The sequence below is a fragment of the Vicia villosa genome, linkage group LG3 (genome assembly GCF_029867415.1).
Source record: "Vicia villosa cultivar HV-30 ecotype Madison, WI linkage group LG3, Vvil1.0, whole genome shotgun sequence".
Taxonomy (NCBI): domain Eukaryota; kingdom Viridiplantae; phylum Streptophyta; class Magnoliopsida; order Fabales; family Fabaceae; genus Vicia; species Vicia villosa.
The window spans coordinates 9496856-9568944 of record NC_081182.1 but is presented as its reverse complement, the minus strand read 5'-3'; the positions used below and the strand labels follow the sequence as shown (position 1 = coordinate 9568944).

The 72089-nt window shown below is 31.7% G+C and overlaps 4 protein-coding genes, 1 long non-coding RNA gene and 1 pseudogene across 17 annotated transcripts; 1 reads left to right on the top strand and 5 right to left on the bottom strand.

Annotated features, from left to right (window-relative positions):
* Positions 1 to 610: 610 nt before the first annotated feature.
* LOC131660253 (filament-like plant protein 4) lies at positions 611 to 5649 on the bottom strand. Of its 3 annotated transcripts, none has more exons than XM_058929461.1 (6): positions 5376 to 5649; positions 4422 to 4536; positions 4019 to 4268; positions 1586 to 3938; positions 1432 to 1474; positions 611 to 1296 (listed from the first exon to the last, which is right to left on the bottom strand). In XM_058929461.1, exons 2-6 carry the CDS (start codon positions 4515 to 4517, stop codon positions 901 to 903), a joined length of 3138 nt encoding a protein of 1045 aa, XP_058785444.1. In that variant the 5' UTR covers positions 4518 to 4536; positions 5376 to 5649; the 3' UTR covers positions 611 to 900. The 3 variants fall into 3 exon arrangements, with proteins under 3 accessions (XP_058785444.1, XP_058785442.1, XP_058785443.1); XM_058929459.1 differs by having other exon boundaries at positions 4019 to 4280; positions 5376 to 5648; XM_058929460.1 differs by lacking the exon at positions 5376 to 5649 and adding an exon at positions 4672 to 4955 and having other exon boundaries at positions 4019 to 4280.
* Positions 5650 to 19717: 14068 nt separating this feature from the next.
* LOC131654874 (uncharacterized) lies at positions 19718 to 21390 on the top strand. 9 transcript variants are annotated; one of them, XR_009299594.1, is made up of 5 exons: positions 19718 to 19955; positions 20057 to 20242; positions 20344 to 20379; positions 20447 to 20528; positions 20630 to 21390. It is a non-coding gene; the product is annotated as an uncharacterized LOC131654874 (long non-coding RNA). The 9 variants fall into 9 exon arrangements; XR_009299598.1 differs by having other exon boundaries at positions 20057 to 20379; positions 20630 to 20665; positions 20733 to 21390; XR_009299592.1 differs by having other exon boundaries at positions 20344 to 20528.
* An 8373-nt stretch (positions 21391 to 29763) lies between these two features.
* LOC131654873 (probable methyltransferase At1g29790) lies at positions 29764 to 31345 on the bottom strand (annotated as a pseudogene).
* A 4720-nt stretch (positions 31346 to 36065) lies between these two features.
* Positions 36066 to 37045, bottom strand: LOC131654872 (uncharacterized). Its single transcript, XM_058924795.1, has 2 exons — positions 36561 to 37045; positions 36066 to 36343 (listed from the first exon to the last, which is right to left on the bottom strand). The coding sequence occupies exons 1-2, from the start codon at positions 36915 to 36917 to the stop codon at positions 36314 to 36316; spliced, it is 387 nt and encodes a 128-aa protein (XP_058780778.1). The 5' UTR covers positions 36918 to 37045; the 3' UTR covers positions 36066 to 36313.
* Positions 37046 to 38635: 1590 nt separating this feature from the next.
* Positions 38636 to 44564, bottom strand: LOC131660252 (uncharacterized). Its single transcript, XM_058929458.1, has 16 exons — positions 44077 to 44564; positions 43912 to 43973; positions 43763 to 43830; positions 43016 to 43137; positions 42646 to 42751; positions 42473 to 42524; positions 41984 to 42101; positions 41876 to 41906; positions 41764 to 41787; positions 41527 to 41651; positions 41142 to 41223; positions 40905 to 41027; positions 40763 to 40816; positions 39974 to 40043; positions 39463 to 39496; positions 38636 to 39343 (listed from the first exon to the last, which is right to left on the bottom strand). Exons 1-16 carry the CDS (start codon positions 44270 to 44272, stop codon positions 38982 to 38984), a joined length of 1629 nt encoding a protein of 542 aa, XP_058785441.1. The 5' UTR covers positions 44273 to 44564; the 3' UTR covers positions 38636 to 38981.
* A 12030-nt stretch (positions 44565 to 56594) lies between these two features.
* On the bottom strand, positions 56595 to 64238 carry LOC131660251 (protein DECREASED SIZE EXCLUSION LIMIT 1-like). Of its 3 annotated transcripts, none has more exons than XM_058929455.1 (14): positions 64123 to 64238; positions 63621 to 63860; positions 63483 to 63545; positions 63100 to 63171; positions 62957 to 63013; positions 62630 to 62787; positions 61867 to 61907; positions 61686 to 61773; positions 61235 to 61301; positions 57875 to 57957; positions 57708 to 57799; positions 57445 to 57551; positions 56910 to 56973; positions 56595 to 56800 (listed from the first exon to the last, which is right to left on the bottom strand). In XM_058929455.1, exons 2-14 carry the CDS (start codon positions 63722 to 63724, stop codon positions 56702 to 56704), a joined length of 1095 nt encoding a protein of 364 aa, XP_058785438.1. In that variant the 5' UTR covers positions 63725 to 63860; positions 64123 to 64238; the 3' UTR covers positions 56595 to 56701. The 3 variants fall into 3 exon arrangements, with proteins under 3 accessions (XP_058785438.1, XP_058785440.1, XP_058785439.1); XM_058929457.1 differs by having other exon boundaries at positions 64118 to 64217; XM_058929456.1 differs by lacking the exon at positions 64123 to 64238 and having other exon boundaries at positions 63621 to 64096.
* Between the last annotated feature and the right edge of the window lie 7851 nt (positions 64239 to 72089).

Sequence of the window (72089 nt, the reverse complement as noted above, 5' to 3'; positions counted from 1 at the left end):
ATAGATTTAAGATGAATTGGACCTTATTTATTTGAGATTTTGACTGGCCCATAACGTATTCCAACACAAATATCTGTAGTTTATTTTATTAAGAAAATGGAAAAGAGTTTTTTTTTTTTTAATTAGAGTAAATACTATTGACTATTTTATAATCATATCGGAAAATATTGTAGGTGTACGAAGAACCGACACATGACACAACCATGATGAAGACTAATCCTTAATAAACAAAAACAAACAGTTGAGGGAGAGCCTAGTTCACATACAAATTTGATTTGGCCCCAAGACTCAACACAACACTATTGTTTTCCTCTTGAGACCAATGCCTTTAAAGTGTTTGGATTTATTTCAACACAATGACTTTTCAATCGAATGATTGATTAGTCCGCTCAAAAATTAGGATTTATTTCAACACAGTGACTTTTAAATCGGATGATTGATTAGTCCACTCAAACAAATGTGTTAAATGACTTCTATAAACCAAATCAACATACGGGTCTGGCTTTAACCTCATAAAGTTCTTGGTTGATAGTTACCAGTGTCAAATGTTTTAGAGGATTATCATAATGATATAGATATAGTAATTTTGATGAAGCTCTAAAATATAATCTTTATCAAAATATTCACCTTAATCTCATAACTGAATTTGAATTTGAACATGTAACTGTAAAGGTTCTTAGACTATGTCAATGTTTATAGTTTACTGATTCAATACCAGAACATAGGGAGGAAAAACCAATGAAAAGGAAGAAAAAAAAACATAAGGTTACTTTACAACCATTACATACAAGCATCAATCACCATACACTCATAGCATCCTTTTCCTTACCTACACAAACCTCCCCAAAAACTCAATTATGTCAAACATTAATATTACTAATATATCTGCAAGCTGCAATCTCAATAACCAGGCTTCCCTTTTGATGAAAAGAATCTACTAAATCCCCGTCCATGTTTCTCCGGCGTAGTGACAGAACCAGTTGAAGAGGCTGATTTCGTAGGTCTGTGTTTCGGTTTTGATTTTGGAAGTGGTGCCGGAGATCTGGCCGGTGCCGGTGCCGGTGCCGGTATGTTTGAATCATTGTCTGATGGGACAAATAAACCATTGGAGAAATGCAAGGGGGAATCTGAACTCAGTCTTTGGACAAAAGAAGAAGTGGCACTGTTCATCTCCAAGTGAACTACTTCTTGAGAATTTGGACTTTGAGGGTGGATAGCATTTAACTGCTTTCCCAGAAGGAATATGGTTTCTTGACACTCGGCTAGCTTTTCGGCCGCGGCTGCCAAATCTCTCTCCTGAATTAACAAAATGAAATCAGTATAAGATTTTCGGTCCGTCTAAAAAACTCCTAGATTGATATATAGCAACATAATATGCAAAATTTGACATGGTAACTTTTATTATAAATCACAATGGAATTACAGCTTTACCTTCGTAGACTTGATGTCATTTTCAGCTGTTAAGCTCTCAATCCTAACAGACAGAAACACGGAGATTAGGATTAGAACCAGCAACAAAGATTTGCACAAAATTAAATATAAGAAACTCTGGTTTCTCATATGAAATTATTAGATGATGTCTAACCTTAGTAACTGCTCCTCGAACTCCTTGCTCTTTTCCAAAGCGGCTTTGTGAGCCTTCTTTTCTTCTTGAAGCTCATTCTCCAGAGTTTCTATCGTACTTTGCAAACGGTTCGCTTCAGCTTCGAACTCCTGGGCACGTGTTTCAAGTGACTTGTACGACTCTGTCATACACTTTAGCTGCGTCTCAGCCAAGCTATTTGAACTTTGAGCCGAAACTAGTTGTGATTTGACTTCTGCTAGAAGTTGCTCAGTTTCTAGCAATTGAGACTTGGTTGCCTCAAGATTCTCGGCACATATTGACAGATCTGTTGCTACTTTCTCTTTCTCTAGTTTCAATTCTTCAAATTCTTCTGATGAAAGTTTTTGTGATGCCATGTTCACATTATAGCCCGAAACCAAATTTCCATCATCAGGAAAATCAGGATTAAGAACACGGGAGCAACCATTTTGATACCTTTCTCCGGATGAATTTTCTTGAACTAACTTATTTTCAGGCAAAGCAATCTTATCTATGCAATCGAGACTGTTAGTTTCAGCTTCAGTGCCCTTGTAGCCAAGGACACTAAATCTGAGTTCACTTGCTTTAGCCAAAACGTAAGACAGTTCAAGAACAAACTGTGACATACTTGCATCGCTGCATAAAACTTTATTAAAGGTGACAGAAAACTCCTCAATCTTTTGGCTCATAACATTTCCATCAGAAGATACGTCGTGAAATGGAATTGCTTCTTTGCCAAGTAACAATACAAAGTCATGGATATGAGAAATCGCAGCTTCTAAATCTGAAGTTATCTGCACATATTCTTTGCGCTGCAGGGAAGAAATGGTTTCATTTTCAAGGTTTAAGCCGGCATCTTCAGGATTATTCTGCCTATCACATGTGGCTTCAGAAGGGGCAGTGTCATGAGAATCATCAAGCACGTGTTTAATATCCTCAACGATCTTTCCGATATCAGTATCCTTAGCAATGGACTCAAAAACTAATAATATTCTTGATCTAAGCTCTGTTAATAAGCTACCAACATTAGATTGGGGATCAGGTGCTGATGTCAAAGCACCCGAAGACACTTGATTTGGCAATGAATTTGAATCGCCAACATTGCCAGTGCTGACTTGTGATATATCATTGGCCACACCATCAGTTTCCTTATTGTTTGAAGGTAATGAAACTGTCGCATCTATGTTGGAATCAATTGACAGACGAGCTAACTTCTCAACTTCCAGAAAGTCGTCCATTAGTTCCAACTTTTGAATGGTTTCGGATTTGCTTGATTCCTCAGTACATTTTTTAGTAATTTGAGGGGATGGCCCAGATGCCATTGTTGTAGTCCAAGACTCGGCAACACTTCCTGCATCATCATTTCCATCTTCAGACATCGAAACCAAGCTTGGTGCAATGCTTGCGTTATGACTATAAATGCTTTCATGAGTTACATGCATGATGGATTTTGGAGATCCATTCTGATGTTGTGCTTCCAAACTTTGAAGTTTGCTCAGTGTTTTGGCACACGTACTTCTTGAGGCCTGCAATTCGCTGTTCCGTTTAGCCAACGCTTCTTTCAGCATCTTTGTTTCTTCTTCCATTGCAAATAAACGCTCCGTAAGAAATTCATTCTCCTTCTGGAAATTCTGTACATTCTCTAGGGAGAACTCAGGTAATGGGGACGGATTAGGGGAAGCAGGCTTCACAGGCGATTTCTTTAACCGACTTTCTCCGTAATCTCGGCCAAGATTTTCAACTTCTAGCTTCATTTGTGCAAGTGCAGCCGGACCAGGTAACTTTTTCCGAACTAGTCCGCGTAGTCTTTGGCACTCAGCTTCTAACTTAGCAATTTTCTTTACACCCTCCATATGCTGCTTGTTAGCCGCTTCTGCAGACCTCATACTCATGTTTTTTTCTTCATTGCGAATTTCAAGCTCTTTGGAAGAAACATGAAGTTCATATTTAAGTGAATTAATTTCTCTCTCACACAACTCTACATTGCTCTTAAGCTGCTCAACTTCAGCTTCAGCATGAGCTTTTTCTTCGCTTATTTGGATTAGCATGTTAGACCGCTCCTGCAAGGACCTCGACAGCGCTCCATTTTCCGCAACAGACCTCCGGAGTTTCTGTTCAAAACTAGCTATATTAGCCTCTAGCTCCCCCTTAATCTTGTCCAATTGCTTGGTTTTCGACAGAGCAACTTTCTGAATTTTCTGTTCATGTTCTTCCTTAAGGTTCCGTATCTGTCGCATACACTCTTTAAGAGCACCATCTAAATGCGATGCGCGGTCCTCGACAGTGAGTTTCGAAAGAGTGACTGATTCTAGATGATCTTTCAACGCCAAAGCCTCAGCTTCCGCCTTTTCCCATCCTGCATAATTTCAACAGAATTTCAATCCAAGAACATCGAATAAGCAATCTTGAACGTAGTAAAAATTTTAAGCATTATACCTGAGACAGCTTCTTCGGCTACTTTAGCATGTTGTTTTACCATGCTTTCCTTAGTATTGATCTCAGAGTTCGCCACCGAAAGCTTTTCATTCATTTCCTTGATCTCATCTTCAAGCGTCTGAACTTTTTCCTCATATGTCTGAACTTGTTCGTCATACGTCTTCACTTTTTCCTCATATGACTTCACTTGATCCTCCAATTCAGACAGATGCTTATACGACTCCACAGAAATTTGAACATAATTCGATTTCTTGGTATTATCCTATATGAATAAAAGGATCAATAAAAGCATGCTAAGAATAACATTGAATTAATTCGAGAACAAGAAATCGAAAAAATTTTAAACATTCAAATCACAACCACTTTTAAAGTACATTTTTTCTTGAACGAAAAAACGATATACCTGATTGGAAGCATCCGAGGAATCTACCAAACCTTCTGTTTTCTCATTCAAAACCTTATCAGACGACTTTTTCTTCCACGGCCACCGTCGGTCCATCGCAAACAACCTCTAAACACTACATAAGCAAGATTTTCATCAGTCAGCAATGCAAAATTCTCATAATTCAAACATTTTACAATTTTCTAGTATAGAGCAAGTTTGGTAAATGTAATTGTCGGTTACCAAAAAGAAAAAAAGAGTTGAGTGAAACCTAGTCTATTGTCATGAATGGTCTGAGATTACTAAATTGGTGAAATGCATTGAAGCAGGGTGGTACAGTGACAGGTATATACAACCCAATGATAGCAAAATTTTATTTATGTCATGACACACTCTTCTCTGAATTCAGATCTAACCACTGCACTTTCCTTATCATATCATCATCTATAATGTTTATGCAGCAACATGTTAATAAAAACCCTTTACCATATTCACAATTAAATAAATATATTCTTTTTCTTCACTCTACTCACTCTCTCTTCAAACAAACTTGAGAAAAAAGCAATGTCATATAAACTTTCTATTAAAAAAATTAAAAAATTAAAAAAATGTTTAAAAAAGATAAAGAATAGCTTTCTTAATTTATTTAATTATTAATTATTTTATTATTATTATAATTAGTTTGTTATTATTATACTATAATAATACTACTATAAACAGTATAGATTAGGAAAATTTGTACTAAATGTTTGAGAATGAATGCCTCATTTAGTTAAAAATGGAGTAAAAACAAAGATTAGGAACAGGATATTAACGTTAACACATGTAACCGACAAAGAAAGAACAAATTATACCTAATGAATAACCAAGATAAAATTTGGGGAAAAAATAGAGTCTAATGAAAAGTCGATTATGAATGAAAAATCGATTATGAACCTTGAAAAAAAAACGTTAGCTAAAAAATGATGAACTTACCGATTATGAAAAGAAAAAAAAAAGCAAAGTGAGAAAAATGCTGGAGATTGAGAGGAGGGAAGAATGAGGATGTTGATGAGGTTGTTCTAAGGTAGCATTAAGAATTCTGTGGTGTTTTTGTTTAGTGTGTTGTTTTCCAAGGAGTTAGAAAAGAGAATGATTCATGTGAAATTTTGTTTGTTTTGTTGTGAAAATGAAATGAAAGTATTGTGAAACACTCTTTCTCCATTCTCGTTGTTGTTCTTTACATACTCTTTCTTTTTTTTTTTTATTAGCGAATATTAATGAGGAATTAGCAAATGTTTTTATTTGTGGGGTGTGGTTTGACGAAAATGACCCTGGGTTGGGTTGCAAGTGCGGAGAATGGTTTGTGTCAGAAGCAAACGAGTATCTGAGCTGTATTCGATTTGGAGGAAGAAAAAAGTCGTTAGTTGTGCCACTGCTTTTTTTCTCTTACTTTTTTTACTTTTTGTTTTTGATTGATTTGATTTGATTCGAATAATATTTTTTCGCTTTTATAACAAATGTATTTAATAAATAAAATCCATTTTTATAGTAATATTTGTCTTTATCTCTATTGTACTCTTTTAATCATTACTTTAATTGCTATTTTTTTATTTTATATTTTATTTATTGTATTTTTATGTGTCAAAAAAAATAAATAAACTTATTTTAAAACATAGAGAGATGTACTATTTAATTAGTAAATGTTTTCTCTCTGGTTTATAGTCCTTTCACAATGTTTTCCATATTAACAATTACTACTAGATTTACAAAATATATTTTATATTTTTCTGAAAAAAATAAAATCAACTATTTATAAAAAAAATGTTTCTTGAACTTGTAAACCGTTGGAATTAATGGCAAGAGAATATTTGTTTTAAATATATTTAGGTGCATTGGAGGGCAAAGAAAGTGTAATAGGTACTGTAGTACTAGTATAGTTAGGACCACCGTCTGTGGCGCACTGCTCTGTTCTCTACAGCTCACAAAGCTAGCTGGTGTAACATGGTTGACTTGGCGTTTTTCTTTGACACGCCAGGGAACACAATTAATTCACTGTCTTCTTCTTCTTACTGCTCCATTCATGGTGTATATAGTTGTATTTTGGATGGATAAATTTAGACAGTCTGATTTAAACGGACCGATCTATTGTCTTTTTTATATAAACGGATGGGTTGGATCAGATGTCGGATTAATTTAGTTATTTAATTTGGAGAGTATAGGGTTGTTTCGGTCGGACTCGTATGATTATCAACATGAAATTTTAAATATTATATAACTTGTGGTTTAAAATATGACAATGGTCAAATTAGCGTTAAATAATATTTGAAATATTACCATATAATAATAACTTTTTTTCAATAATAAACAATATTTTTTTCATTACTTTATTCTCAAATTTTTATAATTTTTATAAAAAAATATTAAAAGTTAAATGTTTTTAAATTTTATAAATGATGAGTTATTTTTATATATTTAATAAATGTTAAACCGACTTGATCTATCCGCTAAATTGAGTTAACTGAATCCGTCAAAAACCAAAAATTTATTAATCAGAATTGGACCTTAAAAATTATATCGAATTTAAGCTTTAGGCCTGAAATCAATCTGAACCAACCAATTGTCCAGCGCCAATTGTATTTGTAGGATTTTTTACCCTAAAAAAGAAATATCAAATTGTCACCTATTGAAATGAAATTACTAATGTCACATTTTATGCACGCGCTCGACCATCCATTGACTAACTAAACAGACACTGAAATTACTCAAATGAAGCTTACGCTCGACTAATAATTAGAGGAGCATATGAAAGTAAAAAAATTTAAGACATGTTCGGCCAATGGATAGTCGAGTACGTGCATAGAATGTGACATCTGAGTAATTTCATTTTAAAAAGTAGCAATTTGCTTCTTTTTTTTTTCCAGTTTGGTGGCATTAGTGTAAAAATCTCAGTATTTGTAATTTGAAAAAAATATGTACCGACAATTACACTATCAATCAATTAAAGACGTGTATTCCGTCAAGTCACATTTTTTAATTTTAAAATGTGACACTTCACTACCTTCAACATCTTAGTTATTACTATATTATGAGTAAAAAAAAGAATTTTTTAGATGTTATTATTAAAATTAACTATTATATTCAACTATTAAATTTAAGATAATATATTTATTATTTTATTTTAAAATATTTAATATGAATAATTTCTTTCACTTGTTACTTTAAAAATCATTTTATTTTATTTAATAAATTTGATTATGTTTTATATGAAATGTTAAACATTATGTGTATTTAATTAAAAAACTATTACTCTTTTTCTTTTTTTACAAGAACAAACTTAACATCTTTCATCCATCAAATAAGGAACAATACAAGAAGGTATCATATTAAAGAAACTACGTTAAACCAATTTTAAATTGGAGTCTTAATCATTCCCAAAACATTCATCTTACTAAGAATGTCCTCCTTAAAAAACACTGAATCTCTACAAGACTAAACTAAACGAAATATCATGAGATAAAATCGAATCGAACCAAACTAAATAAAATATCATGAGATAAAATCGATTAGTTTGGTTCAAATTCATTTAAAAAATAGTGAAAAACGAATCAAACCAAACTAATTCAACATATAGATTTTATTAGTTGAAACATTTTTAAAAGAAAATCGATCAAAACTAGTCTGTTACATCTATAATTAACTTTGAATTTTGACCTAATTTTTTTGTATACTTTTCTATAATGTTATAAAATACTATTACCACCTTTTGATTAAAAAAAAAAAAAAACTAAGAATTGTAATCGTAAAAGATTTGAGAAAAAATTCATCTCTTTCTTATATATAATGAAACAACAATAGTTGGGACTTGGAGTACAATGATGAGAAAGAAAGAAAATGAATACTTTAATATGCGTTGAACTTTTTGCTATGGGAATTTTCAATCTTTGCTTTGTTGGTACGAAAGAATTTTTTAAAGGAATATGGTAATGGCAACACTATGAGGACCCATCTCCATATCCATAAACCTTTACTCCACCTCCCATACATACTTTATATCATGCCAAAGCAATTGATTTTTTTTCTTCTTCTTTCAACCTTTTTTTGAGTGTTTCTTTGGATTCTATTTATCATTGATACTGTTCAAGTAATTAGTACTAATTACTCCTTAATTACACACTTAGTGGATTGTTAACTTTTGGATTCATTTCAACAGGTATATTATTTACCATGTTCAATATATTATTTACCACATCATGATATTACTGTGCTTGTGATAATATTTTTATGCTATGAGAATATATAGTTGCTTTAATTGTTGCAAATTCAACTCCTTTTCACAATGACAAATCATGATCAAATTACGGTGGATTATTGCACTCTTTGATATGTTGATAATATTCACTTTATTTGACTATAGAACATTTGTTTACATATGTATCCCCACTAAGAAAAAAGAGACAAATCATATCTAAACTCTAAAAGTCAAAACAAATTAACAAGAGAATGTGCAAATCATAGCTTAACTTTAATGCTTTATTTTTATTACCTGGGAATTCTCTGTGCTGTCCTGAGTTTGCAAGGTCGGTTAATTTTTGATACTTTCGGCCCTAGATGCTTATAATGATAGACTAGCTAGTTATTTTCTATAGACTAGCTAGTTATTTTCTAAAGTAACATAAGTTTTACTTCTAACGACTTTAAAATGTGAGTTTTATAAAGACATGTGTCTTAAGAATATATTATTTTCAATCATTATTATAACTAACTGTTATAGTCGTTCGTAAGGCCATAGCTCGGAGGTTCAACAGGGGCTGGCCCTGACGGGCCCTAGGTTTTTTAGGGCTGTGCCAAAAAGATCTTATGTAATATGAGCTCGAGATTTATTATTCGAATCCGGTACTAGATGGACTTCTGGCTACCTGATTCTAATTGGGTTTTTTTATTTAAAAAAATAAAAATAAAAATTCCACAATATTTATTATAAATAAATTTAAAATTATGTTATTTAAAACATAATACATTTTTAAGTAACACATTTTCTCTTATAAATACTATAATGTGTTTCTAAATACAATATATGTCTAAATTGTATAAAATAATACTTGAATATTTATTATAAGAGAAAAACTAATATAATACGATGAAAAAATGTTGATTATATTAATGTATAATATTTAAAAGAGAAAGATTGAATAAAATAGAGATGAAATTTAGTGAAGTGAGAAAAATCAATATAAGAGAGAATGCACGTCACTTTTAGGTATTTAAATTCACTATTGGTCTTACATTATTTTCATTTTCTCACTAACTTAAACGTTGGAGTGCTAACTTTGATGGTCAGCCCTCTCTCTATCACACTAAAAACTTGCTCTGTCGCATAACGATCTCATTTCATCGTTTCATAGAATGTCTTGGTTCTCCAACAGAATAGTGGTGTCTGTAGCAACCTGCCCTAAAAATTAAAAGGGTTTTTAGAGTCGCCACCTATTCTACCAGGGCGAATAGGAAACCCTACGCAGTTAAGAGATCGGGGTAAGATACTATATTCAGGTTGAGGGAAGGTGTTAGGCACTCTTAACCCTTTCCTAAGGTTAGCATTATAAAGTTAAGGTTTATGGCTAAAATAAAGAAAGGTGACAGAAAGTTAATAGGGTTAAAGGCAAATATTTGAACATGATTAGAGTTTGGAGGAGGGGGACTCGCCTTGTTGCCAAGTGCCTACGTATCTCCTTAGGGAGAATCAGAGTCAACGTAGTTCAGGGAAGGGTTGTACGCCTTAGAATTTGATATGAAGTGGTTTGAAGGCTTTTTGAATTGCCTTATCGTAGTTATGATAATTCGTAGTTTTGAAAAGTGTTTTAAGATTGGGCGTACAACCCTGATTTTAATTATGCACAATTAATCGCAATGATCAATAGATTTGATCACCATAATTAATAGATTAGTAGGGTATTGTTACCAATTCTAATTGATAGCTTCAATTATCACTAATAACAAATAAATATGTTTTATAGAATTAATCATTTAATTTTTATCGTTATCCCTCGTAATCGATAGATTCGATTATAAATAATAACGAATTTTTAGAGAAAAATAGGCTAATCATCGCAACCAATAAGATGGTTGAAACCCTTTATCCAAATAAAACTTATTTTTCTTTCAATCAATCAAATATTCAAATAATCGATTATTACTCATCACGATTAATGGATTTAATCGGAACGAATAATAAATTAAAGTTTGACATTTATAATGTTTTAATTTAATAAAAATAATTTAAGTTTATTATTATATAAATAAATGTTTAAAAGTTAATTAAATTGGTATTTAAGTAATTAAAAGAAATAAGAAATTTTAGGGTTTGGATTCAATGTGGCAGACTTGAGGTACATGGTATGGGGATTAGGCCCTGGGCGTTGGATCTAAGTGGCTGGTGAATTAAAGGGCCAGATTTGAAGGTACATGGTGGAACCTGGGGTTGTATGCGCATGGGATCAGAGATTGGAATTTGCTGAAAAAATATATAAAGGGCCAGGGATCGAACCCTGGACCCTTGGGTAACCATACGCGCGCTTACCACCTCAACCAAACACACAATTCTGTTTATTAATTGCATCAATAAAATAATATATGAAACAAACACCCTGGGCTAACACGCGCGCGAAAATTCAAATAAACCAGTGGCGTAATGCCACGCAAGCGTCTTCCCCAACAAAACCTACAAAATCTCTGAATATTTAGCTACAATTTAGCTACGAGTCCGTTCGTAGCCTTTACACCTGCAAATGTCAAAATCCACATACGAGCACATAAATGTTTTGCACCTATCCTATTCTCTTCGTCCAGACTATGCGAACACAATGGTGACCCTAATTGCTCCTAATTTTACCCCTAACCAGAAGCCCCAAATTAAAGCTTGAAAACCCTAACTCGGCCAACAATGGTGGTTCGTGTTCAAACTGTAACACCCCATTTCTACCCGATAAATATATATAAATCAGAGTTTTTAAAATTTCTCAATAAACAAATGAGGCGTCACATGATCAAAACAAAACAAATCAACTCGTCGCATAAAGCGGATACATAGCACCTTTGAAACAGAGTAACTTATTATTTTGTCCAACCAAAATGAAACAATTAAATAGCAACATCATAAATAATATAAATCGTTCCCCCCAGAGTGCTACGTATCAGAGTGACAACCGACTCGAGTAACGGCAAATAAATCTTCATACTTGAATACCTGCACGTTGCCAATATAAAGGCAACGGCGAAACAAGAGAAAAGGGTGAGATATCAAATCATATAAGTGGGCATATGATAAATTGCATGCTAGGATTCAGACATATAAAATCATCACATCACAAGTATCAATAGCTACTATACACATTATACTTCTACAGTTCATTAATCTCACATACTTTTCATCACACAACAAGTCATAATCATGTAAATAGTATCATCTAATAAATTTCACATATTCAAGTAAGCACAAAATTCAATAGTATAATACTCAAAAGATTCAATACTATTATCCCAAATATATACACAATCCATCATTATCACATATTCACACGTTTAACCAATTATATATCAAAACATCACCAATTTCAATTATCACATCTCATGTACACATGACAATCACATAAATGCATATATTCAAACATCACTTAACCTCAATGTGACTCAATGCAAGACATGTGACTCTATGCATGTGGTACCCAATGTGGACCCAAAGTTCCACCGCTTCCGATTCATATAGAATCTAGCCACGCTTCAGATCCGGACAAGATCAAAGCCACCAAATGTAAACATATAGTTTACCGCTTCCGATTCACTTTAGAATCTAAGCCTCGCTTATGTTTCAAAGCAAACCACCTTTGTTTCAAGGCATCCATGATATGAATGTATGTACAATGTTAATCAAACATATGCAATTAAGATCATCTCTACCATCTTAATATTTAGCATATCACAATAATTCAACTCGATGAATTATCCACCAATTGTACACAACATTCACAACACATACATATCATTCACATATAAAAGGTCAATTAATCAATTACGATTCACAAAATCCAATTAACACTAGTAACCATACTATCTCATGTTAATTCTCATTTTGCCAATTATATATGAACATACACATTTAAAATCAAGCAATTAATCATTAAAATTAATGCTATCCAACTAACCACAGAGAATCAATATTAGCACAACATCATGGCATATACATATATTATTCTCATCCTACATATTCAAGCCAAAACACAATTACGGACGAATCCTCAAAATATCGTAATTTACCGACAAACCGAATAATTGATCCAACTTCAAGTATATTCCAATCAATTAAACTCATTGCAATTAATTTAACTATTAATTTAACCAATTAATAATCACACTATATTAATTTAATTAACTTCTATTTCTACTCCATTTCCAATTTCTAGCATTCTATTGTTCAAGACCATTTTTATTGAAAAGAATATCACGCTAGCTTTCTAACGCCTCGAACGGAGACTCAAACGGAGTTACGGTTCAAAAGATATGAACGGTTAAAGTTCCAATAAAAAAACAAACACCGACGTTATACACTGACAACTCTAAACATGTCAGAATTACTCAAAACAAATAAAAATATGACCTTTAATAATTCAAAACAACTCTGACAACTTATTATCGACTCTAACAACTCTATTGACAACTCTAACAACTCTATTGACAACTCTAACAACTCTATTGACAATTCTATTAAATTATTATAATTTATTTATAAAGAATATTTAAACCAAACACAATTTCAGTCGAATCGTAAAATATCACAATTTTAACAAAATAACACCACCATGTTAATCTACTAATTAAATTTAGCTACCACGTAAATTTTCATAAAATTCCGGACAACTAACTATATTACTTAGTTCGGCTATTCCGATCAAACGGGACTATTTTAGACTTCATTTAATTATATGCTACTGTTTCTTAACTCATTTTAGAATTGAAGTTCCTTTTTTAAATATATATATAACTTAAATAACAGCATGAAGTATTGAAACTGAAACAACCTATAGTAACACTAGTACAGAAACAAAAACAAACAGGTGACCATTCTCCAATATGAATCACCCATTATTCTAAAGTACTATAGCCTAATCTATATATTATCAAATGAAATTCTATCATGGGGATCTTATCTTTAGACAATATTGAGTAACATTTGCCTTTTACGTTCAAATGAGTAATGAAATTGAAAGGCACTCATGTATGTATGTACCACCAAGTGTGAATGTAACCTATCTCATTATTAATCATAGTCATCATACAGTGATGACCGTCACTCAAAGAGAACATCCGTCATGGGCTGAATGAAGTGTCGTCTGTCACCATGGACCAGGAAGACAAGGCTCAACCTTCAAGAGCTTTTTCTCTTATATATTCCAATATTCCAGAATCAACGAACAACAACATTAACACCATTTTAACACAGCAAATTTTCAGCAACATGAATATTAACAGTTTCATAATTTCCAGCAGCATTTTTAACATAGCAAATGCAATAACCTAAACCCCTAATCCCCAACATACAAAGTTTCATAAGCCCCATTATAGGAAGAGAACCTCACCCTTACCTTATTCAATGCGAAGTCTCCGATTGCACTTCCGATTGAGCACCATGGATGGAAATCTCCAAGTTCATTCCTCCTCTCCTAGGCTTGCCTCTTTCTCTTCAAATTTTGTTCTCTCCCAAAATGATACACTCCACTTCTCAATCTCTAAAACCCTACTTTTATTATTCTATTTGGGCTTAGATTTTAACACCTCTTCTTCACAACCAATTTAGGCCCAAGAAGACTAATAAATCAAAATAACCAATATATCACTTTAAATAATATTTTGTCGATATAATAAATTCCGACTTGTAAATAATATTATTCTTAATATTATTTTCTGACTATCCGACTTCGATTTATATAATTCCAAATACGCCCTTAAATAACACCGACAATCCAAATTCGACTAAATCAAATATTTAAATCCTTCAATAATTTAATTAACCAATTTAATTAAATTTTGGGGTGTTACACAAACCATACAAACTCTAATTGAACCATCCAGAAACGTTCAGAGCATCAACAATAACCAGAATACACACTTAAATTTCAATGAGAATGCATGAATTGTTCTAACTGATCCAAAATCGAGAACGACGTACCTTGGCTCGAGGGAGATTAATCTGGGGGTGTTGATGCTATGCAAGTATCCAGGTAGCTTCAGAGTGATCCCAGGAACGCGTAGCAATGTTCAAATCCTTCGGAAACACTCCCAATCCCTGAAACCAAGTTTGAGTTTCTTGAAGAATTTTTGTTCTTGAATATGTGCTTCTGACCAGAATGTTCAACCCTTATTCGTTTGCCCTATGTTATGTACTTATAGGGGTGTGCACTAGGTCAATTTTCTCAGGAGGGTACCAAACCCTAGTTTTAGGAGATCCTTGCTTAAGAGAATGCCTTGATAAAACTCTTGAGCTTTGAATTATTGTGAATGAAATGTGGAAGGCTAATTTTGGGGTATGATAGTGTCGTCTGTGAGAATCGACATCTGTGAATTTCCATGTTTAGTGGTGTTTTCACAAACGTTGGTTAGTAAATAAATTTTCAATAAGCTCTATTTTCCTTGTGATCATAAAAGGTTGCGACGAGTCAAAGGTGTTGTCATAAACACCACTAACGTACAACCAAAGCAAACAAAGCCCTATCACAAATGACTTAGTGGTGTTGTCACAAATGCCACCAGCGTGCGACTAAAATTATCAAAGCCCCACAATGATAACGCACATATAAAGACGAAGAACCACAAAGTGACAATTACGGACTCACCCCTTCTTGATAGCTAGCCACTTCAGAGGAAGTGGTAAGTCCATATTGTGTCATTGTCAAATCAGGTTATCACCTAAGGGCGGGGAAGGGGTATCGATCCTTGGATGTGTACGATCTCCAAAGACGTCTAATAAAATTTTGAGAACAACCTCGAAGGACAAGCCACCTCCTAGAGAAACGAACTTGGGACTTAAATCAAGGTCGTAAAATCGGTAAAAATAATGGTAGGTAGTAAACTAAAATATGCAATGCAAAGAAGGAACCATGAAGTTTACTTATTCATTCAAGATATAAGCACACCGAGTATAAACACACTATGACAAAAATAAAGGAGAGCAGAAGGGCCATACATCCGACTAATCCTTCTAGGAGACTGATTTTCTATCTTTCATCATTAAGTCAGGACAGACTTGATTCTTGAAATATGCTCCATGGGATAAAAATATTCCACCTGCTGTAGAGCATTTTCAAAAGAGTCGCATGCAATAGACTAACTATCCTTTACCGACTTCGCGTGCTTATTTCCCAAGGAAAGAATCTCAAGACGCATCTCGCGAAGGCCATCTTCAGCCTTCTCTCGACCTTCCCGAGACTCCTTCAAAGATGTCTCGTGCTCTTATACCCTTATACAGAAAGGATTCAGCGCTTTGTTTATTTCACTAAGAGAGACCTCTATTGTAGATAACATGTCTGGAAAAAAACTAAAGCTTCGTTCTTCTTTGGCACTTCCTGCATCAGCATCTTCACCTTTTCAACCAGCATGTCGGCGTATTCCAAAAGCTCCTCAGTGGTCCTTATTCTCTAAAGCAAGACAAATGTCTCTCATAGCTCTTCTAAAATCATTATCGCTCGATTGTAAGGGCGTTAACACACTCTTTAAGCACTTTCTTTTCCCTTCGAAGATGGTCATGTAAGAAGATTTATCCCATCCCAACAAGATCAAACACCAAGACAGGAAAATCCCGACAAGTATAATACACCAAATTTACTATTCCTTATGACAAACGACTACATCTTTACTTGAAAAGTACACATAATCCTCTTCAAAAATTAAAGCTCATATTTCTTCAACCGTCCTAGGACCAGGGCGGACAAGTAGTGACGGGGAAGAGCTAAATTTTAATTGGGATGATCTCAAATCGATAGAGATTTTAATTAGGTTGATCTCAAAAATTGTTGTAGATATTTTCACTGGTTGATCTTTACGAACCAAAAGGGAGCTTTTTCTTCAATGGCGAAACTCATGAACCAAACAGAGACTTTCTAAGACAATCCCTAAAAATACAAGAGCTTTTAACTGGTTTAACTCACAACTAAAAAATAACAACCTTCCATGGAAGAATTATTTGAGCAAGAGAAAAATCTACTCTTGGTAAATTAACAACTTTGCCCTCACCCAGAATAAAAATCCTCACTTAGACTTAAGAACACTCAATAAGCACTATATGTGAGAAAATATGAAAGATTTTGAGAGGTGATGAGAGAAATGAAAAGTGAGATTTTTCATATTTTTTAGATGTAAAAAGGTGATAGATAAGCTCTCTATTTATAGGCCAAGGCGTGGTATAAATTTGAAAACAATCTATGGGCCAAATGAATGCTTTAATCGATTAGACAGCCTAAATAATTGATTTCTAAGGCCACAAATAGAAGGTTTACCTATAGAGGTGTTATCAATCATCAAGAGACTTTTCCAACAATTATAAACTCAACCAAGAATCATCTAATAGATTAGGCAAAAGATATAATAATTTAGATAGTTAGAAAAAGTCTCTTAATCAATTAGACACTCTACTAATCAACTAGTTAGGCCTTAAAAACATTTTTTTTTGTGATTTTATTAAAACATAAAAGACTCCACAATAGTTTTTGTGTATGCGTGTGTGATTTAGCCGTAATGTTTCCAAAAATTCCCTTGTGTCTTTACAAAGACACTGGTCACTCAGACGAATACGACCAAGTGAGCTTTCACAGTTTCTCTATTTCATAACTCTGAAGCTTCATGTCTTGGTAACATTATCTTTAATTTTGAAGTTGCATGTCCCAAGGGGGAGACTGTTGCATGTACTTAACACATTCAGGGGGAGCAACCCTAATACCTTTATTTTATTGCTTGTCTTTTTCGCTTTTGTTTATTATCGTTTATTGAGTCTCTTTATTTGGTGTCTTTATTTGGAATCACATATTACACCTGATTCGAATCATGCAACTCTGTGATTCAAATCACACTTTGTGCATGACTCGAATTACAAACTTCCTGCCAGCCATTGACTTGTTTGGCTCGAATCACGTTTAACACATGATTAGACTCATGAACCTGCGTGACTCGAATCGAAGTTAAATCACAGGAAAATGGTTCACTTTCTTTAGGAGGTCTTGTTTCACTCTACTTGCTCATTTGAGTCGAATCATGAAATGCTCTTGACTCGAATCTAGCTGACTTTTTTCATCCCTTTTTGTGATTAATGTCAAGCACATATAAAATCATTTTTCAAAAACAACATTTGAAAAGAATTTCATAATCAACATTGTGATTTTCTGTGAAATCAACACCCTCTCACTTTTGAAAGTTCAAAAACTTTTGCAATCTAATTTCTTTCTTTTGCAACCTTTGTTTTGATTTCGGTTCTTGATAATGAGAGATTTGTGATTGATTGAGGGAGACACTGTCTTGAAACTAATCGTTCTTGAAGATTGGGTAAAGATTTTTAGGTTCTTGAAAGATTGAGGTTGTTGTCATTAATGCTAACAAGTTCCAGTGAAAAGAAAGAGGTTCTTCTCTCCAAATTACCTTCATAGTGACTATGTAGAAGGCTATGGTCAAGGTGGAGTACTTCTCAAATCTTAAACCAATTTATCACTCAAGGAATCAGTAGGATCAAAGGGTGATTGCTACACACGAAGGCTTGGAGCAGATTGGTGATACTATAAAATTCAAGAAGCGTGAATCGAGTAAAGATTACGCTGAAGAGTTCTGCAATACGAAGTATAAAAATCAAGATCCATATAAGAGATTTTATTTTTCTCAGCATTATTGTGGATAAGTGATTGCATGAACTCTTACAATATTTGTCCAAACAAAAAGGAACAAAGTAGATTCCAACGGAAAACCATTGAATAGTGCAGTAGGCAAAGAGAGGACGAAGGCTGAAGCACTAGAAATTCTAGTGTCTTCTTTCTCTCTCTTACTCTTACATTTAATTTTCGTAGGATGTGACATGCTTATGTTTTCAACTCTTAGAGTAGTTTATCGTTTATTCAATTGGTAGTAATTTATTATGTAAGGTTAGGTTTTGTTAGAATTGGTGCCTAATCGAGCTTTAATGGTTTTGGAAATTCTTAAAGTTTCGAGAAATTCTTCCGAAAATTTTGAAATTTCCGATTTTTCACTATTTTTACCAAAGAATTTTCGGTATGAAGGTGAAATTTCCGGTATTCTACTTACTATTTTCAAAGAACTACCAGTATGAAGTTGAAATTTCCGATATCGCCCAAGATTTTTCAAATTTTTGATTTTCAAATGTGAATTTGTGAAATGATTGAAATTTTGATTAGGGTTATAATGAACTTTTCATTAAATTTGAGAGTGTCAAATATAACTTAAGGGGCGGTATGTAAAATCTTCTAAGAAGTTGAATCTGGGCCCAAAGAAGCCTAAAATAGAGATCCAGAATTTTACTTGTATCAACAACTTTGTTCAGTAATTTAGCAGGTGTTGTTAGTAATGGACCTTGTTTAATATCAATTGTTTTTCCTTATGTTTATCTCCTTTTGATTTAGGCATACTCAAAAGAACTTATTTTACTAAGCTGTTATCAATCCTAGCTTTCTAATAGTAGCAGTAGTTTAATCCATCAAATAAACAAACAATTATGATAAGTTCAACTTATATTTCTAATAGGTGTCAATTTAGTAGTAAGAGTTTAATTTTACAATGTAATTCAAATCTTACTTAAAATAGTTCTAAAATGTTCTTGAATAACATTGGTCTTAATAAAATTTGTTCTTATTAAATTTTTCTAAAAAAACAAGAATATTTTTTACGCATGTAAACTAAAAAATTTATAATAGTGTTTTATTAAAGTTGAGCTGACACTCAAGAACTCAGGGATGTAGCAACTAGCAAGAATATTTTTATACTATGAGCCAAGAGAAAGTGTATAAAACATGAGATAATGATATCAAAATTATTTATGAAATACATAAGGCTTAAAGTTAAATCAAAAAGTTTAAAAATGTAATGTTAATATTAAATTTATAGACTTAAAAGATTAAATTATTGAGAAAAAACTAAATTTTTAAGAACATCTGACTTAAAGAAGCACATTATATATCTACAATATAAGAAAGTTAAATGTTCTGGAAAAGACCAAACTGCCCATTTGCTTTGTTAGTGAACCACGTGGATGCATTAACCATCTTTCTTTTCTTTTGCTTCTATTTTGAAAAACGTTCTCTCTCTTTCTCTATATCTCTCTTCCTCTTCCTCTTTCTTTTGTCTCTCTTTCTCTTTCTTTCTCTTTCATTTCATTTTCTCTCTTACCTAATTTCTGATATTTCTTCTCAAATTTATTTACCTAATTTCTTTCTCCTCCTATCACCACCGCCACTGCCACTTATGTGTTATTTTCATTTTTTTTACGTTATTGTCATAAATGCAACAAATAGCTTCAACGATTCAGATCTGGAAAAGGTAAAAGATACAAACTTGTGTGGTTTTTCGTTTTCAAATGCTTCATTATTTTATTTATTCAACATCACTAACATCATTTTTATTATTTTCATTTGAGATAGGTTCTGAAATAACGAAAAACTGGGTTATTTGAGCAAGTGGGCTTCTTCTTCTTCTACCATATTAAAGGTTTTGTCATTTTAACGTTTTTCTTTTTCCTCCCAGATCTGCGTTTTTTGTTGTTACTGGGTTTTTCTACTTCTTCTAAATTCAAATCTGGGTTTTTGTATGATTTGTATCTGGAAAAGGTAAAAGATACAAACTTTTATGGTTTTTCGTTTTCAAATGCTTCATTATTTTATTTATTCAACATCACTAACATCATTTTTATTATTTTCATTTGAGATAGGTTCTGAAATAACGAAAAACTGGGTTATTTGAGCAGGTGGGCTTCTTCTTCTTCTACCATATTAAAGGTTTTGTCATTTTAACGTTTTTCTTTTTCCTCCCAGATCTGCGTTTTTGTTGTTACTGGGTTTTTCTACTTCTTCTAAATTCAAATCTGGGTTTTTGTATGATTTGTATCTAGAAAAGGTAAAAGATACAAACTTTTGTGGTTTTTCGTTTTCAAATGCTTCATTATTTTATTTATTCAACATCACTAACATCATTTTTATTATTTTCATTTGAGATAGGTTCTGAAATAACGAAAAACTGAGTTATTTGAGCAGGTGGGCTTCTTCTTCTTCTACCATATTAAAGGTTTTGTCATTTTAACGTTTTTCTTTTTCCTCCCAGATCTGCGTTTTTTGTTGTTACTGGATTTTTCTACTTCTTCTAAATTCAAATCTGGGTTTTTGTATGATTTGTAGTTTTTCTCTCAGATCTGAGTTTGTTTGTTGCAGAAGATTACAAGATTTTGGGATGAAATGTTGTAACTTGTAAGAATGAGAATTAGAGTTTTGATTTTGAAATTTTATTTTTACATTTTGATCAACCAGGTAAATAGTGAAAGAAATCTGTATAGGAAATTTTTGATCTAACAGAGAAAATTATATCATTAATGTTGTTTGATTTTTCTTCTGCACTTTTTAGTCTGGCTTTTTTTAGTTTTGATTTTTAATTGTTCTTTGCTTTTTTTAGTCATGTCATCATGTTCACCAAGTACGTTTAATAAAATGAACTGCAGATCAAGCTCTAGAAGAATATTGATGTAGAAAAGTATTCATAAAGGATGTTGATGGAAAAATATTTGTTGAAATTAAATCCACTTGAATGTCATTAATTTGTCATAACTTTATTTTGTTTTAAATTTTAATACTGATTTTATTTTGATTATAAATATATAAATATGTTTATGTCATATAAAATTTATTTAACAATAAATATTTGTTGTTTATGTAAAAATAATATTGAAGTAATTTTTTTATACATTTAATTCAATTAAAATAAGATGTTCTGCTTGATGAAAAAAATATGTTTATTACATTGTTTGTTACTTCTCCATGTGTATATGGTTTATTAATTTTCCTTAGTGAAAAATATATGAGGAAAATATATGATTTATTAAAGTACAATAAAAATATAGTTTGTTTCAATAATTTGTGTATCGTATTTATTTGATAAAGATTTTGTCCCAAATACACTTTATGACACAACAAGAATAGAATTATTGATTTAAATATTACAAAAAATAGACATTGAAATATTAATACACTACATATTTTACTATCAATTTTAATATTTATTTTTTACAAAAAATCAAGTTGCATATTCTAAGTAATTTTTTTTTGGAAATGAAGATACTTTATTCAACCCAAAAAACAATGAAGTACAAGGCGATCACGAGATCCCGCCGCTCAGCAACTAACTTTTACATCATTAACTTAGCAACATACTTCCTAAGTTTATGATTCGGCCAGCTCCTATAGACAATATAATCAATAATACTCGGACCAATGTTAACATTGTCACTCTCCTTTGATCTCCCAAAACAGCACCTGTTCCGGAATTATTTAAACAACAATTTAAATGGTGTTATTGATAAAACATTAAATATTATTTAACTCAATAATTTAAATAATGAATCTTTAATTAATTTATCTAAAATTTTTAATATGTATTGAAAAATAGTTTTTACTATTTATTAATTTTTTTAATTATATATTTTATTTTAAAAAAAATAGAGACAACTAAGTAGAGACAATGAGTTAATGTAAAGCTGTACAAATCACATCAAATATCTCATGAACATTATTACTTATACTATTATTTTTTTCTTTATTTCTTTTTTTATTTCATTAAACTAGACAAAGAAAGTAAATATTTTTTCTCTAATATAATCCGTTGCAAATCAATACTAACTATTTATCATCATTATTGTCTTTACTTTTTTACCGTGTCAATCAAATCATGTCTATTCAATAGGCACAGACTATAAATTTTAAATTGATTTCATTAACTCATCTTTATAGTTTCATCATTGTCTCTACTATATGTCAATCAACTTATCTCTATAATTTCGACTATATATCTTAAAATTTCAATCTTATTTTTTCTATTCATTTCTCTTTCCATCTTATATTCATATCTACCATTTGATTTTTTTTAATATATAAATAGAGAAGAAGAACATCAGTACGTGTAAGTAAACAAAATCACTTTTATATAATCATGTTCTATTTTCTTTAACAATTTTTTTTATAAAAATAAATCTAAATAAAATTAGTTGTGATAATAGTGATTTTTGAGGATGAAAAACTGATTCTCCCTATTTTATAAAATGAAAAAAGAAAAGGAAAATGGTTAAAAAATATTAGATATGTTATGAGTAGTAATTATGAATATAGTAAAAATGAAAACGTATTAATAAGAAGATATAATTAGAAAATAAAAACTAAAATTACATTAGAACTTAAAGCGATATTAATTTTGAGATCATTTTTTTTTTTTACAAATCGACACACAGATGGAGTATTTATGATTCAAATAGTTTTCATTTAAAAATAGTATATGAAAAAAATTTATTATTGATCCAAATATTTTAATATAAGAAAATTTAGTATTGATCCATATATTTTTTTAAATGATACATAAACAAAAATAGTATTTATATACGGAAAAAAATCTATTATTGATCTAAAAAAATTTATATACGAGAAAAGATATTTATAATTCAAATATTTTTTTATTCAAAAATGGTATACGGAAAAAACCTATTATTGATCTATTTATTTTTTTATACGAAAATTTAATATTAATTCAGATATTTTTGTAAACGATACCTAAATAAAATAATATTTGTATACGGGAAAAAATTTATTATTGATTTACAAATTTTTATATACGAGAAATGGTATTTATAATTCAAATGTTTTTTATTCAAAAATTGTATATGAGAAAAAATCTATTATTCATCTAAATGTTTTTACGGGTACCAGACATTTTTCTATACATTCAATTATTATTTTTTCACGGGTACCAGACATTTTTCTATACATTCAGTTATTATTTTTTCACGGATATCAAATATTTTTCTATACATTCAATTATTATTTTTTTCACGGGTACCAAACATTTTTCTATATATTCAATTTTTTTTTACGAGTACCAAATATTTTTCTATTAAAAAATATACATCTAAAACAAATGTGTGTCCCGTGTACATGTTTATATATGCTTAAATAGCCCTTTGCTTATATATACTTCCACGTGTACATGTTTTCAATCTTCCACATTTTCCTCTTCCATCTTTCTATTCTACTCCTCTTCAGCCTTTTTAAATGTTGCATGCTTTGTAAATGAATTTTTTATTCATTTCTTAAAAAGACAACTATAATCTAAATTATTGGCATAAAAAAAAACTATAATCTAAATTATTAAAAATCTTCCATCTTAAAAAGACAAATATTTAATTTCTATTTGTTTTTAATATTTATTTTCTTATATTTTTTATTATATTTTATCAGCTTCTATTTTTCACATATTTTATAATAAAATTATATTTTGTATTAAAAAAGTTTATTGATCTAAATATTTTTACAGGTACCAGACATTTTTCTATATACTTAATTATTATTTTTTCACGGGTACCAAACAATTTCTTATATATTTAGATTTTTATTTTTAGATTATTATTTTTTCACGGGTACCAGACATTTTTCTAAATATTCAATGTTACTTTTTCACGGGTACCAGACATTTTTCTATATATTCAATTATTATTTTTTCACGGGTATCATACATTTTTCTAAATATTCAATTATTATTTTGTTCACGGGTGCCAGACATTTTTCTATACATTTAATTATTATTTGTTCACGGGTACCAGACATTTTTCTAGACATTCAATTATTTTTTTCACAGGTATCATACATTTTTCTAAACATTCAATTATTATTTTGGGTCGAAATTTTTTTTATGCATTCAATTATTTTTTTCACAGGTATCAGACATTTTTCTAGACATTTAATTATTATTTTTTTCACAGGTATAAATATTTTTCTATTAAAAAATATATATCTAAAACAAATACGCGTCCCGTACCAGAACCCCTTACTAGTTTGACATAATCCAACTCAACTAAACTTTTCTCATGATAGAAGAAAATGTAATTTACTTTTAGTTTTCCAATAAAGTTAAAAACTAAAATATCAGATTTATATTTGCTGCATTTAACAAATTTTGCAGTTAAGAGATTGTCACCGTTTGATTAAAATTATAGTACTATTTTTATTTTTTTTTTTTTTTATAAAAGGATTATATTGAATAAAAAGAAGATTGATACACAAAAAGGTGGGGGGACTATACCAAAACCCACTCAAAAGTATCTAAATCTATAAAAAGGCAAACCTAGCCTGTTTTTTACATAATCACATCTAATCTCAAGAGAAAGGGAGTCAAAAAGAGTGAAGGTGTTAAATGTACGGCCTCTATTAGCAAAAAAAAAAATCCGCACAGCTATTACTTTCCCTGCAAATGTGAGTAATAATGAAATCCATAATTTTTGAATCATAAAATAGATATTAAATCTTCTATTTTAATCCTTTTGATCAAAATCAACGGCTAATAATATTTTGACTATATGATTTGAGTAAAAAAGGTGACTACATTGGATTTATTTTCCAAAATAACTAAAAAGGTTTGTTAAACATGTTACATTAATTAATTTATAAAAATTAATGACTGAGAAAAAGTCTATAATACCCCTTATTTGATTTTTTGACACCGCATTAAAATTATAGTTATTTGGTCTTTGTACAATATAATTCTTAATTTTATTATTAAAATAATACAACACTCATATTTTATAAAACTTACCAAATCTCTCTCCATTCTCTATTTTTTTTCTCTTTCATCATTTTTTTCACTTCTTTCTTCCATAAAAAAAACTATTATTAATCTACATATTTTTATATACGAAAAATGATATTTATGATTGAAATATTTTTTATTCAAAAATAATAAACGGAAAAAATTTATTCTTTGATCCAAATATTTTTGTAAATGATACAAAAAAATAATAATATTTGTATATGGAAAAAATCTATTAGTTACATAAATTGGTATTTATGATCCAAATATTTTTTATTCAAAAATAGTATACGAGAAAAAACCTACAATTGATCTAAATATTTTTATATACGAAATTTACTATTGATCGAAATATTTTTGTAAATGATACCTAAACAAAAATAAATTTCGTATACGGGAAAATATATTATTGATCTAAATATTTTTATATACCGAAAATGTTATTTATGATCCAAATATTTTGTATTCAAAATCGGCATAGGTCAAAAAATCTATTATTGATCTAGATATTTTTATATACAAAAATTTAATATTTTATGAAAAATTATTGTATACGGAAAAAATCTATTATTTATGAAAAATGGTATACGGAAATTTTTTTTGTAAATGATACCTAAATAAAAATTATTTATGAAATATGGACTTACCAAAAATTTTTGTAAATCATTTTTGAATTATTCCAAATATTTTTGTAAATGATACCTAAATAAAAATTATTTATGAAATATGGACTTACCAAAAATTTTTGTAAATCATTTTTGAATTATTCCAAATATTTTTGTAAATGATACCTAAATAAAAATTATTGTATACGGAAAAAATCTATTATTTATGAAAAATGGTATTTATGTCCAAATATTTTTTATTCAAAAATGGTATACGGGAAAAATTTACTATTGATCTAAATATTTTTATATACGAAATTTACTATTGATCCAAATATTTTTGTAAATGATACCTAAACAAAAATGAAGTCTGTATACGGGAAATAAAATCTATTATTGATCTAAATATTTTTATATACAAGAAAAGTGATATTTATGATCAAATATTTTTGATCCAAAAATGATATACAGGAAAAAATCTACTATTGATCTAAATATTTATATATACGAAAATTTAATATTGATCCAAATAAATTTATAAATGATAACTAAACAAAAATAATATTTGTATACTGAAAAAATTTATTATTTACGAAAAATAGTATTTATGATCCAAATATTTTTATTCAGAAATGATATACAAGAAAAAATTTACTATTGATCTAAATATTTTTACATACGAAATTTACTATTGATCCAAATATTTTTGCAAATGATACCTAAACAAAAATGAAGTCTGTATAGGAGGAAAAATCTATTATTAATCTAAATATTTTTATATACGAGAAATGGTATTTATGATCAAATATTTTTTGATCCAAAAACGGTATATGGAAAAAATTCTATTATTGATCTAAATATTTTTATATACGAAAATTTAATATTTATCCAAATATTTTTGTAAACAATACCTAATCAAAAATAATATTTTTATACGAAAAAAATCTATTATTTACGAAAAATTGTATTTATGATCCAAATATTTTTTATTCAAAAATGGTATACGGAAAAAAATCTACTATTGATCTAAATATTTTTATATACGAAATTTACTATTGATCCAAATATTTTTGTAAATGATACCTAAACAAAAATGAAGTTTGTATACGGAAAAAAATATATTATTGATCTAAATATTTTTATATACGAGAAATGGAATTTATGATCAAATATTTTTAATCAAAAAATGGTATACAAGAAAAAATTTATTATTGATCTAAATATTTTTATATACGAAATAATCAATTATTTATCAAAATATTTTTTTCTTTTTTAACATTTTATTTAAAATAAATGATGTATCAAAATACAAGTAATAGAATAGAACTCGTGCGTATGCACGGGTTTGTTACTAGTTTGGTTTAAAAAATTTATGATTTATATCAAATATTTAAAATTTTCCATATTAAAAAATATAATTATGTACCAATTTTATAAAATATTCAGTATAATATTATAGATTTTGAAAATAAATCATAACTTTTATATCAGTTTCTTAAAAAACATATATAAGATCTATGCTTTTATATCTGTTTTTTCCAAAATCTAGCATAATCACATACATTTTATATCAATTTTAAAAATATGTAGTATAAAAATAAATAGTGTTGAGATTGTAATTTTTTGTGTTAAAGCATATTATTCGATAGAATGAAGATTATTTTGACAGAATGAAGATTATGACAAAATAGTCTAGTTTAGAGTGTATCGAAATGTCGAAGGAGTTCTCTCGACAGGTATTTCGACTTAGGTCTAATTTTATAGTGTTAACAGAATTAAATGTTTTAACCAGTGTTTTAAAAACTGGACCGGACATCAAACCAGTGAGGATATTGGATCACTGGTTTATTGGTCGAACCACTGTGTCACTGGTCGAACCGCGTGACTAAATCGGATTAAACCGGATAACTCGGTTCAATAGATCGGTCGTTGTAACAAAATTATATAGGTATAAAACATGTCAAACTGGATGCTTTAATCTCTATAAAATATAACTAGCACTTAAATTTTTTGAAAATATCATATCATAAATAAATTTACAAGTTCATAATCTAAATTCAAATTTTAAACATAGATATCACACATAATAAAATAGTACAAAATTATAAAGTAGAACTGCAAACAAACTTTATTCGCAACATAATCTACTTAAATAATATATAATTAAATAGTTTATAACCAAATAATTTTATTTTCTACTAAATTTAATTTAAGGAAGGATAATTGTTTAAATATTGGGATCTTCTTCTTCAATATCAAAACCATATGCAACAAAGTCAACCGTCCGCAACATCTTTATTTTTATTTTTTATTTTTTATTTAAGTTCTTTTATTTTTTTATTTTTATTAAAATAATCAAAATGGCGTCGCTTTAATTTTTTTAATATTTTTTTTGTTAAAATGCAATTAAATCACCGGTTCGTGAAAACCATCGATTTTTCCGGTTATAGCGGTTTACACCGATTTTGACCGGTTCACGTCAGTTCAATGACATATCCGATCCAGCAATTGAACCTGACCGGTTACCTAGCCTGTTCCCAGTTCGACCAGTCCGACCGGCCGGTCCGGTCCGGTTTTTAAAACACTGGTTTTGACTTTTATATTTTGGGCTTTGACTTAGGAGGAAGTAACCTAAAACTATAAATAGATGGAGTAATCCTTATTTTGTATACACTTACATTCACAGAATTGTATAGTTGTAAAGTGAATAAGATTTTCTACAATTTGTGGGCAGAGAGAAATCTTGCAGAAAATATTCCTCTTCCTCTTAATTTTTCCAAACTCTAATTCACTTTTCTTCATAAATTTTCAAAAAAAAATTCATGTTTCTTTTATTGTCATTGTGTAGCAATAAGAAATCACTGAAATTTTTGTAATTATCAAAATAAGAAGTTGGAATGGGTCCAAAAAAGCCCAAACTAGAGATCCATAACTTTTGTAGGCTCAACAACTTTGTTCAGTAATTTAGGCGGTGTTGTTAGTAATAGACCTTGTTTAATATCATTTGGTGAACCAATTTAAATTATGATCCATATTCTTAGTATCCCTAGTTCAATTATGTTTTTTAATAACTTTTTGTATAATTTTTTTCTTCATTGATTGTTAAAATAAAATAAATAGTAATTTTTACGTATGCAAAATAAAAATTTATCATAACTATTTATTAGAATTGAACTCGACGACACTCAAAAGGAATGTAACAAGAGTATTTGTATTCTATAGGCCAAGAGAAAATGTAATATAAAATAATAATATCAAAATGAGAATACATAAGAAAAAAATTAAATCTAAAAGTTTAGAGACGTAATGCTTAATATAAATTCAGACTTAAAAGATTAAATTATTAATATAACAAAAAAACTAACTTTTAAAAAACATTGACTTAAAAACCGCAAAAAATATTTCGCTTAATCCAACTCAACTAAGCCTACTTTTGAGAATAAAAGAGAGGATGATATTAACTTATATTCCGTTAACCAACTTAATTGATAATTTTGTAAGAACATCAAATGCAGAAGGGCGCTTTAAAACCCTTGACATCCATACAAAATTACATACTCAAATTTGCTACCATTCCGATCAAGAACGACTAGTAATATTTTGAGAATGTCAATGCAAGTGGATTCAAATTCCATAATAACCAGAGCCAGAAAAAGAAGATATATCAAGCATTTTACATTACTTTTTTTTTTTTTTTGGCGTTAACCGACCGGTATCCGCGGGGGAAAGGGGCCCCACGTGACTAATCCGGACCCGGGCTCGGAGGCGACGGCACCGTGGCCCCAGGGCGTTTTTGACTCCAGCCGGGATCGAACCCGGGTACTAGCCGGTTCCGTCCCTTTTTGGAGAAAGCTCATTTGCCAACTGAGCCAACCCTTTGAGGTTTGCATTTTACATTACTTTAAACACAGTGATTCATGTATGTACTTATTCAACTTTTAATTTTACAACTTGAAACCATAAGCAAAAACACTAACAACACTTTCTCACCTCTCTTTACACTCTAACAGGCTTCTCAAGAACAGCAGACAAAAAAACATGAGCCTTCCCACTCTCAACTTTCTCCCCACAACCCATTTCAATTTCTTATATCCAAACCTCTCAATCAACCTAGTCAATCCAACTTTCTTCTCTTCACTCCCACAATAAAAATTATCAACCCAAAACAATCCACCCGCCCTCAAAATCCTATCAACATCAAACATCAAAAACTCAAACTTCTCTTCTTTCTCACCAACATCATCACCAATGTTGCTCGAAGCCCGAATCAAATCAAACACATTGTCATAAAACGGAAACCTATGATCCAAACTCGAATACACCGGAAAAAGTCCCCTCGCCGCGATAAACTCACTGAAAGGAGCATTAACATTAAGAGTATTAGTAATCACAGTCACATTCCTCTCCGCCATAACCGCCGCAAAAGACCCCGAACCAATTCCAATATCAAACCCTATCCTAATCCCACCATTTCCTAATCCCAAAACATCATCAACAAGAAAATCATTCTTACTCCTAGACTTAACAAATCTTTGATTCTCATATCCATTCACCAAATCAAAGCAATGTATACAATCTCTATTCAATCTCTTACCATTCAAACACTCGAAACTCTTGCAACTATAACCATTCCAGTTCACTGTTTTGTTACTCACAGCCTTCCATAGCGAAACCGGAAAAGGATGCAGAAATTTTACCTTAGATGAAACCGTTTTCGCGAAACACCTTCTTCTTGGTAGAGGCTCACACTTTTTGAGAATCAGTTTCTCTGCTAAACTCCAATCATCTTGACAGTTTCCAAACACATTGTAATGCATGTAACGAGACAACAAATCAGAGGATTTCTCACATGAATGGCCCACAGATGAAACCATTTCAGTGATGCCGGTTTTCGAGTCTCGACCCAGAGGAAGTTTGTGTGAGGTGAGAAACTCTTTGAGCTCTTTTGCAATGTTGGGTTTTGAAAGATCGAAACTTTCGTATCCGAGAAGCTGTTTTTCTATCTGGGCTAGTTTCTTTTGAGATTTATCGATTTCTCTGAGGATTAACGAGACTTGCTCTGAGATGAGGGAGAAGCTTTTGTGTGGTTGTTGATGAAGTTGTTGTTCGGTTAGGTTGAGATTTGGGGAAGAAGTGAAAGCGTAAAGAGCGAAGAGATTGGTGGTGATGACAGACAAGATCATGAGAATGTTGAGTGCTGAAGAACATATTGTTGGTGTTTTGAATCTTGCTGTTCCATCACCAATTTTCAAAGAAACAGAACCCATTGTTGATATGAGAAAGAGAAAAAGGAGATAGATTGAGTTTGAGGTGACAAAGATTTTACGAGAAATGGAAAATTGTCGGTTTGGATAGTTTCACGTGAGGTTTGTTGTGTATTCGATTGTGTTGTCTTGTTGTGTCACATTGGAATTGAGATTTCAGAGTGATTTTGGTTGCAGAGTTCAGTGTCTGTACATGGATGTATTTAAATTTAAATTGCTTTTTATAAATGCAAGAGACGTTTTTTTGAAATTGATAAGACTTTGTTTTGGACGAAATTGAAGTATTTGTCAGGAGAGTTATTTCTCAGGGACACTATTTTTTTTTTATTAAAAGGACACTATTTTCTATTCTGAAAGTAATTACTCCTTGTACATTGTTGGTCATATGAGCTAACTCATTAAATGATCAAAGGGGTTTGTTTGGTAAGTAGTGTCTAGTTAATATTCGCACAATATCATAAAATAATTTCAAATGGATGACATATTTTCTCTTTTGTTGAGAGTCGTATTTGGAAGTGGCGCAAGTTCAATGATAGGGCTTATCATATGTCTTATGTCTATTATTATCTACTGATTCGAGTGTTCATCTCTTATTGTCATATTTCTAACGTAGATTTAGTTTTTTCGACTATTTGGTGTAGTTGGAATTCTTCTAAAGTTAATGTTTTTTCTTGGCAACTTCTTCAGGATTGTATCTCTACAAGAGTTAAATTAATTAAGAGGGGTGTCTCTTTGACCTCTAAGACTATTTCATGTTCCTCTTGCTCGTTGCACATTCAGTTGTTTTCCCATCTTTTCATGCCCTATGAAAATGCATCATCTGTCTGGTATAGGATCTTTAGGTGGTTATGTTGGTGTACGGTTTGCCTAGTAACACCTTGACCCTTTTCCAAATGTTTATTCTTTCGTCTGGTGCTTCTAGATCTAGAGGGGTTAAGGATGGTTTGACATGTCGTGGTTTGATCGATTTGGAAATCGAGGAATGATATAGTTTTTTAAGGATTTTTTTATGACACCAAAAGACGTGGCAGATATGAGCACCTTTTCGGCTTGGAAATGGTATCATGGTAGGTCTGGGAAAACTCAAGTCCCATCTCGGATTGCCTTGTTAACCCTACTATATTTCTCAACAAATAGGGGGTGAGGGGTTTCGACCTCCATTGGATGTATTCTTGTTGTATTTTTTGTGGTTTTGATGCTTCAACGAATGTTGGTGGATCTGTAATTCTTATCTCTGTAGTTTTTTGTTGTTGTTTTTTGTGGTTGGGGTGGTTTTTTTTAGTATTGTTGTTTATCTCTTATCTTTTGGTCTTAGTAATGACTTTGATACTTCTTTTACGTTTCTCTCGGGATCCGAGAAACAAGAAAGTAACCATCAACCTCCAAAACCTTTCTTGTTTCTAGGATGCTAACAAGACTCATAGAATCCACATTCAACTCCACGTTCGCCAAACCTAATTCCTTTGTGAGAGATAATCCTTCATAAACTCCCAAAATCTTCACCCTATGCGCACTACACATTCCATTAAAACTTTGAGAACTCACCCTTGCAACCTCCATGCATGTCTTGAATAATTACTCTACACCCTAACCTCTTATTTAGCATGCTAGCTCCATCTATATTAAGCTTAACCTAACCCTCCTTCAGTAGATTCCAACTAACCCTAACCACTGATTTCTCTCTATTGTGAACAATGTCATTTTTCTTTATGGCTTCAACGTAGTGTTTACCGTTGTTTTTGCTAACCAATCACGAGTTTAATGAAGCTAGTGAGATTAATTCAAAAAATATTCAAAGCAATTTGTGCAAATAAATTGTATGAAAACACGTGCGTGTAAATTGAATGCAGTCGTTCGTATGAAGACAACTTAAAGACAAATTTTAAATGAAGATGAGCTTTGATAAATGACTAGAAGATTAAATGCAATAAATGACATTAAACTAAGGCGGAGATAATAGACAGAAAAAGTAAATGTTTCATTTAAGGAAACAAGAAAATGATGAAAAGATTGGACGTAAACACATACATGTTTTGCGCGAATTGTTTCGCTCTTTGACTAGGTACTCTAGTTGTATGGAAAGAGTGTATGAAATTTTGTGATATTCGTTACAATGTATGAGTCTGCTATTTGTTCTATTTACAAATAACCGTCAAAGACGGTTCTAACCACTAGGAGTGCTACGTTACATCCCACTTCTGATCTTCAAGTTTCCACTAGCACATCCACGTGTCACCCATGATTCGCTATTGTAACCCACATTTAGTTAAACTGTCTTAAACTTCTCCACGAACTCTTTATCATATATACCAACTTGTTGTCAACGTTGTCTTCGCTCGACGACTCGGTCTTGGAGACTTGCCACGCCTTTAGCCTCTTTGTAGCTTTGTCAACTAATGTACTTGTCGACAGAAGAGTCCAGTTGATTGCCCGTTTCAAAATTTTGGACATGTTTCTAGCTGATCCTAATCTTGTGGATATGCTCTTGTGATTCTTCCAAACCATAAATGCCACATCAGTTGGCTCTCTAGTGATGCTCCATCGATGTTGGATCATAAATGCCCTAAAACACTTGACATTAATGCTTTTACCACTGAATGTTCCTCCATTATGACCTTTTTCGTTGACCTTCAATTAGCTGAAATTCCAATGTAATAAATGGCCCCCAAAAAAATGCCACCTTCGATCATGCATTAGGTGAGATAAAGGTGGTATTTTTTGTAACCACTTTGTCAGTATTTTCCACTTTTTGTACACGTCATCTCTACCATGCTTTTGTCAGTCATCATAACTACCTTTTTACCAAAATGTCACGTCTCAAACGTGTCACCGGCTATCCATCATTACCCCGGTTTCCAAGGCCCTTAAATAGCGAGTAATAATGAAATTTAAATTTATTTTTAATTTCATAAATTCTTTCCCTCAACTCGATGTCATTCAATGGCTCTGAAAGTGCCACTTGTTCACGTTTCTAGAGGAAAAGCTAAACGTTTCACTTCGCTTCAATAATCTTCTATTTAAACACTTTCTTTTATCTTCTTCCCTCGTTTTCACATCTGAAAGAGTAAGAGCGAAAAATCCAAACAGTACTTTTCACTATTTTCTGCCATTTCTAACTTTTCTTCTTTCAAAATCTTCAAGTTAACAATGACACCAAATCGCTCCAGCCAAACGCATTCTTCATTTTTCCATACGGGTTGAGATGGAAAAAGTATTTGCCAGTGGATTTTTAGGACACTAGATCGATCCATGATTGCTCCAGATGTTTTATTTTTGAAATTTTAATTATTTAATTTCAAAACATTATATTTAATTTCCAAAAAAAATGTAAATAATTTCGTTGCTGTAAAAAAATATAAATTAATTTTTTTTTTGAAGAAACCAAAATAGATTATAACAAAAACGGCCCTACAGCTCAAGATATACCATAGAGAACGCAAAAGATTACAACACGATCAAAAGATCAAATACGAAATCCTCACCCTAAACCTAAACAAACCAAAGGTTATTTTTTAATTAGCGAGTTTTGATTTAGGGAACTCTTCTCCTCATCTTTTTTAAATTTCATCGCTTTTTTAGAATCGTGTGTGGTTGGGTTTTATCACTGTATATGTATTTGTTAGATTAAGTTATCCAGTTCATTTTTCTTGTGATCATAATTGTATAAAATTGTAATGTAAAATTAATTATTTGATTAATAAGAATCATTTTTATCATTTTGAGTAAGGGTGGCAAAACGGGTCTCCCGCCCCACCCCACCTTAAGTCCGTCAAAAAAATAGCGGGGCAAACAAGTCCCTCAAGTGGAAATAGACATAAAAATCTAGCTCACCCCGCCAAAGTGGCAAGTTGGCGGCCGACGGACTTGCCTGCATACTTATTTATTTATTTATTCATTGTTTTAATAGATTAATAGATTTTTTTACATTTTAATTAAATTTTTCACTTATTTAAAACAATTATTTAAAAAAATTTCTTTTTAACAAATTTTACTTATAAAATATTACATATATTCACAAATAAACTCATAAAATAAAACCGTCAAGTATTGAAATTACTAGAAGTAACTAAAAAAATGACGGCTTTGGCAGGCGTGGATTTTGGCGAGACAAACTTTGGCGGCTGACGGATTTTGGCGGGACGAGCTTTGGTGGACAGCGGTGCCAAAATTCTAGCCCAACCCGCAATTTTTTTTGCAGGTGTGCGGGTCATCCGGGCGGACTTTTGCCTGTTTTGGCACCCCTAAATTTGAGCAAAATTAAATACAGTTAATTGACACATTGATTAGTTAATTGACACATTGATTATTTAACGTCTTATAATATTATTAGTAAACCAAAAAAAAAAATCAATCCTAAAATTTTGTTGCCTCACCTTATTCTTTTAAAACTCTGATTTGGAAGATAAAAATTTATTTTAAAGCTTGTTTTAAGGTTTTTGTCGATCACTCACTCACTCACTCGCTGGTGTTTCCTAGATTTTATGCCTCACAAATACTTGAGTTTCCCACATTTTTTTCAACTGATGCCAATTGTTGCCGAGACATAAAGTATTAGTTATGCGGTGAACTAAAGGAAATGCAAGCAAGTTTTAGAATTTAGTAACCAATGCAGTAGCATTATGTTATGTTGAAATAAAGTGTTTCTATTTGTAGGTAACCTGTTGGTTAAGCAATTGACTCACCAACTAACTAGTTACACCTAACAAGAAGTACAAACTATTACATACAACTAACTTTTGTAATAACAAACTTAATAAGTTCAAAGACTTAAGAACTAATATAACACTTTGTCGTCCTCACGAGAGTATGAGCAACAGTAGTGTTTTTTCTCCAATTCAGACGTTCTGGACTTTCAGTTTTACTTGTGCTCAAGTTACAATTATAAATTAGTCACTGATGAGCTGTGCGAGAAATTATAGAATCCAAAAAATTACAACATTGACATAGAATTTTATAAGCATCAACTCGACCAAAAAAATTAAAGCATGACTATTGACAGTTCACAATTTTCAAAATTCTGCGATTGCGAGATATCAATTATTATGCAAATCATATGTAGTTATAAACTCAATAATTTAGTCCAAAGATACAGCAAGACATACAGCAGAAGTAATCTGATGCCGCACTCTCTGAGCCAAAAAGAAACTGGACAAAACCCAGAACAATTTCCAGCAGTGAGTACAATTAACAGTTTTAGCTATTGCTTCTTCTCCTCGGCTTTCCTAGGCTGAAAGAAGGGGTAAATAAAACACAAATTAATTAAAACTGCTTAACTATTGGCCCTATTCACAATCAAAAATTTCAAACATTTTAAGGATAATTTTGGGTTTTTCAATCAAATTTGAGTCGAGACTCAACCCTAACCTTCCTTCACCGACATTTCGGCATTTCAGTTGTTCGAAAGAAAAATCACAAACATTGAAGTTAAAATGAAGAAAACTCACTTTTGTGCCAGGTGCGTGTTGAGAGAGTTCTTCATCGGGAATTATAACCGGCCATTGTTCACCTGCTTCACGGAACATCTGTTCGGTTTCTAGAAACTGACCTTTTTCCAGGATCATCTTCGTTATATGGTGCGCCGGCGTCGACGTTGCATCGAAAGCTTCTTCCACGCCGTTAACGAATGTCACCGTGATCTGCGGCGGATGCTCCACGTTTTTACGCTTCACCTCGACTTCGCAAGCGGGGTTTGATTCTTTGGCTTTTCGTGAATTGCATTGAGCGAGAAATTCCATACACGATGCGGTGCGTGGATCCAATGCGTTGAATTCGATTTTCACTCTTGATAGGAACTTCAGCATCTTTTTTTTCTCTCAAATTCAGGAATTGGGACTAGGGTTTTAGGGTTTAAGGATATAAGTTTAGCTTTTGTTCAAAATAATTGATTTTCAAATAACCTGTTAAAAATTTGTCGGAAATGGGTGAAAATAAATTTATGGGTATTTTGATTGAGTTTAAAGGTAGTGCACTGACAGTGTAAATAAACTTTACACATACATTCAATCAAAATCTTTATACTTGCCATGTCATAATAATTTTTTTAAATTAAAATTGTGTTTTAATTGAATGCATGGTTGTGATTGGTTGACAGCCTTTTTTCTCATTTTGATTTACGGCCTTTTAAAAAAATTAAAATAGGTGATAAATAATAAAAAATAAAAAACTTCTATAGAGACAAAAGACTTTTTAATATTTTAAGAAAGTTTTTAAAAACTTTTTTTTAAAAGGGATAAATCAATACAGGCCTATATTATAGGGGTAAACAACTATTAAACTGCATTCTTTCAATTTTATTAATTTTTTTTAACACCGGTATTAGATTTACTTGACGCCTTAATCATACTCATTTGATCAAATTTAATCTCAATCACCACTAAATTAAATAATTATTATTATTTTATCATAATATTATTAAATAATAATTTATTTAGAAAGTAAGAATATTATGAAAATGTCTTGTTATTAAATTGAAATAGTAATGTATTTGTCAAACTCTCGTCAAACTTCAAACTTAGCAGCGTAAGAAAAGTATTTCATATTGTCACATCTGCAACTTATTTTTGGATTCTATAAAAACTAACACCTCAAACTCCTCTTTTGTAAAACCTTAAAACAAACATTTATGTGTTTGTAGTGGTTGTATAATACAAGACTCTTATAGAGTTTGATTGTTGAACTAGTGTCACAAAACACGACGGTACTATCCCTTTCTGAATGATTAAGTTTCTTTAAGATCTTCATCCTTCAAACAACTTGACTGGCACAGTAACAGTAGCCACAAACTCTACTTTGGTTGTTAACAATAGGTTTTCTTAGATGACCGAGAAACTTCACTAAACTCATTAAAAAAAACATATCTAATGTGTTTCATGTCCTATAAATCACCACCAGTCATTGTCAGACTAAGCAACCAAATCGTCATCTTTCTCCCGTCTAGAAAATTGTTAAATTTGAATTTCCCTTCAAGTACCTCAATACTTTTTTAATAGTTTCAAATTGCACTATGTTGGTTGTCTCATGTATTGACTAACAATACAAAACAATTCTAACACTAGCATTATCTAAAAAAATGACTTTTCAACATATGGTGAACTTGATGAAATTGTGTGTATGAAACAACCAACTGGATTTGAAAACACCAACAAAACTGTCTCTAGAGCTTGGTTTGAAAAATTTCAAAGTCAGTTGATCAAGTTATTGGGTTTAAAGCTAGAAACTGTGACTAATATGTCTTCAGCTTCTCGCAACAAAAGACTGACATATACATGTACATGTGAGACACATCCAAAAACAAGAAAGTACTCAACAGAAGGCCTAATTCCACTCCAAGCTTCTACTAGAGTCATGTCTTTCAAAACTATATTTCTTTTCTTCACTCAATATCTCTCTCAAAGTTCATTTGTTTTCTATTCGTTTTCTAATAATGCAATGCAAGTTATGAATATTTTGCAACATTTGCAAGTAAAGCATTTCTATGGTATACACAATAAATTAAGCGAATAATAATTGAAGTAACAAATAATTGAAATTTTGGTTGAGATAATTAAAATTAAGAATATTATACATCAGGGATTAAAAATTAAAAACATAATTGGCCTCAAGAATCATCAATAAACATCTCACCAAATCACCATCCCAGCAGATCAATGTCTAAGCTGATGGAAACTGAAGAAGGCATACTAAATACCTCCCTTCACAAAAGAAAGAGTTCAAAACAAGCAGGCACTTTTGCCTCTACATTCTCTGAAAAAGGTTTCTAATTAAAATGTTTTTGAAAAATAATTGCAATAAATAGTTAGTAGTGCCGCATTGAGTTACTCTGATTCTCCAAGAATAGAGAACAAAACTTCCAACAAAACACCAGATCATGCCTTTTTGGGTCTTCCTCTCTTACCAGATGACTTCACCGGAGAAGATTTAGAACTGCTTTTATTTGCAGGAGCGCGACCGCGCCCTCGGCCAGAACCTTTGCTCTCAGACTCTGACGTTTTGGATGCCTTACCTCGGCCCTTCCCAGAATTTTTACCAGCACGTGATTTCTTAACCTCGGCCTCCCCATTAACTTCATCATCGCTATTGTCACTTTCTTCAGCCTGTTCTTCCTCTTCTTCAGAGTCAGATGAATCTTTTGCTTTTTTCCTCTTCTTTGAGTTGTCAGCTTTCTTTGCACCCTTTTTAGGAGCAGCAGCCTTCTTAGGGACTGGAGTTTTACTTACAGGCTCAGTACCTGCAACATGAACACAACGAACTCAGTACAATATAATATTGATGCATTTGAGACAGCTAGTATTAACTGATGAAGTTTTTGATACACTGTACATAATTTGAACTGTAAAATTTGCATACCTTCACCAACAGCTTTGCCGTCATGTGTATCAAGCTGCAGAAAAAAGATAAGTTAGGAGGAGTTGTACACTTCATCATATTATATTATAAAATATAATGCTAAAGACAGTACAGTTCAAAACAGGACACACAATGTACAAATTTGTGATTACTACAAATCACAGCTTCTCAAAAGATTGCTCATAGTGTTGAATAGATTAGATATTGCCTATAGGAACTGGAGAGAAAGAAGGAAGAAAGGCAACAAAAAAAAAAAATACATTTCGCAGAAGAATCTACTGATTTATTTAATTAAAATTAATACAAATAACTCATGGCACAGTCATTATGATCCAAGATGGCAAACAAGCAGGCAGCTCAAATATGGTCTAAAACATAATATACCACAAGAAACAAGCAGCTCAAATATAACCTACAGCATAAAATCAGACCATGTTTAATCGTTTGTGAACTCGATGCATGATTGTGAGCTTGTGAACTTCTAAGATAATAGATCAGATTTAAGAGTTACCTGGTCAAGTCTTTCAGCAACATTTGCTCTGTCAACCACAACCATGGAATGACCCAAACCACAAGCAACACTGTTTGGAAATAAGAGAAAATTATTTAGACAAATTCTCATTTTGATAAGTCATGAAGACGAGATTTTATTTTTGAAAAAAAGGTATTTGAAAAACTAAACTTTAATAAATTTGGCAGCTCACTGATATGAAACAAACAGCTTAAGTTTTATCATAAATTTGTATTGTTTGAATTATAAACTGAAGATACTCAAATGGAAAATAGAATATGAACGAACATTCGAAAAAAGGCATCAAAAATTCCAGACAAAGGGATTGAGGCTTACTACCTACATTAAATGAAAAATTATATATATATATATATATATATATATATATATATATATATATATATATATATATTTTGGAGTCGGTGACCTAATGGAAAGTGCAGATGATTAACATTATTTTTAGGATTAAACTTAATATCAAGTGATAGATCAGGTCAACAAATTCAATTGTTGAATAATAATGGTTTAGCATGCTTAAACTTAATAAATTCATCTTCTACATTTTGACAAGTCATTTCGTACTGCTCAATGTGATCCTTCAGAGTTTTCATTGTCGAATATTTTGACAAGGTGGAGTTATTCAGTTACCATGCATTTTCAAAATTAGGAGGATCTGTTATACTTTGTTTAATTACCTGTATTTGGAGATTATTATAATAAAGAAAAAATGATTCAGTAATGAAATAGATATTGTCCCGCTACTTAAAAATTTCTGAATATGTCACTGACCTCATGACATGCATACCCTCAAGTAAATCCACCTTTTTGGGTACAGCTGAAGACCTATGGGACAAGTGCAAACAGGATTAGAAAATTATAAAATCAAAAAAACAAAAAATATTGTTGCTAAAACAGTTGTATAAAAACATACTTCTGTCCAGCAGGTCCGTATCCCAGCTCTCCATTCTGAGCATGACCCCAACTTATGCACGAGGAATCAGCCCCAACAAAATGGTGCATACCCCCTGAATCCATGCATCGTATATTCCAACCACTGTTTACCAAAATAAATATAGACTATTTATTCAAAATGAGGAAGTAAATGACGGGGGAAACTTGTCCTACACATAGATAGAACTTTCATTCAAACCACGGAATAAAGCACAACCTTAAGTCCATTAGAGGCTTCGGGTACATCCAGTCATCACCTGTGTTCTTTATTTTGCCCCACATGTACAACTGCCCTCCAGCTGAAATGAAGAAAAAAAACACCACTGTTAAATAGGGATACTTAAGTCACAAATAAATTATATCTTGGCCGCCACTCAACCACTATTTCATATCACGGTTAAAAATATTTGTTGTTGATAGTTGATACAGAATTATAGATACAGCATCACATTCACTTTGGTAACCAATCATCGTTAAATCAGTATCATATGTTCATACCAGTTGCATTATCAGAAAGAAACATAGAATACAGCCATCAAAGAGGCACATATATCAGTGAACAGTTTTCAAAAAGGAGACTTGAATGTGTTAGAGATGCATACCTGCAGTACAAGCAGAATTCATAGAACCTGCTGAAATAATGGCATCAGGAGGTAAAACATTTCTATTTGTGAAAATGTCAATACGACGTGGAGCAAATTCATCCTTCTGCTCTCTATGTCCTAGCCTACAGATTTTTTAAAAATAAAAAGTTGTAATTCTGAGGGAGAATGATGATAGTTGCAATTTCACGAGAATTCACAAAACATGGACAGCCCAATATGAAAACAGCCACCAACCTTCCGTAACCACCATAACCCCACCTGTACAAATGAATACGTAACAGATTAGAACCTACATGTACACAAATGGAAGTAAGATACTGAGAGAAGACACTAAAGGTTTACTCACGTGTAGACAAAGCCATTCTTGTCCACAGCCACTGTATATACAAATAAAAAATAATAAGATATAGTAATATACAAGGTCTAATAATCAAGATCTCAAAATAACAACCACCTGTGTGATTCGATCCACATGCCACCTTGACAATAGTTTCACCTGCAAGGGAAGCTATGGCTCGAGGGCGTGGCTGTGGTTCATAAACTAATTTCACAGAGCTTTCTTTCATATTATACTGCACAAGCAAATGCAACATTATGTAAATCTTTCTTGCGGCACCAGGCATACAAATGTATGTTATTGAGAGAAGAAAAGTTAATCATACAGGAATGAGAAAACAGGTTTTAACTTATAAGTGAACAAACAGCACCTAAATAATTATTATGTAATTACTAGTTATATATCAACATCTATATTAATTAATAACATTTGTAACTATTAGGTATATATGCTACAAACTGTGTTAAAACATGAGCTTGCCCCAACAATGGTAACTCAATAGCCCCAGCCTCCATGGACTCAGCATCTGAACAACGCAGCATGTCTGGACACTCAACTCTTGGAACAACAAAAACCATAAAATTCAAACATCTTCCTCATTCATACCTCATTATCTGTCCCATGCCCAAGCTGCCCATACTGTGGAAGCCCAGCAGTCCTGGCAATCATAGTAAAAGCAAGAAATGAAACTTAACAACTACTGCAGTCAAACAAGAACAAATATCCACAATCACGGATAGAGACTCAAGAAACCTTAATACAATTTTCAGAAACCATACAGTATAGAAGCTCCTTCAACTGAAGATAACCAGACAGAAAAGTCGGCACCGCATGTAGCATATTTAACTTCAGAAACAACACAGCGAATGGGAGATGATTCAATTTCTGCACAAGACAGACAAGGTTGTATATCAAATAGACACTATTTTATGGGATAAAAGAAACAATGACAACATAAACTTTGGCAGAGTAACTTTACTATAGCAACTTTACTCCATTGCACTATAAGTTGTCACTCCACTGACAATGTAACATCTAAACCAAGCCTAAGATAAGCATGGATCACATTAACTAACAACAATCACCTGTTAAAATGTACACAATGGAAATAAGATGGCATATTTTTACCAAATACTTAATAAAACATACCATTTTTTACAGAACCCGAACCTAGCTGTCCATGTTTGTTCCATCCAAATGCTAGGGAATTTCCATCATCTGTAACTACCACTGTATGGCTCTTCCCAGATCCAGCTTGAACAATTTTGTATCTTTCAAGTCAAATATAAAAAAAAAAATTAAGCATAACAATAAATAATAACAGGAGAAAGAACAAGATGCAAAACTTATAAAACACCGACTCTGGCAGACAACCGGACACTCTGACACCGATAATGACAAAAACATATGACACCGACCCCGCTAAAAATTAATGTCTTTAATATTGCTTGATAATATTGCTTCAATCCATGTTTATGCCAGATTTGTCGAAAAAATGTATAGGTGTGTTGAAGCAAAAAAAAAAAAAACAAATTCTTTTTGAAATGCCTATCTAAATTGGCTAACAAGTGTCGTATGTCATACAGGAGTCAAACACAAATTTAAAGAGTATCTGAACAAAACAAAAAATCATATTTAAGGGTGTTTGTTACACTTGTATGACTTTTCCGACACAAGTGACATACAAGTGTGTCAGACACCGCAATATGCCTATTCCTAAAGGTGTTTGTGTTTCATAGTGAAAGAAACGGGTCAAGTAAGACCATTACCAAAATAAACAGTTACCATGAGTTACAAAGTCAAAAACAAAACCACCCCATAAACAACACAATCAGAACATACACAAGACATGAATAAGCACAACTGTATATAAAAAAACAGAAAACACAAACTCACTTTGAAAGTGCAGACACCACAGTTGGCCTATCACGCTGAATAGTATCTCCATGACCCAGTTGCCCTTTCTGCACACCAATCTCACAAATCAAAAACACACAAACATAAACAAATAATTTCAAACACCCATTACAACTCAACACTCATACATCATTACGTCCCCATGTATAGCATCTCCCTTCAACATCCAATGCCAAACAATGACAAGACGCTGCAAAAAAAAAAAAAAAACAAACACTCTAACATTTACACACATTCTATACACAGATCAGAACAACATAAAATACTTAAAATAAGAAAGCAAGAAACTTTACCGCAACCAGAAGCAACGTAACGAATATCAATCCCAACGAGAGGCCTTAACCGCGACGGAGAGACCAAGTTCCCCTCAGGCGGACCTTTCCGACGACCAACGGTATCCCAACCCGTGGCACCACAGAACAAAAGCTCTCCACCTTTCGGAACTTCGTTCTCTTCCACAACCTTCTTCTCACCTTCGGAAGCAGACATTTCCCGTTCACTCCGGCGAGAGTAACGGTCAAAAAAGTTTTTTTGGGAAATTCAAAAAAAATATATGAAAATGACAGATCTAACGGCTAGAATTCAAATCTAGTGAAGAAAATGGCGGGAAAGCTGAGAAGAGAGGAGAGAAACCGGGTTGGTTTTTGCAGAAACTACAGTGAGAGATGAAGAAGAAGAAGAAGTGAAACCCTAATTCGATTTAATGATAAAATAAAAAGAGAAAGAGAGGGTGGTAGTTAAATAGACACAACAAAAAGGACTGGATTGTCTTTGGGTTTAGCAACAACTCAACTTTTGATTTTCAAATCAAAATCAAAAGTTATTATAAATATAAATAAAATCACAATTATAGATAAATGAAATAATATATAGAGAAAATGAAAAATTATCATATGGAAATTTTGTTTCGATTTTGGATGCACTGGCCACTAAGGTCGCTTTCATGAGATTTTCTTTTGTTGACTTTTGAATGATATTATAATTAAAATTTAATTTTTATATTATTTATATAAATTTCATGATTTTTTTATGACTTTGGAATAATATTATTTAATTTTATATATTTTATATATTATTTATTATAGTTTCAATCATTTTAAATTTATGAAGTGACAATGAAAATTTGAGCACCATGTCCAGAATCATGGGCGGATCTACAGCCGAGCACGTGTCTGGACTCAACCCCTCTTCTTGTTGTATATTCTCCATTTAATAGTCAATTTTTAAACAACACTAGGAGCAACATTAGTAATTTTTAGATAAAATTAAGGGCAAAATTAGTAAAAATAGAGTGTGAAATTTTTTGACAAAATCAAGGGCAAAATTTTTAGACAAAATTAGTAGACACGTGGTGTAAAATTAGTAAAAGTAGGGTGTAAAATTTTTGTCCAGGCTCCCTAAAATTTTTGGCTCCGCCACTGTCCAGAATATGGCAATTTAGGAGGATACCAGTAAGAATGAAAACTTCAAAATGAAGGAGGTGTATAATAGCTTATTAATTTGTGACCAAAAAGTGGAATGGAGGAACTTAATGTATGGTAATATGGCGCGACCTTGAGCGTGTTTTATTTTATGGATGGCTTGCCATGAAAAACTACCAACAAAGGATAGATTACTGAGATTTGGTATGCTTGATAATATGACTTGTTGTTTCTGTTTAGAGGATGAATCCATTTATCATATCTTCTTCATGTGTCCTTCAATGAGGCATGTTTGGAAGGAGGTTCTGGATTGGATACAGGTTCAACATTGCCCTAGAGAATGGAGACTTGAACTGTAATACAGCACACTAAAGGGAAAGGTAACAAAGCGGACATTATAAAAACTGCAATTGCAGAGACAGTTTATATGTTATGGACTATCTGAAACGATAAGTGTTTTAGGAATAAGTTGAACGACAAGGATATAGGAAAACGAATTATAGATACCATTGTGTATAGAACGTGGAGTAATAACACGAAACTTAGGAAAAATATAGTTATCCTAATGTTAGATGGGTGACAGCTTTCTAGTTTTTTCTTAGTCCTTTTGAATTTTGGTTGCTGGATCCTCAAGATCGCTTGTACTTATTTATTTTTTTGAGTTAATCATTTATATTAAGTTCAAAAAAAATTAAGCACCAACCCTACATAACAATTAAATTATATATATATATATATATATATATATATATATATATATATATATATATATATATATATATATATATATATATATATATATATATATATATATATATATAACTTGTTTTAGAGAGATGTATATACAGTAGATACAGGTAAATATAAAAATATATATATGGGTAATGCTAACTTGTGTTTTAAGGGCATGTGTTAATAAATTCATAAATAAAAAATTTAAGTTAAATGTAGACATTTTGTGTTAGAAAATTGTATACCAATTTGATTAAAAGTCTATAATTATCATTTTTTTTGTTTTTTCAATACAAATTTTTCATTTATGATTTCTTAACATGTATCTTTATTAGGGATGGCAACGGATCGGATGCGGGTTTCACACTACTCAAACTCGCACCTGAAATCGGCACCCAAACCCGAACCCAAACTCAAATATTGTTCGGGTGGCAAAATAACACCCACGCCACACCCGTTGGATTTCGGGTTTTTTCACCCAAACTCGAACCAGTAACAAAATACACAAAATACATTTTTCCTACAATTTTTTTACAACTTTCCACAATATTATATATATATATATAAGCGGGTGTGATTTCGGGTTTTTGGTGCGGGTTTCACACTATCCAAACCCGCACCTGAAATATCGGGTGGCACCCAAACCCAGTCAACTCGAATTTTCACCCGTTGACTCGGGTTCGGGTGCGGGAAGGCCCCGCGGGTTTGGGTCTGCTTGTCATCCCTAATCTTTATGGCACAAGTTAGCATTATCCAAAAATATATATAAAATATCTAACCATTAAATAGGATGGTCATTAGCTCCATAAATTGTCCTTCATGTTACTAGTATTTATCCAATGAAATGATTTATTAGTAATAAACAAATGTCTCGCACGAAAAAGGATGTGTGTTTGGGGAGGAACCAATAATGGAATCTTCTCAATTGCTTTTGTTTGCAATGGTTTAACCAACAATGAAAATTTTATATATAGTGTGGACTAGAAGACCATTTGAAAACTTCAAGTGCTTGAAAAAGGATGTGTGTTTGGGGAGGAACCAATAATGGAATCTTCTCAATTGCTTTTGTTTGCAATGGTTTAACCAACAATGAAAATTTTATATATAGTGTGGACTAGAAGACCATTTGAAAACTTCAAGTGCTTGAAAAGGTCGGAAATTTCACTTAGTTAATACATTACAATGACCCGAAGACGGAAAAATTTATGGCTCAAAGAAACATATGTAGTCTTGATTGTGTTGGTGTGAAGGAAACCATAATCCACGCTCTTAGAAATTGTTAAAGTGTGCAGCAGATATGGAAAGAGTTTGTCCATCCAAACAAGTGGGACATTTTCTTCAATTCTAGCAAGGAGGATGGCTGACATGGAATATGAATCTCAACAAGTGCTTGCAGAAGGCAATTTCTTGGTTAGAAACATGGGTCATAGCATGCCATGTATTATCAAACACCAAATGAAATGGAAAAGAGAAAGTCAAAAGTGGATAGAATAATCAAGCACCGTCTTGATGATGGATTGCAAATAGAATATTTAAATGCTAAAGATCCCAAGATTTCGTGGGACAAAATTAAAGCAAGATTTGGACATTAGAAAAAGATCTCGTTACCCTCATTAATGGACCAGTGGAACTAGTTAAGGTTTCAAGATTATAAAAGTATCATCGAATATAACTCTGTTATGCACCAGATTATAGCACACCTAGAATTTTGTGGCACAATAATAGCTGAAAAAGAAAAGTTGGAAAAAACTTTTTCAACTTTCCATGCATCCTAAATATTATCGCAACAACAATATAAAATGAGGGAATTTGCATAATATTCTAATTTAGTTGCAGCCTTATAGTGGCAGAATAAAATAACGAGTTTCTTATAAAAAACCATCAGTCACGACCCACGAGAATAATAACATACCCTGAAATTACTGCCACGACCCTTAATTGTGGGCATGGTGGCTTTAATCGTTTTAAAAGACGTGGTGGTCTTGTTCGTTTTGATGGTAATAATGGTCATGCTCGTTATGGTCGCAGTCGAGAAGGATATCATGGCCGAAACCTTTTCCACGATCGAAACCATTTTTCATGGTAAAGAACGTGGACAAGGTTATAGAATAATTATAGAACTCCCGTATATGACCAAAATAAATGGAATCGCCAAGGAAAGGGTAAGTATATCCAAGAAGGTCCCTTGAGGAATTATGAAGATACATGTTATAGATGCGGGGAAAAAAGGTCACTGGTCTAAAGTGTGTAGAATACCAAAACATTTTTGTAAAAGACAAATAGCATATGTAGAGGAAAAAGGAAAAGAAGTGAATTTTAATGAGATTTAACCCATAAATGATAATAGTGAAACATATTAAGTAACTATTTGAATAATGTTTGATGTGCTTGTATTACTTTTATATTTGAAATATGTATCAACTTAAGAATTTGTATGTTGTTTATGTGTATCTCATGTTTTCATGAAATAATAAATTTAAATATGTTATAAATTTACTCTATTTAATCCTACTTCTATTTTAAGAAAGTTAGACATGAAAAATGTCAAAGACATTTGCATTTCAGACAGTGAAACTAAACACACAATCCTCAAAAGTAAGAAATATTTTACTAAAATAAATCCTACTAAAGGTGTAATAAATACAGTCTCAAGTTTTGCAGATTTGATTGAAGGAGCAAGTAATGATATGTTCGTACTACCAAATAGGACAAAAATTGTCATTAATGCTTTATACTCTCCAAAATTAAAGAGAAACTTGTTAAGTTTTAATGACATACATTGTCAAGGACATGATACTAACACTGCAATTGAAGGTAATATGAAATATATTAATATTACTTTTAATTTTTTGGGAAAGAAGAAACCTTAGAAAAACTACCAAAACTGCCTTATGGATTACATTACATATATATACATGAAATTGAATGTAATTTAGTAGTAAAAGAATATCTCAATATTGTGACTTTATGAGATGACCGTTTAGGTCACTCTGGTTCAACAATGGTGTAAAATAGTTGAAAGTACACATGGTCATACATTAAGAGTGTGTTTGGATGAGGTAATTAAGAATTTTCAAGGAATTTAAACTTCTAAGCAATTCAAATGACTCAATTGAAATAAATTCAACTTTAAATTATTTTGTTTGGATGAAGTATTAAAATGAGTCGTTGTTAAACTTTTTGGTCATTTTCATCAATTTTAAAACTTTTAGGTCAAATTTGAAAAAAAAAATAGGGACTAATTTTCAATTTTTGAAAAATTTAAGGGACCATTTTGTAAATTTGGAAAATTATTAGGGACTTATTTGCAATTTTATGAAAAAATCTAGGATAAATTTATAATTTTAACAAAATATAAGGATCATTTTGCAAATTTATAAAAATTAATAATAAACAATTTAACACTCAAGTTATGGAGCAATTTCAAATTCTTTACTTTTTGGTGTCAATTGAAATTCTTTAAATTTAACTTGAATAAAATACTTCATAAATTTACATCATTTTAATAATTCTCCATATTTTTCATCCAAACAATGAATTTTGGTCAAATCATTTTCAATTCCCTCAGAAAATTACTTTCCCTCATTAAAATGCTCCATCGAAACACACTCTAAAAGATTTAAAACTTACAAAAGAAGATAGACTATGTGAAGTTTGCTCTCTCGGCAAACTAATAACAAAGCATTCACCAGTCAAGATTCAAACAAAATCACCTACATTTCTTGAAAGAATTTAAGGAGATATATGTGGACCTCTCCATCTACCGTCAGGACCATTCAAGTATTTTATGGTATTGATTGACGCATCTAGTTGATGTTCATATGTATGCTTATTGTCAAGTCATGGTATGACATTTGCAAAAAATTTGCACAAATAATTAAACTTAAAACTCAATTTCCTGACTATACTATAGAGAAAAATAGACTTAACAATGCTGACGAATTTATATGTAAATTATTTAATAATTATTGCATGTCAATTAGAATTACTGTTGAACATCATGTTTCTCATGTACGTACACAAAATAGTTTAGTTGAGTCATTAATCAAACGTCTTCAATATATTGCTAGACCGTTAACAATGAGAACTAAACTACCAGTTATTATTTGGGGTCATGCTATTTTACATGTTGCATCACTCATCTGTCTAAGGCCAAGTGCTGATCATAAACATACTCTTTATCAACTTGCAATTGGAAAAGAACCAAATATTTCTCATTTAAAGATATTTAGTTGTGTAATATATGTCCCAATATCTACCCCTCAAAGAACAAATATGGGACCTCAAAGGAAGTTAGAAATATATGTGAGGTGTGAGTCACCATCCATTAATAATTATCTTGAACCTTTAACAGGTGATGTTTTTCAAGCAAGATTTTTTTATTTTCATTTTGACGAAACAAAATTCCCAACACTAGGGAGAGAGAATAAAAAATTGGAAAATGAGATAACATGGTATGTACCAGGGGTGGACAACGGTTCGATTCGGGCCCAAACCACTGAACCGAACCCACCCACGGGTGAGATGATTAGGCCCAATTTCCGACAGTTTGTCCATTCGGTTTTTTTGGGTTCGATTTAAAACGATTCGGTTAAGATACTCGATTTTTTTCGGTTAATAGTTTTATTGGGCCAACTAAATTTTTAAGCCCAAAATGGAAGTCCATGAATTTTTTTTTTCAGGTTAATTTAACTTAATTGTTGGGCCAATTTATAATTTTATCTCAACGAAAATTATTGTTCCCATTTTAAAATTTATATAATTAGTTATTTTCACTTAACTATCATATTAAAAAATTAAACTATTATATTTAATTTTTTATTAAAAATTATATTATCTTAAATGATGATAAAATGATGATAAAGGCTAAATCTTTACTAAAATTAATTTAATTAAAACACTAAAAAACTATAGTAAAAAAAATAAATAAACTCTGTCAAAATCTATAATATTATTTCAACTTGATATTCAAATTTGAAATTGAATTCAGTTCTATTGTGGGATAAAATGGATTCTGCACATACTTCCTCCAACTCATTCTGGCAATATCTACATATTCATGTCATAAAAAAATTAAAACAAGTCATAATAATTATAACAGAAACAATAAATCAATAACAAACAAAATCAAAAATGTAACAAATCTATGAATAGTAAACATAATAAGAATTCTATTAATCATTTTTACAAAAATAAACAATCACATTAATGATAAATTGATAGAGTAAAGAACCAAAATTTACCTACATAATCCGGTCATATAACATTTAAACAAGTTTAAAAAGTTATAACAGAAATAATAAATCAAATGTTAAACAAAATTGAATAGTAAATATATTAAGAATTCTATTAATCATTTTGACAAAAAAAATAAGATTAATGATAATTTGATAGAGTAAAGGATCAATATTTACCTATCTATTCATGTCATAAAAATTTGAAGAAGTTATCATAGTTATAACATAAAGCATAAGAAACATAAGCATGGACAAAAATAAATCTTCCCTACTGTGTAAAATCATATTTTCCTGTATAGACAACAAAACTAATGTCAAAAACAAGATTAATGATAAACTGATAGAGTAAAGGACCAATATTTACCTATTTATGTCATAAAAATTTGAAGAACTTATAATAGTTATAACATAAAGCATAAGAAACATAAGAAACATAGACAACAAAGAAATCTTCCTTACTGGATAAAATCACGTTTTCATGTATAGACAACTAAACTAATGTCAAAATCTTAATAAAACAAAACTAAAATCAAAACAAATTTGACTTAAAATCACATACTTATCTTTCAAATTTGACTTAAGATCACAAAACCAAACTAATATTGCAAAGAATATGACAGCACCATTTCCACCAAAACCTGAAACAAAACAAGCTTATAAACATAAGGTCTTAGGCTTTCTTCACAAACACATCTGACTTAAGATTACAAAACCAAGCTAATATTGCAAAGAATATGACAACACAATTTCCACCAAAACCTGAAACAAAACAAGCTTATAAACATAAGGTCTTAGGCTTTCTTCACAGACACATTCCCATCTGTAATTCCAAGTTCAAGGTCCTTAAATACAAGTATAACATACAAAAGTCACAACCAAACAAGGTTTTAAATGAAAGCTAAAAACCTCAATTTTGTTCCCAACATGAGAGCTTTGGATAAATCGGTCTAAACACAAAACATAGTCGCAAATTGAAGTTCATAACTTATCTTGACTCAAAATGGTTACCTTTTTATTTTAACCCACTCTGATGCATCCTTGAATCAAGATCTGAACACAAAATATATAAACAATAATCATAATCAACAACACTAAATCATTTAAAAAAAATCTAACCTTAATCACAAACCATAAATTTCTTTATAAATCAACAACAACCAACCTTAATCATAATCTAATCTGAGATGAATGGAACCGCGGTATCAGAGATGGTGGTGGGAGACAGCGGTTCATAGCACAACAACAACGAACTGTAAACAAATAAAAGAAAATCGAGTGGTTACAATTTTGATTTTACTTCCAAACAAATCTCTAAACGCAAGTTGTTAAAAGAATGGAGGGAAAAACTGAAAATGAAATTGAAATTGAAGATAATAGAGTGAGAAGAAGAGAGAAAGAACGTTACCTAACAAAAGCAAGAATCGACGGCCGTTGGGAGATGGATTAAGGTTCACAACAATTGAAGAATATATAGAATTCCATATTGGGCTAAGGAATGGATTAGGATTTGCAAAATTGGAATATAGAATTTCAGATTGGGCTGGGCATTCTGAGAATGCGTTGTGCCTAACCATCAATAATTATTATCTTCGGTTGGATTCGGTTTTCGACGGGCCCAAAACCAAACTTCGAATCCGACCGTGTATGTCCGCCTCGACCCTTTTCCTCCTTTCACCGTTACCCGTAAAGGCGTAAACCGACTAAATCCGATCCGCTTCAAGAATCTTCCATCGGGTCGGTCGGATTCCGTCGAACGGTTGATTTTTGTCCACCCCTAGTATGTACCTCATTTATTACATTTGGACCCATATAATAAATCATGGAAATAAAACGTAAAGAAAATAGTACATTTACAAGATTTAGCAAATCAAATTCTAATTTCGTTTACTGATTTGAAAAGAGTAACAAAGTCACATGTACCAGTTATAAATGTCCTAGCTAGGATTGAGATTTCAAATCAAAATAATGTTGCAAGTACATCTAAGGCACACTTGAAGCGTGACCGACCTATGAGATCCAAAGACAAAAATCCCTGAAATAGAAAGGAAATAGAAAAGGTGAATTTGATTGAAAGTGATCTTGAAAATACACTAGATAATAATAAATCCACGATTGAAAAGTGTGCTCTCAAAGAAGCACAAGATGATTATAATGAGATCATTGATAATGAAACTAAAAACAAGAATGATCTCGAGATTTTAATTAATTATGTTGATACGGGAACTTCGTGGAAGCGAAAAAGGTATGAATACAGGTGAAATATTTTCATTATCCATTGCATGTGAAATTATAAATAAAAATGATGATCCTGAACCAAGAACTATGAGTGAATGTCAAAATAGACATGACTGAAAAAACTGGAAGGATGCAATAGATACTAAGTTAAATTCTCTTAAAAATTGAAAAGTATTTGGCCCTATTATGGTTATATCGAAAGATGTGAAACCAGTTGGATATAAGTGGGTTTTTATAAGAAAACGAAATGAGAAAAATGAGATTGTCAAATACAAAGCTCGTCTTGTCGCACAAGGTTTTCACCAAAGACAAGTAATTGATTTTGAGGTAACATATTATCCTGTTATGGATGTCATTATCTTTCGTTATTTAATTGATTTATCAGTATTTAACAATCTTGATATGTATCTTATGGATGTTGTTACTGCTTATTTATATGAATCACTTGATACTGATATATACATGAAAATCTCATAAGGAATTAAAATGTCTGAGACTTCAAAAACCTAGAGAAATGTATGCAATTAAGTTGCAAAGATCATTATATGTGTTAAAACAATACGGACACATGTGGTACAATAGGCTAAGTGAATATTTACTTAAAGAAGGCTATGAGAATAATCTGATTTGCCCTTGTGTTTTTATAAGAAAAATAATATCCAAGTTTGTGATAATTGATGTTTATGTTGATGATTTAGATACCATTATGACTAATAAAGAAATCAGAGAAGCAAGAAATTATTTAAAGAAAATATTTGAAATAAAAGATCTGGAAAAAAATTAAATTTTGTCTTAGTTTACGGATTGAGTATACTAAAAATGGTATATTGATACATCAATCAAATTATACAAAAAGGATATTGAAAAGGTCCAACATAGACACAACAACTCCTTTGAGTAGTCCAATGATGGGTAGAACACTTAATACTGAAAATAATTCCTTTAGGCCTAAGAAAAGTAATGAAGAGGATCTTGACTCAAAAGTGTCATACTTTAGTGCCATTGGAGCACTCATCTACCTTGCTAACTATACAAGACCTGATATAGCTTTTACAGTAGATTTACCAGCAACATTCAGTTTATGCTCCACAAAAGGACATTGAAAAGGAATAAAATATATATTTCGACATCTTCGAGGTACACTTGATCTTGGTTTATTTTATTCTAACAATACAAAATCAGTTTTGCTTGGTTATGCAAATGCATGATATTTGTCAGATCTACATAATGCTAAATCACTAACTGGATATATATTTACATATGGTAACACTGCAATATCATGGAGAATGCAAAAGCAAACACTTGTAGCAACTTCTTTAAATCATGCTGAAGTTATTGCCCTTCATGAAGCCAGCAAAGAGTGTATGATTACGGTCAGTAACTCGACATATCAAAGGAGCGTCTGATTTACCAATTGATAATAATCCAACAATTTTGTATAAAGACAATGTTGCATATGTTACCCAGATGAAAGAAGGTTACATAAAAAGTGACAAAACCAAGCATATTCCTCCCAAGTTTTTCTCATTCACACAAGAACTTGAAAGAAACAAAGAGGTTGATATTCAGTATATTCTTCTTCATTTTCTCTTAGTTTGAAATTATAACTTGATTAGTAAATAATATCATCATATTAGTTCATAAATATTACCTAAGTTAGATTCAAATATCCGACTTTTCTCAACAACTATTTAGTTATCCCCTATTTTTCATCAAAGAGAATCATGACTTTTAGTTTTAGTTTATAAAAAATAAATTAATTTTAATTTTCTAATAAGATACTTAAAGTTATTTCGACTTTATTTAATAAATATAACTATAAGTTAGTTAATAGTTGAAAAATAAGCTTATAAATTGGTGTGTATTTTATAAGTTAGTTAATGAATATAACCTATAAGTTAGTTAATAGTTGAAAAATAAGCTTATAAGTTGGTGTGTATTCATATAAATTATTTTTACAATAAATGTGACAAAGTTATATACAAATATATATATATATATATATATATATATATATATATATATATATATATATATATATATATATATATATATATATATATATATATATATATATATATATATATATATATATGGCCCCCATTTACTTTTTGAGAAAACTTTATCTGCTTTCATTTCTTATAGTTGTATTAATTTTATTTACAATTTATTTCTTAAAATCAATATAATTTTGTTTATTGATAAAGTAATACCATACTCTTAAAATTAATAATTATCTTATTTTTAAAAAATAATTAAGATTTTATAAAATTGTTTTATTATTTAAAAAATACATCTCTAACTACTATTCATTTTATCTCCATAAAAAAGTATTTATTATAAGAATCTTCATCATCTTTGGCTATATGAATTAGGGGTGTTTGCGGTGAAGTTTGGTTCGATTTTGAGCATAAAAGTCATCCTAACCGCGAGATAAAAATGCATGCGCGGTTCGGTGGACTGCGGTTTACACTATAAACTAAAAATGTACTGAAATAAAAGGAAAAAGGAAAGTAATTCAATGTCAATATAATATATGATATTATACCATACAAAAGAAATTATATTACAAAAACAGTAGAGAACTAAAAATTTATTATAAATGAAATACATATATTAGACAGTAGAGAATTACATATATATGTAGCTCAATAAAATACAAAAACTAAGTGGATTATGCCAAAACTTAAGTTAATAAATTAATTATTAAAATTCAAAACGCGAGGGGTGGCTATGTGCAATTGGATTTGGAAAGATAATAAATTAATTATTAAAATTCAAAACTTAAGTTAAATATGCGGTTTGGTTCGGTTCGGTTTTGTGAAATTAAAACCGCAAACCAACCCGAACCGTGCGGTTCAGTCCAAAAATCATCCAAAATCATCCAAACCAAACGCGGTTTTTTGCGGTTTCGGTTTGGATTGGTTCGATTTGCGATTTTGCTTTTGAATTGGTTCGGATACGATCACCCCTAATATGAATTGTTATAGGACTTAGGCAGACGGGTCACGGGATGTGTTTGTTTTAATGAGTATGACGGGTGGAAAAGTCCTCGCGACTTTATAAATTTGTAATATACTCCTTGTACTCTAATAATAATTTTTTTTCTTATAAAATAAATACATGATAAAAAATAGAAAATACTTTCTCAAAATAAACCGAATCCTAAAGTGTATTCCCAAGCTATTTAGGACAAATTATTAAGCTTAAAACAATTTATCTAAATAATTCAAAACTTCGAATAAGTTGTAAATAAGCTGTCACAAACAAAACTTAAATACATCAAATCGATTTCATGTTCGAGGAGGATACAATTCCCATAGCGCCACCGTTGTGTCGGCCGATGCAGAGGCCATAAGCTTACAATCCGAGGAAAAAGTTACAGCATTGCACTACAAACATGGCAGACAAGAAACCATATAAATTAAGTTATTAATTATCAAATAAGAATGTTGTTTTCATGCCAATAATGATAATGTCTTTATCTACACAGTGACTTACCGTGGCATGATGATACTTGAGTACAGCTAAAGCATTTCCTTTGCGATAATTATATATCCTTACTCTGCCAATATGATAACAAACAGAAGTTAAACAGCAGGATTTGTATCAACTTTCATAAAGTATTTTTTGTAAGATTAATACATATACAACATAATCTTAAACCCTGATCCTTAAACATCTCAGGCACCTCAATTCGGCCTGAAAGCAAAAGAAGTGGGTATCTAGCCTTGGTTGGAGAGTGACTGGCATAGAATGGGAAGTCTCTTTGATGCATCTAATGAAATTATTATAATAAATTTCAACTCCTGTTTAGGATTCAGATCTAGCTCACTTTAATAAGGAAGTTCTTCAACAGATAGTAGCTCAAATGTTACATGTTTGTCATAAATTGGATGGTTCATGCCAATAGTTTTTTTTTTTTTGAAGTTCATGCCAAGAATATTAACAACTTATTATGGATCAAGAAATGTCAATTTTTTGTACAACAACGTTATTTTTAGGAGGTACTTAAACTGTTAATGCAATTAAAAACCTGTGGTCCCAGCCAGCTGTGGCAGCAATTTTGTTGTCAGGCCGAATTGAGGTGCCTGAGATTCCAGGTCGCTCCAATTTGATTTCTTTATTGACCACACATGTACCCTGCGATCAAAATGTCACACGAATATGAAAAAGTATAAATAAGCAGGATCAGGTATCACTTACCAACATTAAGATTGAAAATGATCAATGAATAAAAATAACATTTACAGGATCAGATGTTCAATTGGAAGAAGAGAATATAAAAAATGAAGTTACCGAAGAATGATCCAAGCTATACATCACAATTCTCTCATCTGCAGCTCCTGAGATACCCCCTTTGCAAGACCCGTCAATGCAGATGCTCAGAACTACAAAATAATCAGTTATTGACTAAATACTTATTTTGAAACTTTTGAGTTATCTAAGGATGCTGGTGTCCATACCTGGCTCAGAATGGAATTTCACAGAGCTTATTGGAACTCCTGGATTCCGTACATCCCACCAAAGCATGGAACCATCTTCATATCTACAACATTTGGAATATATGACATCAGAAGATAGTATATAGCTCAACCTAATACAAATATTTATATTATTAATATGGTCAAGTACTAGTATCTAGGATTACTGATACAAGCTCGAACCCAATACCGATATGACAACACTAATTTAATTAATAAAGATATTTTAAAATAATGTAAAGGCTAAAGATATTCTTAATATTACACTTTCCCTCGAGTTGAGTTGAAGGTGAAGCTCTTGTTACAAGAGGTACACCTCTGTGTGCATAAGACAAAGAACACTAGCCCTTGCAAAATAATTTAGGCAACTAACTTCCCCGGAATAAAAAAACATTCAAATCAGTACAACTAGTTAGATAGAGGAAATTGTAACAACCCATTTTTAAGAGGAAGCCATCAGCAAAAGAAGTCAACACGCCAAACACAGCATAGAGAAGAAAAAGAAGGCAATGCTGGACCACCAATATTGGGAGTGCTTTTGATCCCAAATCAGTGATATCATCGGTCACACCTTTATGGCTGGCTGAAATCATAAGAAACTGGGATGACTCGTACTTCCCGAAGCTGCAACACCCTTGTTAGAAACCTTTCCAGTTGGCTATAAGCTTATAACACTCATGGTTGCTAGAAACATGCTTGGTTGCAACACCCTTCACCGTGAATAGGAGGAGGAGGAATGAAGGAACAAGCACAACCCATGGCATCTTTGGCCAGGAATAAGAAAAGAGGGAAATTATGCCTGATCTTTATGGCCCTTGGCCTATAAATTACCTTGTAAACTCATTATAACACCTTACATTTTTCCTAGATTACTTAAAATTCTCTGCATTAGTTTATTTTTATGCTGCACTTTAAGTTTATAGAAGTCTCTCCGGAGCACTTAGTTCTTTGTACACTGCAATTGCCTTGTAAACTCATTACAACACCTTACATTTTTCCTAGAATACTTAAAATTCTCTGCATTAAATTATTTTTATGCTGCACTTAAAGTTTATAGAAGTCTCTCCGGAGCACTTAGTTCTTTGTACACTGCAATTCAAGTTTTAATAGTTTATTTGCTTTATCACTTTGTTATTGTCTATCTATCATGTTTATGTTTTTAACAGTGCTGTTGATGGCGAAGGGTGGTCCACCATGGCGGAGAGCCAAAATCTCGTCATACCGGTCATTTTGCGGCGCCGTTATAGCGGACTACGGCGGAAAAACCTACAATATCACTACTATGCATACTTTAAACTTAACTATGTCTGAGCACTCACTTAGAATTTAGGACCATTAGGATTGTTAGGGGTGGAAATAGGTCAAGCCAAGACAGGTTTTAGAAGGTGTGTACCTGGCCTACAATAAAGTTTTTTAAGGTCAGAACCTGACCTATGGCGTATGGCCTATTATAGAGTTTTTTTACCTGACCTGTCCTTTTTAAAAGTCTGATCTGGCCTTTAAGTCTATTTCACATTAAGGTTTTAAAATAGCCTGTTTTTACCTATTTTTAGATAGACTGCACGACCTTTTATATATTATTTGACCTATTTTCTAATAGATATGCATATCTATAGGTCGGTCTATCAAGCTTCATAGGTTTTTTAAATAGCCTAAGTCTAACTTATTTAATTAAATAGGAATTTTAAAAAGTCTAAGCTTGCCCTTTTTATTAAATAGATCAGGCCAAGCTAGACTTAAGTGTGCCAGACTATAGGCCCCTATAGGTCGGTTTGGCCTATTCTCATCCCCAAGAACTTTCCAAATGACAACCTCATGTAGGTTCCTTGTCAAAATGTTATTAACGAAAAATTATATTGCTTGTTTTGATTTTCTATTTTAAACACGTATTCTCTACGAAAATAGAGATATTCATAGATATCAATTATATACTGAAAGAGTGTAATTGATATCCGAACTAGAAAGACTAAACAATTAAACCGAAACTACGAAAGTGTTTCTAGTTTAACTGGGAAAAGTCCCATTTTTAAATAGTCGAACTTAGAAGATCCTATACAAACAAACTGCAAAAGTAGGTAGTTTGTTAATTTAAAACGAGATAATACGCTGACGAAAAATTTTATCTGTTCGCTTCTACAAAGCAAATTTCTCATAACTAACTGAAACTAAGAACTTGGGTGAGCAACTCTAGGATAGAATTCATATTTCATAGTCATAAATCTCTTTTTCATACATTATTTAAAATCAATCACAAATCATTCCAAAACTAAAAGTAATCATCGCTTTAGCTAAACATCATAGTCAGAGAACTTGGGAATCCGAACGGTCCTGTGGAACGATCATTTTTACTACTTCGATAGAACCGTACACTTGTGGCCTATCAGTTTACCAAAACCCATAAACTGCTTCGCTCTCTTTCACCGTACTCATAATCACGGCATTCACGAGGGGATTTTCTGCCCCTTTTTCTATTTTTTCCCCACCTTTTTTTTTCCTGTTATCATTATTGGATTTGAGTTGCTTGGTTAATGGTTAATCTTGCTGTTGAACATCCAGGGAACCTTCCACTGTTAACGACTCCGATTCAATTTCAGGGTCCTCTTCTTCTTCAGAAGATATGTGCAATAAGTTCTGATATTCCAACTTGAAACGCCAAATAAATGCAAGACAAAAGGTATGCCAGCTAACCTGTTGACAGCGTTGATTCCACCAGTGTAACCCCATTGGTGAGCATGACCTTTGAGTGACTTCAAAGCCTCTCAGTTTCTCATGTTTCTCTTTTTTTTGAAATATTCCTCAATGCATAGTACCAGTTTCTTCTCTATCAAACACTAGAAACTTCATTTCAGGCACGGTGTACCACATATCCAAGAAACGTGCTCTCATAACAGTTGGTAGAAACTAGTATCATACCAGTTGATAGAAACCGGTAACAGTAGGATAAATAACTTAATAACAACTATTTATTATTGGATATTCTCAGGGAAAAGGTTCCCAAATCAGAAATAGAACACACAATCACACAATTGTGCAGAATTGAGAGTTACACAGAAAAGTGCAGAAGGTAAATTTGGAATGCTGAGTTCGGGGCTTTTTAAATGGTCATGCAACCCATAAGTAAGTTCCAATATTGATATTCCCTTATGAGATGTGAGAAACAGATCTTTACCATTCAACTTCATGTGGATGGTCTATATTAGAAGTTCACATGTGTTCAGCCAATAACCTAACAATTCAATACTTAATCAAATGACCAAGTCTTTTTCCTCTCACTCATAATGCAGCACCTCTTCAATGTATACTTGTGTGTGTGTGTGTGTGAAAGAGAGAAAGAGACTATACCCAGTTATGACATTTAAAAATCCTTGTGATTCAGGTGGTACAAACAATTGAAGTGCCATGCACATCCCTGGCAAGAAATTATTGCATTAGTTTTACAGAGAAAATACAACCAGAGAATATAAAATCTAGCCAAGGTTTAACTTTTAACTATAAGCAACATGATATTTAGAAGCAGAAAAAAGATGTAAAAAGTGCACTAATATGAAAAGAATGCAAACATCGATAAAAGGTTTGATGTTGTTCTATTAGTTTCTCAAGCAACAATGCAAAGTGTGAATCTCTCTCTCACAAACACACAAAAGTGCACACATACATATACATACATAGGTACACAGATATACATGCATGCATGGCTGTCTAACAGCACTGTGGAACCTGAGGAATGAGAATTTCAAAAACTGATGGCAGAAAGTTGAATAGCAAATCATATAGACTAGAAACAAGTCTCTACCTTTACTGCTAACACTTGAAGAGTTACTGCCAATATTTGAAGGTAGTCGTGCAAATCTCTCAGCTGACTTGAGATCCCAAATTTCAACCTGGCTTTAGCAATGATAGAACTGATTAACATTGAGCTCCGCATTTTACAAAAGATGAAGATAATGCATCAATAGAAAGGTATATATACCTACCTCAGAAGAGTTCTCCCCCGACAAAGCCACATACGGTAGCCCTGTACATAAATTTTTAACAAAGGTGGTTTTGTCAAAATCTCGTGTAAAACATTGAGTATGTAAAAACATTTGAAGAATATAAAAGGAAATAACATAGAAAACAAAATAAAGAACTTGGTCCATGATGGTAGCATCTCCAAAGTGCCATAGCAGCTTTACAAAAATAAGTGAGAAGACTCGGAGAGAGCTTGTTTAAAAAGAAGTTAAATAAAACATACTAACAAATATCGATTAGTACTTGCAAAAGTGAAGCAAGTCTAATAAATCTGAGATTACACCAATCCATTATCTTTTATATATAAAATAGAAATGACAACAGCAGCAGCATTAAATTCATTCAAATACTTCCTTACAAACTCATATATGGCTATTGCCTAAATTTACTAATGTGCGCTGTTAGCAATAAACTTTCTAGAAATAGACATACTTATGCTCCGAAAGTAGGTGGAGTTGTGAAAGATAAAAACCATACTAGTTATACAATAAAGTTCCATCATTCCACATAATTCTGGCCAATGCAATGCAACACTAGTACACTACCAAGTTCGTTTTTTAACGTTAGTATTGAAATCCTCACAATTCAATAATGTCATGTTATTCCTCTATTATAAAAGGTACCAGGAATTCCGAATTCAAGTAGAAAGATCCAGGATTACAAAACCACCATGATAAGGTTCAAAAACTATTAAAACACCTATTATAGAGACTATAACTCACCAACCTTGAGAGCTTTCAGAACAACTTTGATTAGTATGAGCCTCTTCTGTTTCAAGACAATCTTTTGATGCTTCCCCTTCTTTTAACCAAGTAGAATGATTCTTAACCAGGGAAAATTTACAAAAGTGGTAACTGTTTGTCTTGATTGTAACTGATGGAATCCTGGAAAAGGGGGGGAAGAAGATAAAAAAAAGAAAGTAAAATGGTAATTAATAATATCTCAATAGCTTTTATCATAAAACACACCGTCATTTTAATACGAAAAGAGAATAGGATATTTGTAATGTTTGAAGAATCAAATACTTTTGGCCATTGCAAGTTGCAACACTACCTTGACAAATCAGCATCATCAAAATCCCAAACTTTCACAGTTCCATCCCTACCCTGGCTATACATGCATACATGATAAAATTAAATTCCAATATAGCAATGATATCATGCAGAAAGACAGGAGGTTAGGTTCAAGGGACGCACCTGACAAATTTATTGGTTCCAAGTGAAGAACTACTGGCAACAGCAACAATCCCATGTGCGGCACTATGTAACCTTAAATGCAAAAATAATATCCTTGAAAATCCAATATATAACTAAGTTTGAATCGACTAATTTGAGTTCATCTACCGATAAAAGCACCTGTGACACTATATTTGTGAGAGTTTATAGAAACAACATGTCCATAGACTATTTTCAGCTTATTTCCAGAAGCTCCCTAAGAAAACAATTTGACTTTCTTTTTCCTTTTGTTGAAAGAAAATAGCTTATAAATAAGCACTTATATGACAGACGTTTATGTTATTAACCCTAAAATAAGATTGATTATCTAAACAAGCCATGTATAAAGCTGTAGAAGTAAATACCATGCTGATGAAAGTGTTTGGCGTCGAAATGTATCCCAAATTCGCAGTTCACCATCAGCGGAACTGTAGAATAGAAAGAGCATTAAGCAAATCAGTATGAAATGGAGAAAAAATAGATGAAAATGTTAGTGGAAATACCCGGAGAATAGTATTGGCTTATAGGGATGAAAAGAAATGTCGGTGACTGAAGCGCGATGGCCTCGAAGAACTGCCACGGGATCAGGTGGTGGTCGTTTACTCATTCTTTCGTTCCTCTACAGTGACTTGTCAAGTTGGTCCATGAGAAATTGGGATTTCGGTGATCGGACGGTGGTGGTCGGCGGTGGTTCTGTTGTGGTGGCTCGTGTTTGACAGCTATTGACGGTCGCCGAGAGATAACTTTAAAATCAGCATGGAAGTTAGGTCAAGATAACACTTATTAACCTATCAGAAACTTATTCCCCACTTTTGTTTACAGATTTTCATTAACTTATTTGTCGTTTGAAAATGGCAACCAAAAGACCTATGGTAAATGCATTTTGATATAGAAGAATTATGTGACCAAAACCAAACCCTGCAAACTAGCATTCAGGAAAACCAACAACAATAACAAAGAAACTTGACAATGAGCAGGAAGGCGTAGAGGTGTTAGATACCTTACCTCTTTCTGCAAAAATTTGGGACGTCTAGAATCTTGCTTCAGGGGAAGGGAAGAGAATAAAATTTAATTAATTGGTTCATGAGATGGAAGGGGAAGAGAAGAAAATATAATTAAATATATGTTGGTTCAATGAACTGAACAGAATGAAATTTAATTAAATATATGTTTGGTTCAACTAAGGGGATTCAGGCTTTGTTTGGATTGATGGAATCGGATGGAGCGGAGCGGAATGGAATGGAATAAAATGATATTTCGTTGTTTGGATAATTTAAAAACGAATGGAGCGGAGCGGAAAGGAGTGGTATGGATTTCATTCCATTCCATCACTTACCACCATATTCCTTCCCCTCCAATTTGGGCGGAATGAATAATTTGTCTTATTCTGTTCTAAAATTTCCAAACAATGGAATGGTACATTCGTTCCGCTTCATCCCACTCCGCTCCATTCCATTCCGCTGCGTTCATTTCGTGATATCCAAACATACCCTCAGGATTTTAACAACATACTATATTTGGTTCATAAGAAAAGAGGAGGAAAATTAAAATTAAATTACGTTTTTATCCTTATAAATATTGTTATTTGTACTTAGTAAAAATAATTCTAAATTAAAATATTTGTGAGTAAATTTCACCAAATAAAAACTTCATAATTTATAAACCACACAAATTTAAACAAAATATCTAGAAACATATTAAATTTAAACAAATTATTCAGAAACATATTAAGTTGTAAATAAAATATTCATAAAAATCGTAAGACTATTATAAGATGCAATATATCCTAAGTTTGTCAGCATCTTTCATGACAGTGCAATATATCTGAGGCAATGAATTTGCATCACATCCACACTCCTTTATTAAATTTCATGTTTCTTCCCCTGAAATTGGAGGCAGCTCATATTTCTGACGCTCTCTCATTATTTCATTTCCTTCTTGTATTGTCGCATTTCCTTCTGTTAGTGCATTTACAACCAAGACAATTGATTTTGGAGTTCAGTAATATTGTTGTTTGTATCTTTATTTTTAACTACTTTCATTTTCTTCCTTTTACTACCACTTACAGGATCTAGTGATTGTGTTTCAGGTACAGGAAAATCGGAAGTACCAAATTCACCTCATTTCGAGCAACATGGTCATCAATATCTTGAATAGTTTCAGCAAAGTCTTCATTGGTGACCGATGACTTTTGTTTTCTTGTCTCTTTTAAAGTTCCAGATTCCTCTCCATTAGCTTGGTTAGATTCATAAAGTCTCAACATCTTCTCATAATTTGGAAATGGTACATTTCTCCAATTTGATGCTTTTGGTTTTGACTGAAAAAGTATGATAAATAAAAGATATAAGATTAATAAAAGTTATACAATTATTTATTAATAAAATATTTTAAAATACAAAAAGTTCATCAAAATTTACCTCAATTAGAGCATCCCATACTTCTGACCCGACATCCCATAATTGTGTAGTTGAATTCCAAGAAAAGTCGCTCATACCACCTTTAAAAATGTCATAATATTCAGTGAATTTTTTTTCAAAGTTTTCCAACGGTTTTTAATCTTCACATTGTCAACTTTGTTTCCAAACAATATGCGAAGTTCAGCTGCAATATTTTCTTATGTCGATGCAGTGAATGTACCGTTAACTTTGTTCCCTTTTTCATATTCGTGCATAAAAGCATTAACAAGAACATCATCCATGACTCTATTCCAAGTCAACGTTTCAGAATTACCATTATTAATTGGTAATTACTTATTCGATGTCATAAACTATAAAAATGAGCAATTGTAACACAACAAAATTAATAGATATAATTAACGAAAAAGTCGCAATATCATAATAAATTTGGCACTACTTCATCAAGGAACAACGAACATAAAAGTAATAAATATAAAATACAAGTCAAACTCTTTAAGCTAAGTTATTATTTTGATAATTTAACCACATTTGATGTGCTACACTATCTTTTATAACCCGCTCATAGCAAGTTCATCTATGTCACTTCTTGAACCTTGATGATTGTTATGAGATACATTTTGATTTGCAAGTTCAGCATCTACTTCTGCTATAAGGTTTTCATCCGGGTCTACACTCATTAGATAATTGTGAAGAATGCAACATGCAAAAATGATTAATTTTTTTAGCTTTGACTCCATAATTTGGCTATGTTGAATTAGATAAAATCTCAAATCTTTTTTTCAATACACCAAAAGCTCTTTCAATTGCATTGCGTAAAGATGAATGTCGAAGATTAAACAACTCCTTAGAATTTTATGGTGGATTTCTAGCTGAATATTCTTTCAGGTGATACCGAACTCCTATAAGGTGTAATTAATCCACTTGTCAACATGAATCCAACATCAACAAGATAATATTTTCCTAAAGTAAAGGTAAATAATAAATGTGATAGTTTAAAATATATAATATAAATAACTATAAGTCTAGGTTATTCTTGTATTACTTTGAGGAATTTTAAGTTTATCTTCACGTGTTAATGCATTCTTTATTATTCTCGAGTCAGAGGCAAAACCTTCCCATCACGCGAGCACATAAGTAAACTTTAAATCAAAAGTACACGCTGCTAAAACATTTTGTGTCGGGTAGTCTTTCCTACCGCGATATCTAGGAGCATCTTTTGTGAATACTTTGACACGTATATGTGTTCCATCTATTGTACCAACACAATATAATATTTTTTATCAATAAAATCTATGAATACAAATTTTAGTATTTTTGTGTAGGGAATATAATTTATTAATAACAAATTTTACCTTAAAATATGGGTAGAATCTATAACTACTAGAAATTTCACGAGGGATCGTTGAGCCATCGGGTTGGACAAGAAATTTTTCTTCTAATTCAAAAACAACTCTCAAAACTTGATGAAGATGACGACTAATAGTCTCGCCGGAACGACGAAACCAAAAGTTAACTTCACAATTTTTAGCATTATGTGTTAATATGTAAATTGATTTTGCAACTCGTTCTTCCACACTTGACCACCGGGTAGCTTGTAATCCCCATTCTCTTTCTGACATATCACATAAGGTCATAAAGGTTTGAGGACTCATTCTTAATATATTTCTACTAGTTTCACTATTACTAATTCGATACATTATTTCTTCACGAACTCTTTCTCTCTCAGAGCTCATACTATAACCCAATTTTCTCCTACGAGACATTCAGACATAACAGTAAACAACAGGCACACATTAGTTGAACAATAGCTCTTCGACGCAAATCAAACCATTTGTTAATAACAATTCTCTGATCTTGACGATTCATTTAACCCAATAAAACAATTTCTATAATTAAAAATAAATAAAATAATGTTAGAATGTTAAAAAAAAAATAGAACCGTAATTAGTTAAAATACATTTCTGGAGCTAAAAAAGGTTGGAAAATTGATAAACCATTTTTATAACAATGAAAGCTGAATATTTAGAAAACAATATCTCCAAGTAGAGCTAATGTGGTCCTATGACATATTTTAAAAATGTGAACAATCTCCAAGTGGATCCATTGCTTGTCTTACCATGTGCAAAAAATCTTATATTAATTTAACTTACGATTCGCAAAGCAAAATCACCACATGATAATGTTTAAAAAGAAAATAAAAGTAAGTTATACATGCAAATAAAAAGCAAACAAACACAAATTATACATGCAGTAATAATGACATGTGGAAACTTCTTGCTCTGGAACCTTCATCTCAATGCCTTATCCACTGAGGGAGACATAAGGGGTAGTATGTGTTTTTTAATATATGTATGAAATAATCTTTATTATTTTGTTATTGATTGTTGAGCTATCCCATGGAATCGAGAGCCCCAAGTGGACCATTTTTGGTAAGCAGAACTAGAGATGCGAGATGAATTGGAAGTTAGGTTACAGTGCCCAAGTGTGTGCTACACTAGACCCCACAAAGGGTGTTGGTCAATTAAGACAGCAGGACGATGGTCATGGAAGTCGAAATCCGCTAAAGAGTGTGTAACAACTCACTTGTCGAATCAACTAGCCCAGAAAATGGATGGCGCTAAAGCACGACCTATACTCGAACGTTGGAGCAAAGAACAAACCCTAATGGGTATGAGGGTGCGACAGTTGCTGCAAAATCCGGGGCGTGAGCTTGCATGTGAGAAAAAAGTACTATACAATACAACCCCTATTGATATGTAACCCTTAATAGGATATATAACCCCTACTACTGAAAGAACCCCTAATGAAGCCATAAATAGACATGTGAATAGACTCCAATTCGGCAACTAAAACAGAAAATTCATTGTGATTTTGTTTTTATACATCACTCTCTCACTGACGTTCCTTCTGATCATTCTTCCTTTTTCTTTCTTTTTCATCTCTCATTCACATAGTCATCGCAATATCCATATCCTTCACTTTCTCACACAATTTCTTCTCCAATGGCGTCCTTAGCTTTAAACGCAAAAGCCCCCGAGTTTCACCCAACCAATCAAGCTCAAAAGCTTCTTCCTCCATACCTCACTTTTGCTCCTCTCAGACATCAACCTTCTTACCCTTTTTTTCTATTACTACTACCCTACTGCCGCAAAACATCATTTTCACTCATCTACCTACTTTTCCTTTCACTTTCAAACAAACCAACATATCACCACCGCAACTCCCACATTCCCGCCATCTAGCGGTATGTTTAAGGAAATAGCGGTGGAGGTGCCATATTCAAAGGGTAATGCTAATGGTAATGGTTTGTTACATTATGAGTAGGGACATTGAAAAGTTCTGGAGTGATATCACCGATAGAGGAAGCCCTGACCCTTCAACCCAGTTGTCACCAAAAATCCATAACCCAACTTTGAGATACTTCCAGATGATTCTTGTCCACAACTTCCTTGGAAAGAGTGATACATATAACCATGTCAGTGACGAGGAAATCTTTTTCTGCTGTTGACGGAATGATAAACTTTTAAAATGTGATCATCTATCTTTTTCAATATTAATATCTTAATCTATAAGAATGAATAACTAAATTATAATAAAAAAGAATAATTCAACGAAATAAAAAGAGAAAAACTCACCGAAAATAATAGCAAGCAGATAGCAGCAGCACACTGTATAACGTGAAACATCAAATAAAAAAACCTAGTTTTAATAATTCAATAAGGATAATTTTGGAATTAAAAAAATAATTGAGGATAAATTAGATATTACAATAAAATTCTAATAAGTGAATATCCCCTCCCCTCCCCTCCAAATTCCCCCAATTTGAGGGGGAGCAAAAAATGAGTATATGAGGAATTTTGCTCCCCTCCCCCCCCCCCCTTATAAAAATTGAACCAAACACATATATTTATGAAAATCCCCTCCCCTCCCCTCCCTTCCATCTAGCTCCAACCAAACGGACCCCTAAAGAAGCGGTGCCTTTATTCCTATACTTATATGTAACTAATAACCCTCTAAGTTATGAATTAGTTCAAGAACTTAATGGCAATGAAAAGCCAATCTACTCTGTAAGCAAAGTCTTTAAAGGAGCAAAACTAATGTCTCATAAAATAATAAGGTTTTCTTTGGTGGTAGTTGCAACGAGAGGAAACTAAGCTAGTACTTTCAAGCAGGGGTGAAAATAGGTCGGGCCATCTAAGAGGGGTTTGTGGCGTAACCTACACAGGCTCAGGTCAAGATTCTTTTTTAAATAGAAAACGTCTAGTTTTTTTTACAAGCATATTTAGTTAAAAAAGACTAGGGCCACAAATCATCAAAAAAGCCTATGAAACATATAATCAGGCCGACCTATTTAAAAAATAAGAATAATTTTATCATTATTATTATATTTTTGTTTTGTACTTTGAATTAAAATACAAAAGTAAACCTTATTTATCTTGAAAAATTTATGAAAATATGTATAAGACATCTTATGATCAATGTCGTATGTTATTTTCATAAGTTTTCCTAAACAAAGAATCTCACAAAATTTATTCAACTATGTAAGCTCAATAGATAAATGCAAACAAACCTTTAATATCAATGGTCTTTTAGTATGTTACTTTATTTAAGCATTACTTGAGTTGTTTATTTACACATGTTCGAATAAAATAGGATTTTAAGTAGGCTATCCGACTAATCAAGCCTTCAAAAAGACGAGACTTAGCCCTAAAAATAAGTTTATGACAGACTACAGGCTGAACTTAAGTTTTGATTTTTTTAGCATGCCAGACTTAGGCTTGGAAAAGCCTAACTCGACCCTGCCTATTCCCACCCTACTTTCAAAGTCATAGAACTATGGTCAAAACTAATTATTCAGAGCGTCAATTTCTAAAGAAACAACATATGGCAAGAAGAATGGTATTTTGACCCATAATGGTGGCAGAGAAAAATATAGGTTAATGTTTATTTACAGTCATGACACGGTTTCATCTATTATGGGTGAAATTATATTAGAAAATATCATATAATATTAGCCAATAATTTACCCTTTATTACTTTTAATCTTATAATTCTTATTGTTAAAATAAAAGCATCGCAATAAATAAGTAATAGAAAATATTTTTCATTCCAACCTCTCTCGATTAACTACAACATTTTTAGGGTTTATATTCCTCTTTCTCTTTTTAATTTCTTAAAATTTCTTTTTCTCTTCATGTTGCCCTATTTCCCCCATTTTAGGGTTTATATTCTCATTTCTCAATTCTCACAAAGCCTATCCCTATTTCCCAAGTTTTTCTTCCCCGTTAATCTTATTTTCCCTCTTTTTATCTTCAGATATTTCTCATTACTTTCCCTCAGTCAGCGAGAGTAATGAAGAGAGAAAAAAACAACGAGAGGTTGAAAGTAACTACGAGGATGACACACAAGTAACATAGATATTGACATATTTTGGAAGACTGTGTTAAAGATTGATTTTAGTTTTGATGGAAAGGTACGTAGTTTTATTAATTTCCCATTAGATTCTCCAACTTCATCTTCTTTGGAAATTCTATTGTGTTATATTTTATTATGATTTCAATGTTTGATTTCTTCTCATATCGTGATGTGTTTTCCCAGTAACAATTTTTATCTCTAGGTCATCTGTTGAAGTTTTAATTTTTGTCCCATTCACACAAAGATTTTGTATGAAAAGAGTAATCTACTACAATAATGACAATATTTCAAAAATCTTATGAGTTTTCTTATAAATATTTTTCATATTTTGATATGAAATCAAGGTTGTGATTATCAATATAGATGTTGGTTTTGACATTTTTTCTTTTAATTGTTTCTTATGATATGTCCCATTTTTTTCTTCTATATTTTTCTCTAGAAATTTCAATATAGCTTGATTGATTAGAAAGATTGTTTGCTAGACAACTATAATCAATTCAACCTCCATACAATAATGATAGTTTGTATTTAATATTATTTATTTAAGTTGATATTCGTTTTTTGTATTTTAGCCCTGTCTTTGATTCCATTCGTTGGGCGACAATTGCACAACTATCATTACATGGAGAGGAAATGCACCGCAAAGAAAAAGTTAATGTAAGTTTCATGATTTCATGTTTTGTAAACTAATATCTTATATCATATTGATATTAGCATTTTAATAACTTGATAATGATCTACGGCTTTTGGATTAAATCAATTATAAAATGAAATGAGAATATAAGCTACACCTGAAAGTTGTCTTTGTTGTCAATTTGAACATAAGTTTGGATAAAAGTGAATTTAATAGGTTTGTATATGTTTGATTATATTTTTAAATATTATTTATTCTATTTTTGTGGAAAGAACTTTGAAAGAGGTTTATAATCTCATTTTTGTTGAAATTAGAACGAATGGGAGATTTGGTTTTTAATTCTTCAAGACGAGGAAATGACAAGATCAATTGGAGAGGAAGAGACAAAATTCTGGAAGATAAAGATATAGCGGTATGCATGGAGATTGCAAGAGACGTCAATGTTGATATAATGTAGAACATGAAATTGATCCATTCCCTTTAGGTTTGTCTTTCCCTCATTCTAT

Excerpts from the sequence above, each read along its gene's own strand:
- LOC131660253 (XM_058929459.1), bottom strand. The coding sequence starts at position 4,517 with ATGGACCGACGGTGGCCGTGGAAGAAAAAGTCGTCTGATAAGGTTTTG. Across the intron at positions 3,939-4,018 it reads AGCCGAAGAAGCTGTCTCAG|GATGGGAAAAGGCGGAAGCT; the intron begins GTATAATGCTTA and ends GAAATTATGCAG. Across the intron at positions 1,475-1,585 it reads TTCGAGGAGCAGTTACTAAG|GATTGAGAGCTTAACAGCTG; the intron begins GTTAGACATCAT and ends TCTGTCTGTTAG.
- LOC131654872 (XM_058924795.1), bottom strand. The coding sequence starts at position 36,917 with ATGCTGAAGTTCCTATCAAGAGTGAAAATCGAATTCAACGCATTGGAT. Across the intron at positions 36,344-36,560 it reads AACACGCACCTGGCACAAAA|CCTAGGAAAGCCGAGGAGAA; the intron begins GTGAGTTTTCTT and ends CCCTTCTTTCAG.
- LOC131660252 (XM_058929458.1), bottom strand. The coding sequence starts at position 44,272 with ATGTCTGCTTCCGAAGGTGAGAAGAAGGTTGTGGAAGAGAACGAAGTT. Across the intron at positions 41,224-41,526 it reads GAATTCTGCTTGTACTGCAG|CTGGAGGGCAGTTGTACATG; the intron begins GTATGCATCTCT and ends TCTTCATTTCAG. Across the intron at positions 39,344-39,462 it reads CGGCAAAGCTGTTGGTGAAG|GTACTGAGCCTGTAAGTAAA; the intron begins GTATGCAAATTT and ends TTCATGTTGCAG.
- LOC131660251 (XM_058929455.1), bottom strand. The coding sequence starts at position 63,724 with ATGAGTAAACGACCACCACCTGATCCCGTGGCAGTTCTTCGAGGCCAT. Across the intron at positions 57,800-57,874 it reads GAAATTCCATTCTGAGCCAG|TTCTGAGCATCTGCATTGAC; the intron begins GTATGGACACCA and ends ATTATTTTGTAG. Across the intron at positions 56,974-57,444 it reads ACAGCTGGCTGGGACCACAG|AGTAAGGATATATAATTATC; the intron begins GTTTTTAATTGC and ends TCATATTGGCAG.